Raw genomic sequence first — 72,089 nt, forward strand, 5'->3', positions numbered from 1 at the left:
TTTCCAAGATCTGACCCCTCAATTACTGGCTGCAGTCGTAGTCATGCAATACTTTCAAACAAAGGCTGGGCTGATTTTAATGGGTTTGCTACACTGAACCGTGAGCCAAGGAAGGAACAATACAGGTAGCACAACATTCTGTGCAGAGTCTAATCAAAATGTAAGGATGAAATACGTGTAGCATGTTGTTAGAAATAAGACAGTTTTGCCTCGACTGGAGTATGATATGAAACAGAGGTGGTGTTACATATGACGAGACAGTGAGGAGGCAGCGCACCTAAGGAGTAGTATTAAGCCATATTCTAAAGTGCCACACTCTTCCCAAAGCCTCCTCCAGTGTGCTGTATGCACAGAGATGTTAGCAGCCCAGCACTTCCTCTCCTCTGATTATCTGCCCCTGTATTGCGTCTATAATACTTTCCACCTTAAAAAAAATCTCAGTCTCTGAGTTATTCTTTCAGTTCTGTGCTTCAGGTATCTGAGTCAAGTGCATTGAGTTAGTGCAAAGAAATTAAGAAATGAAAGAGAAAAAGAAAACAGCACTACAGGAGAGTTGTTTATGATTTTTACCATTGCCTTTTGGCCATGGGCATTACATTTCAAAAATTTTGGTCATATTTTATTTTTCATTATGCATTTCAACTTGAAAATATTTTGACAGTAAACTCTAAAAATATAAATTGGCAGTTTATATGTGCACATAAGGCTTAGAAACCGATACATGTGGGGTCTTCCTATTAAATAATATTATCCTGGAAACAGAAACTCTATCTGCTTTTGCTTCAGTAAACAAACCAAATCTGTTTTTCCCTGACAGGAATTTTTAACTTTTCTCAGTTTAGTTGTAAAATTTTAGCTAGTCTATACTGTGACTTTCTAAACTTGAGAATACTGGGTTCCATTTAAACAATAGCATATAAACCATATAAACAATGTCTGTCATTCACAAAATGAGTAATGGAGAAGTAATATTACATTTTTTGGCTTATAGAGTCCTTAATCTTAGAAACCATCACAAATCCAAATCGTGTTTCCCGAGGTTAAGTTCTGTGCTGAGATCTCATCTATAGTAGATGAAAGAGCTATAAGATTACATGCCATAAGATGCCTCCCTAGAGACATCTTTATCACCCAGAGAAAATTGAAGCTAATATTTGAATATCTTTATTTTGATGTATATTCATTTATTGAAACCAATAATTTTTCCTTTGTATATACACAATATATATCTATATTAATAGAACCATCAACTTGTAACTGACATTTTTATCGTGTGGTTTTACTTAACATTGTAGTATTTACACTTCTCCATGCCATTAAAGCAATTTTTGTTAACGGCATCTTAGCAATGATAAACTTTTCCATCATAATTATTTACTATAAATTAATAATTTGCTGTTATTGCACATTAAATTTTTTATATTTATTACATTATATAGTTTTATAATAATCATCTTTGTGCATTTAGCCTTTTATTTATCTTTTGTTGTCTCTTTCTTATATACTTGTAGATGTGTAATTGTGAAAAAAACTTGCACATAGCCACACTGGTCTCTTGAAGTTTGTGCCAGTTAATCAACTGCAAGCGGGATATGAAAGAACACTTGATTTAGCAGCTTTCCACCGTATTATTCAAAAGTACATCATTGAGTAAATACAGAAATTCATATGTGGCCTATTTCAACCTCATTTACAAGAGGTAACTTTTGTTGACGTCATACAAGGAAGGATGTATCAAAAATTCCATGCTATTGACTTATCTGGTCATTAACAGTAAATGAAGTATTGGACTTTGGGGATATCTGGTGCTTTACATCCTGAGCTTCCGAGTGTCTGCAGAAGATGTAGGATACTCCAAACTTCAGCATAGGATGGACCTATCCATTAGAACATTTTAAGAGTTGCCAACTATTCTTTCTGATTTCTTCAACATTTATTTTGAATATATTTTTCTTATATCATTCTTACTTCCAATCCTCCTTCTACAACTAAACAGTGAACACACTAAGACCAAGCCTAGGAGTATCAGAGTTGAGGCCTTGTGGGAAAGTCAGGGAGTAGGTGATAGTGCTCCTCAGGCCATGCGTTTTCAAAACTTCTCTTACATGTTCACTCTTCAGGACAGGATTGTGGCAGGTTATACCATAGATTTTCTGTTCACATAAGTGTATTCCAAATGAACAAGTTAAATATCTCTTTAGAGCAGTGAAAAGTAATGGAAAAGATAGTATTAACTTATCTTTCAGTTCAAAATTTAAGTATTGGGTTTTAAATTTAGTATTCTGTGTATTTTCATTCAGGTGTTATCAGGAAATTTCAAGAGTGAACAGAGTGTTTGAATAAAAGCTAGTGTTTGTATTCAAATAGGTGCCTGAATATGAGAAACATTTAATTGATAATTTAACCTTTAATCAAGTAAAAATCTGTCAACTACACAATTAACTTTCTTTATTTAAAGGGTAAATAAAAGTACCTTATTAAATGTTCTCATATCAGGCATGAGCTAACTTTTTGTGATGAATATATAAAAAGGAAAGATATCTCTGTTGGTATGAAGGAGATTTTTGAAAACTTTTTTGACTTCTGCTTCTTTGACTGTGCATCTATCTAGCAGAGAGCATTTCTCTCTCAAAGTACAATTAGAAAAACTGGGTAATATACTGAACACAAAACAAACAAACAGAAATTTATTTTAAGGCATTGGAGAAACAGGTTGATGTGAGTCTGTCAGATATTGTCTGATTTCTAAGCAGCACAATTGAAGAATGAGAGAGACCAATATGCAACTACAAAAAAAAAAAAAAGAGAGAGAGAAGCTGTGCAGTTTTCTTTGTGGTGGGCTTTCACAAATTTCTTTAGACTTAGTCATAACTATTTGGTGCTTTTTATTGCTATTGCAATTGACATTTTAAAATTTTTATTTTTAAATGCCAGTAATAGAAAATAATTTTCACATATCAATCTTATCGCTAGATGCTTTCTTACTTTCTATGTTGTCTCAAAAAAGGAAAGTTTTATTTCATACTTTGCAATCATTATTACCTTTACTTCTTTCTCTTATTGCTTAATCTATGGCTCCCAGTTCAGTGTTCAGTAACGTGGTCAGAGTCAATATACTTTTCTCCTTCAGGAGAAAGGTTTTTGATGTTTCCTCATGAAATGTGATGCATACTGTAGTTTTTTGTAGATACTCTTTATAAGATTAAGGAAGTTTTCCTCTTATCATTAATTTTTTTACATTTATTTATAAATAAAGGATGTTGAATTTTATGAAATGCTTATGAGATTAGGTGGTTTTACTTATTCTGTCATGCATTGTGAATTTCATAGACTGATTTTGAAATGTCAAATCCCAATACATACCTGAGATAAACACAACTTGGTCATGATATAGTCCTAAATTATACAATCCTGGATTTTAATTGTTAAAAATGTGTTTATGATACTTGCATTTCTGTTCTTGAGAGGATTTTGTTTCTTAGCTTTTTTATCTTGCAATATTCTTTGTTTGGTGTTTGTATCAAAGTTAGAGTGGCCTCCAGAAATAAATGTATTAGGTCTTTTGAAAGAAACAACTTTTAGCGTAGTTTATTTTCTCTATTGCAATTTGATTTTTTTATTGTTATTAATTTCTGCTCTCATCTTTATTATCCATTTCATCCTATTTTTCTCGGGTTTCATTTGCTTTTCTCTTTCTAACTTTTTGAGATGGATACTTATATTATTTTTATTTAATCTTTGCTCATTTCCAATATATACGTTTAAGACTAGACATTTCCTTCTAAGTATGGGGTAAGCGACATCCTGTAAGTTTTGATATATCATACTTTATCATTCAGTTAAAATATTGTCTGAAATCAGTGTAGTGTTTCTTTATTTGTTTGTTTTGTTTTTGATCCATGGATTATTTAGAAGTGCATTGCTTACCTTCTAAAGATTTGGTGAGATTTTTAGATACATTTTTGTTATAGATTTGGCTTAATTTCAATCTTTTGAGATTTGTTGAGACTCGCATTATGACACAGTATATGGCTAACTTTGGTAATGTCCCACATGGATTTGGGAGTAGTATATATTCTTAAGTTATTGAGTTGTTCTGTATTTGCCAATTAGATCATGTTCCTTAATCATTTTGTTCAATTTTTCTATACCTCACAGATATTTCATCTTCTTGTTTTATCAGATGCCTTGACATCTTGAGAATTGTGTGTTTCTCATGTTTGGGGATATTTCTAGCTCCCTTTTTAGTTCTGATAATTAACATTAATGTCTCCAAATTTAGAATTGTGTATTCTTGGTGAGTGAACACTTACTATTTTTAAGTGTCCCATTTTATCTCTAATAATGCTTATTGTCTTAAAGTCAATTGTGTCTGATAAATATAGTTAAACAAAGTTTGATTTGTGTCCATGTGTTATATATTTTTCCAACCGTTGATTATCAAATTTTCTTTGTTTTTACACTTGAGGTCTATTTCTTGTAAAAGGAACAAAATTAAAGTCTCCAAAACAACAGAGCACCACCAAACTTTTTTGTTCCTATGCCTCTTGAGTTATGAATATCCTGCAAGGTATGAGTAAGAACAAAAGTAAAGGTACCTATTTATAGATGGAAGTGGTATATAGTATATTTATTTATAGAAGTTATAAAATATTATTTCTGAGAAATAACAATATGCACTTTATCTTGTGTACTCTAAAACTGCCATCATTATTTTCTTACACAAACATGTCACATTAAATGTTTAGAAATTAGTAAAATAATTCTTTCTTCAGTTTAAATTTGATAAAAAGTTATTTTTAAATAATTCTTTTATGCAGTAGTTTTACAATGGGATTTCTTATCATGGATTCCTCATAAATAAGGTGACTATTTTTCTCTAGCTTCTCCAAAATGATATCATTGTTACCTAATTAAAATTATTTAATATCTCTCAAGTTGTTACATGGCAGTGCCCAATTTCTTTAACATGTGAAAAACATCCCCCATGATACAGCTGCCTAGAGCTCCTAATTCTTCTTCTTAATTCCTTAATCCTAAATTGCAGTTCTTTGAACAAAGCATGAGTATCTAAGTGCTTTGAACAATCTACTTCTCGCAGCCGACAGAGCCGTTTCCATGCTCCTCCTAGATGAATCCTGTTCCTTCAACACCCAGAGCCAGTATAGTTTTGGGGAGGAGCAGTATTTAACATCTTTCTTCCCCATTCTGACAATACGTAAACCCCAAACGCATTGCCACCAAATATCCTGTGCTAGTTTCTATTATTAACATTTATTAAGCTGCAATTAATTTGCTTATCTGTCCACTAGAAATTATTTTGAGGGCAAGCATTATGTTTTTCATCTTTGTATCTTTAATTTCTAATACCTACGTAACAATACAGTTTTTGTAAAGTGGAGGAATTCTTTCTAAGATAAGAAGTCATAAAGTACTGTGTACCGCTAGCAGCACTGGTTTAGGATATGAGTTGACAATGAAATGCATAATTCACATAGGCTTCTCTGAGACTGTGTAAACTACTTGAGATTTAGGAAATCATTATCTCTAAAAAGTCTTAGCTTTTATATCTAACTAGTCACAGACCCCACTGTGACTGGCATGATTAGTCTTGCAGTCCCTTCACACATGTGTGACTAGCTCTTTGTAGCTGCATCTCATTAACTTGAGTTGTTTGTTACTTGATGACAGGTGAGTGGTCTGGTACATAGTCCTTATTGTGGATATGGTATAAGTAAGTTATTAGCAATTTATATGAGTTTCCAAGGGTCAGAATTCTCAGGCATGCTCAAGGCTAGAGGAAGACCCACAAAGCCACTGTTAATTCTTCTCTTGTATTATACTACTGCAAACAAGTTCCTTTGGGTAAGGGAATTAGAACATTTTGGAGAAAGGAAGATAGAATCTCCCTAAACAAGAAAGGAAAAATTGTCACCCCTATTACTAATTCCCCAGGGCAAGATCGCTGAATCATGACAGTATGTGCTTTGTTTCATAGAATGACCCAAAAAGAGTGGGTCTTCAGGATCAAATTTCAGGGTCAATTGCCCGTTTTCTAATTCATCTTGTCTAGAATTACAATCAGAACATAGAGGCAATTAGGACAGAAGTTTAGCATCTTATTAATGTAATTAATGAGGATTGTTAATGCTTAACAAGTAACACCAAATATAAGATCCTAAGCGGCCATATTGTTACAGTTTTCCTTCCATCCTTTCAGAGAGTTTCAACTACTGCTCATATTGATAACTATTATTATACATTCAAAAAGGTTACAGGTTTTTGAATGACTTACCAAGATATTAAAGACTAATTACTCACAGAATCTGTCATTTTTCTTTGATCTCAAATACAAGCGTTAACGCTTAAATATCTTGAGATTCTCTGATCTTCAAGTTTATATTTTTCTTTGCATTAAAGAAGATACTTAGAACTCTATTAAATGTGTTTAATTATTTACATACTTATATATAATTTTAGTATTTTTCAGAATTTTAAGTGACATCTGTTTTCATCAGATCATAAAGAACTATTTCTCTTTTAAATATAACATTTATTTTTACTTTCAAATTGTATACCTCTCTGAATTTTTGAACACTTCTTTCTCTAAAATATACTGAATCATGAGATTCTATGCATTATAGAGAAGGTGACAGATTTCAAAAGTAAAACTGCTGACCACAATCCCCAAAAGAAGCAAATGAGAATTCCACAATGGCAGGTCATTGGGAACAGCAAATAAGACCACAGTGTATTTTATAGTTTGGCAACATGTAAAACATCACTTGCTGCCTTCAGGGCTTTCCCACTAGGAGAGAGCAGCAATGACTTGCTGACGACCCCTTCTTATAAGATCATGGAAATATCCGAGGTTATTTCCAATTGTTTATAGGCATCATTTAAGGGACTGCAGCTGTGGTTTCACTTGCGCTTTCCACCTGTCAAACAATAATTGCCTCAGAATTAACACTCTCTAAAAGGAAGCAAAGATTCTTAAGAGATGTATTTGGCCCCAAATTAGCCAGAGATATATATAAACGTGCTCATTTTCCCATTAAGAAGCGAACCATAGAGGAATGCGCCTCTGCTCTTGGCAGATGGTGATAGAAACTCATCAGTTACTCTCAAGCTGCCTTGCCATAATCCTAGCAAAAAAAAATTATCATCTACTAGTTAGATTTATAGCATTTAAATTATGATACCTTTTAAGTAAAGGCCAGAATTATCATCAAGGAAAGATGGATTAACTGTGTTATCCATTATGTAACCAAATGCCGAAGGTGAAACATTGCATTTAGAATTTCAAATGAAATAAAGAAGCTGTAAGATTTAGGTTTCATCTCCCAAAATTATCCAGTAAACTCATTAAGCCTTTTGGAGAGGGTAAAAGTATAAATAGAAAGACAGAGTGGCAATAATTATAGCTTTATACATATACTTAATTGGAATGAAACTCTTAAATCATGCATCATAAAGTAGTATGATTTAAGAATTTCATTCTCATTAAATGTGCACTTTAGGTTTTCATCTTAAATGCAAACATTAAAGCTCAGCTAAATGTTATGATTTAACATGAGAACTAAAATAGATAAAATGAAAAAACAGGCCAAGATCATGAGGAGAATATTCTCCTTGTTACTCCTTCAGTTTCTAAGGCAGAGAGTTGGAAAAACAATGTTCCTTAGTTAAAAGAAAAATCTGTACATGTATTTTTACTGAAACCTTTTAGAACATTTCCTATGCAAGCAAGTTATCTACCTATCTTTGTAAATATATTAGCCTATATTTCCAATTTTCTGGTATCTACATTCTATAGTCTAGAACTAAGATGTGAAACAACAATTATCGAATTTATATCATGGCTTTCTTTTGATCATCATTTCTTCACTTTATCTAGTTTTAGCAATTATTTCTTCTTCTACCACATAGAGTTTCCCAAAGCTGAGGAGTCCCTGGTTATTCTATTTATATTCTCCCCTTGGAGATTTTATATGATGAATTAGACTCTCACGTTTATAGAGATGATGTAAATTCTGCCATGACATATTCAACAGATACCCATAATTCTGACAAAGAGGCTGCTCTAGCTTTCCCATTTTCATCAATGGCATTGCAATTCTGTCAGGTCTGAAAGTTTGAGGAGGCACAGATTTATCTACTTTTAAACATAGATCAATTAAATCAGATATTCTCGAATATGTATTATTCACATGTCATTGGTGTATTAAAAGAAATACAATAGAATCTATCTAAGAATGAGAATAAAAGACTCATAAGAGAACTCAAGAAGCCAGGCTTAGTGAATCTTAATTTTAAGAGGTTTAAATAAATGCCACGGGAAAGGGGATAGCAAGTGATTAATTGGGACTCAGAGAATCAAGTGACTCTCCTTAAAGAATACATCATATGAGTTCGGTTATGAAAGTTAAGTAAAATTTCAGCCAGAAGGAAAAAAGATTTCAGGTGGAGTGTGATATCAGCAAAGCCCAGAAGAGTCAGAGCATCAGGATATGCTGGGAGCAGAATGGGAACAGCCTTACATACTTTATCCTAAGAAAGTAGTCTGTATTAAGTAGTCATGAGGAGCTAAGAAAGGGATGAATATGCTGGGGCCTCTTTTATTTATTTATTTATTTTTGCGGTACGTGGGCCTCTCACTGCTGTGGCCTCTCCCGTTGCAGAGCACAGGCTCCAGACGCGCAGGCTCAGCGGCCATGGCTCACGGGCCCAGCCGCTCCGCAGCATGTGGGATCTTCCCAGACCGGGGCATGAACCGGAGTCCCCTGCATCGGCAGGCGGACTCCCAACCACTGCGCCACCAGGGAAGCCCTGGGGCCTCTTTTATAATGATACCTTTTGGCAACTGTTATGGAATGAATTCTGTTTCCCCCCATAAAAACACATTAAATTTCTAATCCCCAGTATCTATAAATGTGACCTTATTTGGAAATAGGGCCTTTGTAGATGATCAAGTTAAGATAAAAGTCGTTAGGGTAGACCCAAATCCAGCGTGACTGGTGTCCTTATAAAAAGGGGAAATTTAGGCAGAAACAGACACATATTCAGTACAAGGGGAAGATGATGTGAAGATACAGAGAGAACACCATCTACCAGCCAAGAAATGCCTGAGGCTACCAGAGAGACTCCTGGGACAGATTTTCCCTCATAGCCCTCGAAAGGTATCAGTCTTGCTGATGCCTTGATTTTGCACTTCCAGCCTCGAGAACTATGAGACAGTATAAATTTCTGTTGTTTAAGCCACCTGATTTGTGGCTCCTTGTTTTCGCATCTTCAGGGAATTAATTATGGATGTAAGGGACTGAAGCTGGAGCCAGAAAGAAACAGGTAAGTAGCTGCATTAGTTTCGTAATGAGTGACAATGTCACAAGATTCAGGGTGGAATAGTTGGTTCATGGATGAGAAACATTTTAATAAAGAATATTAGGATTTTCAGTTAAGTTAATTGTATTAGAGGAGAGGGAAAGGAAGAATAAAAATGACTTCTGGGTTTCTAATTTGATCCATTCAGTTCAATGTTGAAAATGTGACAAAGATGAGACACCCAGGAAAAAACAGCTTGAACTGGAAGAATGGATGTTGTTTTAGAAGTGTTGGAATTTGAAGTTACTCTGAAATATTCAGTTTGTTGTTTGAAAAGAAAACTTGAAAAGAGGTCTTGGGTGGACATAGATATTTGGGTTCCATTAATATTTTTTAAAATGTTTTTATATTGAAGTAGAGTTGGCATACAATATTATATGTTACAGGTATACAATATTATGATTCATAATTTTTCAAGGTTATACTCCATTTATAGTTATTATAAAATATTTGCTATATTCCCCATGTTGTACAGTATATCCTTGTAGCTTATTTTATACCTAATAGTTTATACCTTTTAATTCCCTACCCCTATATTGCCCCTTCCCCCTTCCCTCTCCCCACTGGTAACCGCTAGCTTGTTCTCTGTATCTGTGAGTCTGCTTCTTTTTTTGTTATATTTGCTAGTTTGTTGTATTTTTTAGATTCTACATATAATTGATATCATATAATATTTGCCTTTCTTTGTCTGACATACTTCACTTAACATGATGCCCTCCAAGTCCCTCCATGTTGCTGCAAATGGCAAAATTTCATTATTTTTTATGGCTAGGTGGTTTCCCATTGTGTGTGTATATGTATGTGTGTGTGTGTGGGGTGTGTGTGTGTATATCACATCTTTATCTGTTGATGGACACTTAGGTTGCTTTCATATCTTGGCAATTGTAAATAATGCTGCTATGAACACCGGGGTGTTTTTTCCATATATATACCCAGGAGTGAAGTTGCTGGGTCATACAGTAGTTCTATTTTTAGTTTTTTGAGAAACACCGTACTGTTTTCCATAGTGGCTGCACCAATTTACATTCCCATCAACAGTGCAAGAGGGCTCCCTTTTCTCCACATTCTTCCCAATATTTGTTATTTGTGTTCTTTTTGATGAGACTGTTCTGACAGGTGTGAGGTGATATCTCATTGTGGCTTTGAATTGTATTGCCCTGATGATTAGCAATGCGTTCCATTAACATTTGAACTAATGAGTTTGAATAATGTGGAGTGGGAGTGAGAATGGCTGAGGCTAGAACTCTAAAGAACAAGAATACTTACAGGCCAGTTGATAGAGAAGGGTTCTGAGTGAAGAAACTCAAAAATAGTCAGGCAAATAGAGGATATTCACCAGAGAGGAATGTGAGAGAAGCCAAAGAAGAAAATGACTTTTAAGACAGATGGAATGTAAAACATTTTAAATGTTACGTGGAGATGAAGCATTAGAGAAGTATCCATTAAGTCAGGCAAATGGATTGTCATTGTATAACCTGATGATCCTTCTTGGAAAATAATACACACATGCTTCGCATATTAACCTAAGAAATAAGTAAAGCAGCTCTCTCAGAATAGCAAAGAATGTGTTGTAGCAAACAGATATACCAAATTCCATAATTTTGAAAAGTAATTTTTAAAACATTTTAACATCTCTGAAATTGCCTTTTATAATCCAAAGCATTTTGTAGACCCTGCTGGCCTGGATTCAATTTGCATTCTTCTGGAGATAATCTGAGTCTGTTTATGCCAGTCGTAAGGGGTCCTACCAATCTGAGGCCATTTTAGATTAAATTTTCTCCTTAAGGATTTTTTGTACCACATTGGTGGTTTGAAATAATTGTATGAATACTGGTTTGCAGTTCATTTTCTCAGATATAATTCATTTTTCTCTTTCTTCCTAGACTTCCAGATATCCTTATTGTCACTTTTGGGTTGGTACATTTATAGCTCATTAAATTTGTTCTCTGGGTGTAACTCTTTGGTGACACAATTACCCAGCTGTATCAAAATCTTCTGTTATGCAGTGATGACCAACTTGGATCTTATTCCCCTCCTGGATGTTCTGCATCCGGGCCGGCATTTGGTGTTGACAGTGTTTGGGATTTTAGCTATTCTAATAGCTGTGTGGTGGTATATTGTTGTTTTAATTTGCAATTTGCTTATGACATGCAAGGTGAGCATCTTTCCAAACCCTTGCTTGCTATTTATATATCTACTTTGGTGGAATGTCTTTTCAAACATTTGTGCCCGTGCAGAAACCTGAACACAAATGTTTATAGTAGCTTTTTTCATGATTGCTAAAATTTTAAGGCAACAAATATGTCAATGGATATCTCAATGGATGAATGGATAAACAATCCGTGGCATAGCCATACAATGTAATATTTTTCAGCAATAAGAAGAAATGAGCTCTCCAGCCATGAAAAGACATGGAGGGACCTGAAGTACATATTGATTGGTGAAAGAAGCCAAACTGAAAAAGGCTACATCCTGTATGATTCCAACTTTACAAAATTCTGGAAAAGGCAAAACTATGGAGACAGTAAAAAGATCAGTGGTTGGAGAAAGGGATGAATAGGTGGAGCACAGCAGTTTTTTTTATGGCAGTGAAACTGATCTGAATGATAATGTAATGATGGATACAGGTCATTACACATACATCAAAACTCATGGAAGGTACAGCACAAAGAGTGAACCCTAATGCAAACTACGGACTTCAGCTAATAATAATGTGTCAATATTGATGCATCGATTGTAATTAATGTATCCCACTAATGCAAGATATTAATAATTAAGTTAATTATGAGAGGGGATGAGGCAGTATATGAGAACTCTCTGTACTGTCTGCTCAATATTCTATAAAATTAAAGCTCCTCTAGAAAATAAAGTCTAATAATTAGAAACAAAACAACCAAAAGGCCCAAATGTTGCTATGATCTGAAGCTGCACATACACATGAGGTCTTGTTATGTCCCTTTGTTGTTGCCTGGGATGAGACCTAAAATAGAGCATTTGCACACCAGATACAGCAGGCACTCGGTGTGTGTGTGTCTTTTTGAAAGTCAGCACTTTCTAAGGCAATTTCATTCTTTTATCCATTAATGTATCTATTCGGTAACTGTTAATTGGGCACTTCGTTGAGTCTGGTATCTTGGCATCCATTGTGGATACACAGAGATGTGTGTGTGTGTGTGTGTGTGTGTGTGTGTGTGTGTGCACGGGCGCGCGCTCATTTGTGTGGTATATATATATGTGTATTGCCACCTATCTGTATGCTCTTGTGATAAATATAGATGGATAGGTATATATATAAAAAATATGAACGTCTATCTATCTGTCTTTGTGCTATATAAACTTACATATATGCCTATGGACAACTCAGAAGTGATAGGAAGAGAATACTTAATCATTAGATTTTTGTAAAACTATTATTCGAGTCATTCTTAACAGAGCGCTGCTGGAAGAACTCACTTCTGGGGTATCTCAAATACCCAAAGAGAACATTTCAGGTATAGTTAATAGTTAAAACAACTAAGGGCAAAGAGATAGAAAAGCACATGGACATTTTCCTGTTCCAGAGACACGGCTTGTCTTTGAGGACCATGTGCCCACCTTAAGATGGATTACTCCATTTGGCTCTTCCTGTTGTCTTCAGGGACAGCCAGAATGAAGGGCATTTAAAAACCCAAGCATTGCAAAGTTAAAAAGAAGTAAAGAACAGGGATGTCAAGATACCTATTACTGAAAAACAGTAATTAAGTAGGAATTTAATGTTCATTTGAGAAAGTATTTGTGGAATATGTCTTCTCAGTTCAGGGAAGGTCATGGGGTGTTTCTGTTTTGTTTTAGTGTACTAAGAGAATGTATATAAACTATGTAAGTTGAGAAGACCCTGGATGCTTTTATATTTTTCCCCTTTAATTTGGTGGAAACCAGTAGACATCACTGGGAAGAGGGTGCATGCATCAGCATTATCCATGGAAACTTTAAAAATATATTGATACTTGGGCCCTACCCAGACCTTCTGAATCAAAATCTTTAGAAGGTATTTAAAATAACCAAAAGGCAAAAAAGAAGTCCTCAATTTTTTTTCTGATAAATAACTCAGGATAACAACCATTGTTGTTAACTGACTACGTTATAGACTTTCAACAAAGTGATTCTTAAATTAGCCAATCACAGAAAATAATATAGAAAGGAAGTAAAGAAAGAATAAATGATTTTGGAAAACTTTGAGGAAATAAATTAAGCCACTATTGAGTCTTTGTAACTAGAAGCCAAACAATCATTTATTTAAAAAATGAATATAATGCAGGTCTTTGAGTATAACTTTCAAATAGTCTGTCACTGAGTTTATGTGGAAACCTGTTTATTCCTTACTGTTTTTTCCCTTTGACTGAACAAGGTTCTGATTTTCTTTCATCCCTCCCAGGTTCACCTTCAAATCCCATCAGGTCTCCTAAGACCTGACCAGTGCTTGGTACATAAACAGTGATCAATAAGTATTGTTAGTATTAGTTAATTTTTAACTAGATTAGTCTCAAAAAGGAAACGAGCCAGGGAAAATGATATGGCGAGAGAAATGACACAAGCCAGAGCATTTAGAGATTGCATTTTGAATTGAAGTGATAGGAATGTGTGCTAGTCATATATGAGATGCTCAGTAAATACTAATCAATTACTTAAATTAATATTCTTAAATGCTTAAATGAATACATAGTCTCTTTCGTATGTAGTTCCTCTGTACAGGACAGAAACCACTGGAAGAAAGTGGCCAAAGCCCGTTTAGATAAGGAAAACTGAGTCAGAATCTGGATTAGAACAAATCTGGTGATGCTCTTTTTAAAAATGTATTTGCCTGAGGTCTAAGGAATCAACTGGTAAAATCTTATCTATGTCTATATTTGTGATTTAGGCATATGCTGCTATGGCTGGTGAAGTGGAAGGCTCAGTAGGAGGAAGTTGATGAACGCCAGCTTGGTGGGGGAGTTTGAGGAGTACTGGAGGAAATTCTTTATAAGGTAGGAAATTGCAAGTAAATAAGCTGAATTCGTTAACTGAGCTGGGGCATCACTGTTCTCAGAATGGACTGGAGAATTCTATTTGAGTTCATCCCAACACTGATATCTGTGTTTTCCAAGGAGAAACAGTTTAAATTTTAAAAAGTTATTTTACAAATCTCTTCAAGACTTTAATGGTTCCAGAAGTAATGTTGTTAAAACTGACCGAAATTGGAGTGTGAAGCATCTGGGATAGAGCTAGTCTCTCCACTTTGAAAGAGGCTGCTGTTCCCTTGGGGCACAGGAATATTAAGTGTCCCCATGGGGGTGCAGCAATCTACGTTTTGCAGAAGGAAGGTAGTGTAGAAGAGTAGCTTGTAGAAAATGGGAGCAGTGAGTGACAGAAGCTTTTTTTTTTTTTAACTCTGAAAAAAACTTCCAGAAATGTTGTGGAAAGTATTGCAGAACGAAGGGCTTTTACGTGAGCTGGTGAGTGCGTAGAAATAGAAAAAATCAAATTTAATAAATACATAGGTGGAGTTTATACCCACAACCTAGGAAACTTCAGAGCACATAAATAAGAAACTGCATTTTAAATTATTATTTTGACATTTCTTAGTCCACCTTATTTCAGTCATTAATCTCATGATCTCGTGGCACTTACTTTAAAAGTCTGAGTAGTGTTTGAAGCCATACCTTTCTTCTGACTTACAGTAGGAAGCAAAGATTGACTTAACATCCAATCCACTGCTCTGAGGATGATGACTGAAATATTTTATATCCCAGGTTCTTAAAGCTAGTATTACACATGTGGATTGGAATCGTGAGTCAGATTTAGAGTCAGTAGGAAACAACTGAGATAGCAGCTGTGTTCACAAAGACTGGATCTACTGTCACGTGTGAGGGTGGATGCATCTGATTTTTATATAGTAACTGATTTTTATATAGTTGGAGTTTCTTGATATTTAGTTGATAAATAGAAGTTTGTAGAAGTTAAGCTCTAAGTGGTAGTAGCTACAGTATTTCTGACTATATTTTCTGCTCAATTTTTTAAAAAATATAAAATTATTCCAAAAATAAAATCTATTAATTAAAAAAATACTTTCAAAACAAAAAACAGGATCCAGTCAATTCTCATCACCTCCACTGCTGCCACCTTAGTCCAGATCGTCACTGTTTTTCACGTTGGAGGCCAGAGTGATCCATTTAAAACATGTCTCTCCTTTTTTGCAAAATCCTTTATGGATTTTAACTCAGAGTTGTGTAGACTAAAGTCATCACAGCAACCTACATTACCATATATGATTCCACACCCTATGGTGCTGTATCCCTTTAACTTTTTACATCATCAGCTTATAATCTTCACCCAGCCGACTCAGCTCTGGCCTCACTGACTTGCTTTCTCTTTGTTGAACACATCAACCATCCTCTAACTTCGAAGATTTTTGGACTGTTCCCTTTTCCTCAAAAGACCTTTTGTCAGATAGCCTAATAAGACTCACTCCTCATCTCCTTCAGTTCTTCTCAACTGTCACCTTTTAAATAAGACGTCCTTGATCACCCCGTATAAAATAGCAAGTGTTCCTTCCCAGCACTGTCAGTTCTCTTTCCCTGCTGTATTTTTTTCTCCGTAGTACTTATCATCAGTTATGTCATCTGTCTCACTGTCCAACTATCTACACTAGAATATGTAGGGAGATGTGTAGGGAAGAAGGGAGGGAGTAAAGGAGGGAAAGACGGAGAAAAGAGAAGAAAGAAAATAAAAATGAGAAAACCAGATCTTAGAGGAAACTCAACTAGCTGAAGTTACCACACTACGTAGGTACAGAACCAAGGCTTAACCCCAAGTCTGGTGAAATATGACTAACCTAAGATTCATGTATGAGAGTTTATATATGATTTTGATACTCATATTTATAGTTCCTATCTAATTTCTTTATCGTGATAGCATCTCAGAACATATTCACTTGGTTACATTCATGTTATTCTGTGAGGGGACCTATGTGGATCTGAGAGAAATGTATTCACTGACGGCACTCAGGTAATGTTATATTTAAGTAGAGGAAGAATTTTTTTAAGTAGAGGAAGACTGGAGTTTGGTTAATACTGATTCTCAGCCAGAGTTGGGTCAAAGAGCTGTGGGTGGCTCTTTTGTTCATAGATGAACTTCCAGAATCTAAAACCATGCCTGGCACATAGTAAGTTTTCAATAAATAATTATCCAGTAGATGGAAATAACAGAGTAATAAGGAGAGAATGATACTGATAAATATGGGTGAAAAGATTTCAGATATTACATAAGTAGCATAAGCTGCTGATACTTGAAAACATCTTTCAAGATTGGAAAAACTTTAGTCTTTCAAAAATTATAATAACAAAAAACAAAGAAAAATCAACAACAGTAAAAAAAGAACAAAGTACATCAGCCCTGTAGCGTATTTTTCAATCAGTAAAGCTTCTTATAAGTAGTGTTACATAGTGGTCAGTCTGATTTTCTTACTAAGTCAGGTGTCAAAATATATCCAGAATATGAACTCCACGATGTCAGTTTCAGCTTCTTTTAATAATTTTCATAAAATATGAATGACTTTTCAAGCCTTTCTTTGATTTTCAGCTAAGTTTTGTTGCTAGTGGGAATCACATGCTTTAAAGAAGAGAGTTTTAGTGCAACAGCACATAGCAAAAAAAGTTGTGTGGGGGTCTGTGGCACTTGCTTTATGTTTTGTGCCTTTAAAAAAAAATTCATAGTTACTGCCATAGACAGTGTTGGCACATGGATTTGGTGGCAAGTGCTTAATATTTTATACTGAATATATAAACAGGGTTTTTAAGAAAAGTCCAAATGTTCTTTCCTACTAGAGGCTTTCCCTAAGTTTATGTGTATATTTCCAATGGTTATTTCTTCATAAATAATTTTGTAGTGTGTTGATACAACAACCTATGTTTCTGTAGCCTAGCTACAAAATCGTTGCTTATGTAGATGATACTAAAACATTCCCACAAATTATTTAGCTTGTATTATAGAGAAGGACAAAACCTAAGCATACGTGTATTAAAAATTATCTCTGACATCAAAAGTAGGTTCAATAGCTAAAGTGCAGCAATTATTACAGCCATAGTGAGTCATGGCATGGCCTGTAGATCTGATTTCAAAATCAGTTAATGCACATGACCTAGTGAGCAGCCACACCAGGTTTACTACAGTCAGAGGATGGAGACTTGTTACAACTGGACTTCTGGAAATCTCTTCCTCTTTCAACGCTCTTATGTAATAACTTTTTAAAAATAGGACTTTTATTCCATCATCTGTATTTTATTTCCTTCATAAGAAAAATATAATAGATCCAGCAAAAAGAAACTAAGTAGCCTTATAAATCAAAAGTTATGACAACATTGTTTTTACCTAAATTTGGCTTGAATGTCTTTTTAAAGAAATGAGTGACAAGAAATGAAGAAGATTCCTCCTCATTAAAAACACAAGTAATGCATGGTAGAAAATAATTGAAGGAAGAGAAGAGAAAATAATGAAGTATTTACGTAATAGGGATAGGAAAGTAAATTATTATTGAAAGAAAAATATTGTTGATTTTTTTAAGTATTGTTCAGGAGAGTCAATACGGAGAAGCAGTATGGCATGGAAGTTAATAATCAGGGTTAAAATGATCACTTCTTGGCTTAAGACATAAAATCTGTCAAACAGTGATAGTAATAATCCTGTCTCATAGATATTTTGAGGATTTATGTGCAAATACATAAAAACTGCTTTAAAAGAGATTGGGCACATGGTTATTGCTCATTAAATGTTAGCTATTAGTATTTGTTAAAATGCCCTGAATGCTTAATTTTAGAGGGGTAAAAGTGGTAATCAAGAATGTTGACCCTGGTTTATATATTTTCTGAGAATATAAAGTCTCCACTTAAATGGATGCATAGGAAATGGTGTTCTAAGGAAAACTCAGCTTTCAAGAATATTGGGAAATAATGCTGAGGCATGACAATATATGGGGTTTGGGGTTCCCTTTATAATCATGTGGGAGTTAGAGAGGCCACAGTGTTTATATTTCGTGGGCAGCGGAAGTGTTGAGCTGTGTGTCAAAGACAAAGAAGCTCAGAGCCCTGTGATGATGGCAGCACATGGTAGGGACCTGTTCTTTAGGCATTGACCAAGGAAAGCACGCACGTTGATCAGCATCATTAATTTCCTCTCCAGTATTCTTTTGGAGAATAATGGCCATTTGAACTTTACAGAATGCATCTGAAGCCAGGAAGAAATGTGCTTTGATTAGAAGCAGAGCCAAACATTTCCCTTGATCTGTAGGTGTTTGTCACAGAGACGGACTCTATGGCAGTTCGGACACAGAGCGAATAAGCCTGAGGGAATGTAGTCTCTGTTGGAGACCAGTTGTTCTGACCAAGTTAAGTCTGTATTCAGTGTCTGGTCAGCACTCTGCTTACTGGCCCTGAAACTTTCCAAGTCTCGGTATCTCCCTCCGGAGAGGGAGTTAGTAATAGTATCCTCTTCGTATCATTTTGGGATGATTAAATGAGTTAATGGATGTAAAGCACTTAAAACAGTGATGGACTATTGTAAGCTGTTGATAAATAAAGCATGTTCCAATTTTATTTTCTTTGCTTTTAAAAAATCAGTGTAAAGCATAACAAATGCAACTCTTAGATGCCACCAGAGAACTACAAACATATGAAATATAAACTTTTCAGAACAATCAGAAGAGTACTGTGCCAAAAAGAGCACTGTGCTTACTTTCCAAAGACTTCTGTCTTAATCCTGCCTCCACTTCTAAATTTGACTCTGATTTTGAGCTAGTAACTTGAAGTCTTCCGGCTTCAGTCTCCTTATCTGTGAAACATCAATTGCCATGTATGCCTATCAGTTGTACTTCCTAAAGGGCTGTTAGGGCAAAAGAGACTTGTACACTGTTAAAGCTGTATTTATTAAATATACTTGAGTAAATGTAATATCATTATTAGAAATTACTATTAAATTGAAATACTTATTCCCTCTTATCTCCACCTGAGTAGTGGAGATGGTAAGCAAACTATTAGATTAATAAGTGTTAACTAATTGAGATGCATACCTGAGTAAAAATTACTGAAGTATGCTATAAGAAAATTTCCTTTTTTATATATTATATATTTATATATTAAATTTACATGATGCTTTATAATTTTATTTCTACTGAAATTTCATTGATTTTCTGACTATCTTTACAAATGTAAGGGGTTTGTATTGTTGTGAATAGACGATCCCCAAAGAACGATCTATTTAAAGAGAAAATACACAGGATAAATAATGCTCTTCTTGTCTATTTATAATCCTGTTGGTAGCTTCTTGTAAAGGTTTTGTAATAATATCTTACACTATCTGTGAAATGTCAGTGGTAGTGTTTAGGATAGTATAACTTTTACTTAATTCTTCCTCTGAGTTCTATAGGAGACAGGAATAGTAAATATTCAGGTATTTTTAGGATAAAGGAAATTTTCTTTCTAGGAAGCACTTCTGAATTGGCTATCTGCCTTTTTCACAGGAATTGCCAGAAATCTCAGCAAGAAAAGGGTGCCAATATATTCATTTGAAGAAAATTATTTGGTATATATATATATATATATATATATATATATATATATATATATATATATATTTTTTTTTTTTTTTTTTTCCTGTACGCGGGCCTCTCACTGTTGTGGCCTCTCCCGTTGCGGAGCACGGCTCTGGACGCGCAGGCTCAGCAGCCATGTCTCAGGGGCCCAGCCGCTCCGTGGCATGTGGGATCTTCCCGGACCGGGGCACGAACCCGTGTCCCCTGCATCGGCAGGCGGACTCTCAACCACTGCACCACCAGGGAAGCCGTGGTATATTTTTCTGAGCTGACTTCAATGTAAGTCTTAACTGTAGACATTAATTCTGATTAAAGGAGAAAAGAACAAGAATATTAAAAAGAGTAGATTCTACAAATCACACTTTTTTTTTTTTAACATCTTTACTGGAGTATAATTGCTTTACAATGCTGTGTTAGTTTCTGCTGTATAACAAAGTTAATCAACTATACATATACATGTATCCCCATATCCCCTCCCTCTGCGTCTCCCACCCACCCTCCCTATCCCACCCCACTAGGTGAACACAAAGCACCGAGCTGATCTCCCTGTGCTATGCAGCTGCTTCCCAGTAGCTATCTGTTTTACATTTGGTAGTGCATATATGTCAATGCTACTCTTTCACTTCGTCCCAGATTACCCTTACGCCTCCCCGTATCCTCATGTTCATTCTCTACATCTTCGTCTTTATTCCTGTCCTGCTCCTAGGTTCTTCAGAACCATTTTTTTTTTTCAGATTCCATATATATGTGTTAGCATACGGTATTTGTTTTTCTCTTTCTGACTTACTTCACTCTGTATGACAGTCTCTAGGTCCATCCACCTCACTACAAATAACTCAATTTCGTTTCTTTTTATGGCTCAGTAATATTCCATTGTCTATATGTGCCACATCTTCTTTATCCGTTCATCTGTCGATGGACACTTAGGTTGCTTCCCTGTCCTGGCTATTGTAAATAGAGCTGCAGTGAACATTGTGGTACATGACTCTTTTTGAATTTTGGTTTTCTCAGGGTCTGTGCTCAGTAGTGGGATTGCTGGGTTGTATGGTAGTTCTATTTTTAGTTTTATAAGGAAACTCCATACTGTTCTCCATAGTGGCTGTATCAATTTACATTCCCCAAAACAGTGCAAGAGGGTTCCCTTTTCTCCACACCCTCTCCAACATTTATTGTTTGTTGATTTTGATGACGGCCATTCTGACTTGTGTGAGGTGATACCTCATTGTGGTTTTGATTTGCATTTCTCTAATGATTACTGATGTTGAGCATTCTTTCATGTGTTTGTTGGCAATCTGTATATCTTCTTTGGAGAAATGTCTATTTAGATCTTCTGCCCATTTTTGGATTGGGTTGTTTGTTTTTTTAATATTGAGCTTCATAAGCTGCTTATATATTTTGGAGATTATCCTCTGCCAGTTGCTTTATTTGAAAATATTTTCTCCCATTCTGAGGGTTGTCTTTTCATCTTGTTTATGGTTTCTCTTGCTGTGCAAAAGCTTTTAAGTTTCATTAGGTCCCATTTGTTTTTTGTTTTTTTTATTTCCATTTCTGTAGGAGTTGGGTCAAAAAGGATCTTGCTGTGATTTATGTCATAGAGTGTTCTGCCTATGTTTTCCTCTAAGAGTTTTATAGTGTCTGGCCTTTCATTTAGGTCTTTAATCCACTTTGAGTTTATTTTTGTGTATGGTGTTAGGGAGTGTCCTAATTTCATTCTTTTACATGTAGCTGTCCAGTTTTCCCAGCACCACTTATTGAAGAGGCTGTCTTTTCTCCATTGTATATTCTTGCCTCCTTTATCAAAGATAAGGTGACCATATGTGCATGGGTTTATCTCTGGGCTTTCTATCCTGCTCCATTGATCTATAGTTCTGTTTTTGTGCCAGTACCATACTTTCTTGATTACTGTAGCTTTGTAGTATAGTCTGAAGTCAGGGAGCCTGATTTCTCCCAGTCTGTTTTTCTTTCTCAGGATTGCTTTGGCTATTCGGGGCTTTTGTGTTTCCATACAGATGGTGAAATTTTTTGTTCTAGTTGTGTGAAAAATGCCATTGGTAGTTTGATAGTGATTGCATTGAATCTGTAGATTGCTTTAGGGAGTATAGTCGTTTTCACAATGTTGATTCTTCCAATCCAAGAACATGGTATGTCTCTCCAAATGTTTGTATCATCTTTAATTTCCTTCATCTGTGTCTTATAGTTTTCTGCATATAGGTCTTTTGTCTTCTTAGGTAGGTTTACTCCTAGGTATTTTATTTTTCTGTTGCAATGGTCAATGGGAGTGTGTCCTTAATTTCTCTTTCAGATTTTTCATCATTAGTGTATAGGAATGCAAGGGATTTCTGTGCATTAATTTTGTATCCTGCTACTTTACCAAATTCATTGATTAGCTCCAGTAGTTTTCTGGTAACATCTTTAGGATTTTGTATGTATGGTATCATGTCATCTACAAACAGTGACAGTTTTACTTCTTCTCTTCCAATTTGAATTCCTTTAATTCTTTTTCTTCTCAGATTGCTGGTGCTAAAACTTCCAAAACTATGTTGAATAATAATGGTGAGAGTGGGAAACCTTGTCTTTTTCCTGATCTTAGTGGAAATGGTTTCAGTTTTTCACCATTGAAAACGATGTTGCCTGTGGGTTTGTCATTTCTGGCCTTTATTACGGCGAGGTAGGTTCCCTCTATGCCTGCTTTCTGGAGGATTTTTATCATAAAGGTGTGTTGAATTTTGTCAAAAGCTTTTCTGCATCTATTGAGATAATCATATGGTTTTTCTCCTTCAATTTGTTAATATGGTGTATCAGATTGATTGATTTGCGTATATTGAAGAATCCTTGCATTCCTGGGATAAACCCCACTTGATCATGGTGTAGGATCCTTTCAATGTGCTGTTGTATTCTGTTTGCTAGTATTTTGCTGAGGATTTTTGCATCTAAGTTCATCAGTGATATTGGCCAGTAATTTTCTTATTTTGTGACATCTTTTTCTGGTTTTGGTATCAGGGTGATGGTGGCCTCATAGAATGAGTTTGGGAGTGTCCTCCCTCTGCTATATTTTGGAAGAGTTTGAGAAGGATAGGTGTTAGCTCTTCTCTAAATGTTTGATAATTCACTGTGAAGCCATCTGGTCCTGGGCTTTTGTTTGTTGGAAGATTTTTAATCACAGTTTCAATTTCAGTGATTGTAATTGGTCTGTTTATATTTTCTATTTCTTCCTGGTTCAGTCTTGGAAGGTTATGCTTTTCTAAGAATTTGTGCATTTCTTCCAGGTTGTCCATTTTATTGGCATGTAGTTGCTTGTAGTATTCTCTCATGATCCTTTGTATTTCTGCAGGGTCAGTTGATACTTCTCCTTTTTCATTTCTAATTCTATTGATTTGAGCCTTCTCCCTTTTTTTCTTGGTGAGTCTGACTAATGGTTTAGCAATTTTGTTTATCCGCTCAAAGAACCAGCTTTTAGTTTTATTGATCTTTGCTATTGTGTCCTTCATTTATTTTTCGTTTATTTCTGATCTGATCTTTATGATTTCTTTCCTTCTGCTAACTTTGGGTTTCTTTTGCTCTTCTTTCTCTGATTGCTTTAGGTGTACGGTTATGTTGTTTATTTGAGATGTTTCTTGTTTCTGGACATGGGATTGTATTGCTATAAACTTCCCTCTTAGAACTGCTTTTGCTGCATCCCATAGGTTTTTGGTTGTTGTGTTTTCATTGTCATTTGTTTCTAGGTATTTTTGGATTTCCTCTTTGATTTCTTCAGTGATATGTTGGTTATTTAGTAGTATATTGTTTAGCCTCCATGTGTTTTTATTTTTTACAGATTTTTTCCTGTAATTGATCTAGTCTCATAGCATTACGGTCGGAAGAGATACTTGATACGATTTCACTTTTCTTAAATTTACCAAGGCTTGACTTGTGACCCAAGATATGATCTATCCTGGAGAATGGTCCATGAGCACTTGGAAGAAAGTGTATTCTGTTATTTCTGGATGGAATGTCCTATAAATATCAATTAAGTCCGTCTTGTTTAATGTATCATTGAAAGCTTGTATTTCCTTATTTATTTTCATTTTGGATGATCTCTTTGCTGGTGAAAGTATGGTGTTAAAGTCCCCTACTATGATTGTGTTACTGTCAATTTCCCCTTTTATGGCTGTTAGCATTTGCCTCATGTATTGAGGTGCTCCTGTTTTGGGTGCATAAATATTTACAATTCTTATATCTTCTTCTTGGATTGATCCCTTTATCATTATGTAGTGTCCTTTTTTGTCTCTTGGAATAGTCTTAATTTTAAAGTCTATTTTGTCTGATATGAGGATTGCTACTCCAGCTTTCTTCAGATTTCCATTTGCATGGAATATCTTTTTCCATCCTCGCACTTTCAGTCTGTATGTGTTCCTAGGTCTGAAATGGGTCTCTTTCAGGCAGCATATATATGGGTCTTGTTTTTGTATCTATTCAGCCAGTCTATGTCTTTTGGTGGGAGCATTTAATACATTTACATTTAAGGTAGTTTTCAATATATATGTTCCTATTACCATTTTCTTAATTGCTTTGGGTTTGTTATTGTAGGTCTTTTCTTCGTCTTTTGTTTTCTGCCTAGAGAAGTTCTTTTAGCATTTGTTTTAAAGCTAATTTGGTGGTGCTGAATTCTCTTAGCTTTTGCTTGTCTGTAAAGGTTTTAATTTCTCCATCAAATCTGAATGAGATCCTTGCCGAGTGGAGTAAAGTTGATTGTAGGTTTTTGCCTTCTGGCTTGCAGATTTTCTGCTGAAAGATCAGCTGTTAAACTTATGGGGATTCCCCTGTATGTTATTTTTTGCTTTTCCCTGCTGCTTTTAATATTTTTTCTTTGTATTTAATTTTTGATATTTTGATTAATATATGTCTTGGCATGTTTCTCCTTGGATTTATCCTGTATGGGACTCTTTGCGCTTCCTGTACTTGATTGACTATTTCCTTTCCCATATTAGGGAAGTTTTCAACTATAATCTCTTCAAATATTTTCCCAGCCCCTTTTTTTTCTCTTCTTCTTCTTCTGGGACCGATATAATTCGAATGTTGATACATTTAATGTTGTCCCAGAGGTCTCTGAGACTGTCCTCAATTCTTTTCATTCCTTTTTTGCACAATGTTTTTAGGTAGAGTCATGCTAGCTCACAGATCAGCTATACACACCACTGCAAAAAATGTAGAGGAAGCCAACAATATCTTCACAGAGGTGAATTACAAAAAAATTGGATCAAGAGAAAAAGTATGATAAATAAGAGAAGATCTGACAATATTTTTTTAAATATATCTGGGAGACATAATTACCTCTATCGTTCATTATTCTCCTTTACAGGTTCCCACCCTGCTGAGGAGTAAAGAAACTTCCATTTGTCCAAATCTCTTCTGTTTTAAATGGTTTCATTTCACTTTCCATATTCAGTCTACTCTAAAATTAACCACAGATGGTTAATGACTTCACTTTAAGTAAAAGCTCTGCACATTTAGAGATTAGCTCAAGGTTTCTGAAGAGTGTTTCTTCCTGGGTTCTTGTAGTGGGGGAGGGGTCCCCTTAACCGATTGATGCCATTATGCTGTTCATAGGCTTCTGCAGTGAATGTGTCTGCCCGATAATTGCATATCCTGCTGGCAACTGAGGCTAAAACCTGTAGCTGGTGACTATTGGATCCTTTCTCTCTTGCCTGTATTTTAACTCCTTGAACATTGTTGGCATAATTATTTTAAAATCTGGTTCTGGGAAGTCTAATATTTGGGTTCCCAATGGGTAGGGTGGCCAGATAAAACACAGAATGCCTAGCTGAATTTGAATTTCAGCTAAACATCAAATGGAATTTTTAGTCAACAGTGAATAATTTTGGGGTGTAAGTATGTCCCAAATATTTCATGGGATATTCACTGTTTATCTGAAATTCAAATATAGCAGGATATCTTCTATTACATTTGCTATAAATGATCCCTTTACCACGAGTTTATATTTATGTCTCTTTATCCTTTTGATTTGTATTATTGTATTGCATTGTCTTCTCTCCTCAGGTATATTGCTTTTTTTTTTTTTAACACTGTATGCTACACATTGTATCAACAAAATTGTTTGTAGAAATAGCATGGTCTCATATGAAGTTATCCTCTCTCAAAATACTATCTTTTTGTTTCTGCCAGGCACTTTGAGATGCTAACAATCCAGAATCAACTTAATCAAATATCAAGGATTGAGTAGATTTAAATCTGAGCCTCAGTTCTTGTGAGTTCCATCTTCTTATTGATCATATTTACCTCAAATCAAGATGAGTTCACCGGATTACCATCTCAGAACTCCAGTTTCTGCCCCCACTGTAGCAGGACTGTTAAAAGTGTTTTTCAGCCTCTCAGCTTCTGTGCTACTTCCTCTTGAGTCAGAAAATACTTAAAAGAAGTCCTACACTTGCTCCCACATAGGGTTTCATCCTCCCATAGACCCTGACTGGTTATTCTTCACAATCTTATTTTTTCTTTTGTGCCTTCAAGTAGGTGTTTGTGTCTAGGTTTTTAAATTGTTCTCAGCAGGAGGTTTAGTGTAAATCATAGTCTTTCTTTACTGAAACAAAATCTGATTGTTATTAATAAATGCCTCTTAAGGATGAGAGACAAAATTGTATGAAAGTAAAGGGGAATATAAACAAAAGTGGTGTTCCTTTCTTGACCATCCGAAAATACATCATGTAAGAGATGGTGTCTGATTTAGTGCTACATGTTCCCCTCTTATCCAGTCTTGAAAGGGCAGTGGGGAATATCAGACAAATCCTATTCATATACAGGTTTCAGACTTCAGAGGCACCCATTATAGAAATTTTCAAAAGATTTTGTTTTTTAAAATCCTTTCATAATTCCTGAACCATTAACTTGGGATGTTTTAAATATCTCCAGAAAGGGCAGTGCATTTGTTATTCTTTCAGCTGGTTTGTTAATGAGGAGGCAGTGTTTATAAGGATTTTGGTTAATTCTCTTGAACCTGGTTGAATGAATTTTCTTTGTTACAATAGTAATTGATTGCATTTACTCTACAAATGGTTGTTTTATATCTCTTATGAATTGTCAATTTTACTTTCATTAATATGCTGTGAGCATAAGTTTTTGTTTTTATATATCATGTCGTTTTTTAGCTTTTTGTTAAGGTTTTCTATATAATCACTAATACTCTGAAATTTTAGTTGCATGGAAGGGAATAGAGCAACTTTTAAATCCAAATCTTACTTAAAGATAGTGAGTGTCTTGAAACAATCTAAGCATGTTTATACTCATCTTAAATATAAACCTGAAATTTAGAAATGCTTCTATTCTTAAAAATAATTTATCCGTGAATTGAAGCAATGCTGTGTGTCCATGTATCAAAATAAAGCAATGAAAAACAAATCAAGCTATGCCTCATTAATCTGACAAAAGCATTGCCAAGTATCTTTCATCAAAATTCAGACATTTCCTCTCAAATCAATAATTTAATTGAAATGTTTACTATATAAAACTCAGATCACCATCTTCAAAGAGAGCAAAGTGTTAATATTTGAGTGTTACTATTTAATATTCCATTAAAAATATGAACAGATTATATTATCATTTGAAAGCAGTATAATAGTTTCATGCAAAGGAAAAAGCACCGAGATTTGAATGCAAAATTCATATTGTAGCTTCTAGCTAATGATAAGCATAGTAACCTTAAAGAAGCAGAAAATTCCAGAAATAAACACAATAAAAATAATAACCATCAAAATGCCTATCATACCCTAAGCATTGGGATAAGAAATAATACCATTTGTCTGTCTGACAGAGGGTATGTTTCTGGTAATAAGTTTTAGATGCCGAGAGCAAGATCATTATTTATCAAAAAATAGATTTGTTTTTCAAGTTCCATTGGTAGAAATGACTAAACTTTTAGTTAGGAAGATACAAGAAGTTATGTCTCGTAAGTTAAATGATCTTCAAACACAAGTCAATAAGAGGGGATCAGTTGAAGCCTAAACATCCCACATCCTGTTAGCCTCATCCCCACTGTAAATTTCCATTTCCTAAAATATCCAGTGTTAGGGTAGTGATTTTTAAAAGGAAATTTTGGAATCAGATTTCTTGGGTTCTAACAGTGATTCTACCTGTCTTGGGTTCTAACAGTGATTCTACCTGTTACTGAATGTGTGTACTTGGGCCAGTTACTTGATATCTCAGGACCCCAGTTATCCCATATATTAAATGGAATCGTTTTGAGGATTAAAAGGCACATTAAATGTAAAGAATTGAAAAGAATGGCTGACATATAATTAGATATAACTGCTAGGATTACTTATAATAACTGTTATTAATTGAATATCTGTAAAACTCTAACCATTGAATTAGTATGGAATTCAGTCTTTTTCTAAGATTTAATTCCAGATATCATCCTTAGGAACTCCAGGGTAACTTATACTTGTCATTGAATCAGTCCTTCCCCTGTTCACCTGAGATAACAGGAAATCACATGTCCTGATTAGGCTGGTTTCATATCCCTTCATCATTCTGGCCTCATTCTCAGGGCAGACCAGGAAAGCCATTACCCCTGCAAGCCCATCATGGTTTCCTCATCATGACCACTTCTCTGTGCTTATTTGTGCAGATCAAGATTTCCCCTTTTGCTATGAGGAGTTATGCTCTTTTCAGTATAACGTTCAGTGAGGGTCACAGAGGTGTACCTTGTAATATAGCTTTTTATAATTAACCTTCCTCAAGTCCTCACTGTGGCACTAATATTCAGATGGGCACTTTTCTTCTTTTTTGTTTGGGGGACAGGGAGCTCTTTCTGCATTAGCTGCATGCTGATTAGAGAATCAACACTTGATTTCTATATCCTAGGCTCTAAAGGTGAAATTGATTACCTGCAGAGAACCATTTTCCATATGGTGAGTTTTCCCTTGGGAACTACTGTTACTCGTCATTCCTTTCTATATCTGACTGAGAATGTGTCAGACAAGTTTAAGTAAGGACATGTTTGAATATCAATTTATTTTACTCTACAGTTAGTGCTCTAATGGGGGAAAAATTATATCCCATCTTGTAGCCTCCAAGTCCCAAATCCCAGTGGTTGTATTTGGGGAGGAAGGCTGCTGAAGGAGGGCAGTTAACTCTTCCTGCTTAAGTACCAGGTTCTTGACAAGCCAAACTGCCTTGTTAAATAAGTACATGCATGGTATATTGCATTTTATAGATTTGAGCATTAACACATTTTAATATAGAAATAATTACTTAAATATTTAGGATATTATTATATGTTTTCAAGTTTTACAACAAACCTGCATCCTGGCTTAAGAATCTCTTATGAGATGATATTCTGCTTGTTTTTGGCTATGATATATAACTTTACCATGGAGAAATTTTGGAGGTTTTTGTGAGCGCAGTTAGTGATTTTGATTCTTTATGCAATTTTACTACATTTCACAGTGCAACTAAAACTTCAGTCCTACTTTTACTATTAAATTTCACACATTAGAAACATGATTCACAGAATCACAATGGATAAGTTATCACATTAAATACTGTATAACTAGAACATTATAGGGTTTTTTCATTTTATCTTAAAATACAGTTTCCATCTTTTGATATAAGCAATTATTATCCAGAAAGAAGAGTTTAAACTGGACTTAAGAAATGATATAGAAAAAAGTACATCTGGGCTTGTGATACTAAGAAATTAAATTATTCCATAAGGTCCTATTCTTCTGTTATTAGAAAAGAGTCATTAATGTCTATAAACATCTGATGGGGGGAAGGACTTTAAAAGGAGCCCATAGATTAATCAGCATGAATTATTTTATTGAGAGCAGTGTGTAAGTGCAATTAGCACTTGAATAAAATGTGAATCAAAATTGGAAAAAAGACTCACTTAAAAATTAACTATATTTACTACAAGGAAATTCAGATCTTTATTCCTTATTTGCTTTTGTTTACTAACTGTGGTGAGAAGTGACTACTAGTAGTATATTTTCAGATACATTATTATAGCTTTAAATAGAAATGTATATATTTTAATTCCTTTTATTTTCTATAGGTGGACTACATTTAACTTTAAAATGGATGCTATGAATGTAAGAAAGGTATAAGAAATAGCAGGTGTTTTGATGAATCTCAGTACTAGTTAGAAAAAATGAAAAGCAGAACATTACCTGGTTTTCTTCAAGTGTGTAATATATGTATGTATGATGCATATATGTCGACAGTTAGATTGATAGACAGACAGGCAGGCAGAGAGATACTTTGCTTTGAGTCTTGGTAGGCTCTGAAACTAAGAGTTGTTGTTCTTATAGTCTCCTCTAATGTTTATACTGTAATATATGAAAGGTACCTTTTTACAAGATCCTATTAATTTTAATTTAAATTTGTTGAATTTTTTACAAGCAAATTATTTATAATTTATATTCATTCATGAATTCTTTCAAAGTAATTTACTGCATGCCTGTACATAGTAGGTACTCTATTATATATTACTACTATTAAAATAACAATATAGCATGCTCAGGAGGTCAGAATCCTTGGGTGATTTTATATATATACATATATGTGTGTGTGTGTGTGTATACACACACACACACACACACATATATATATATGCCCAAATAAAAATATATACAAAGAGCTATGGTTAAAAAGTCCAGAGAGCCACTAGCTGAAGCCAGGAAAAAAGGTTTAAACTATTTGCTCCTTGGGCTGAGCTTTGAATTATGGAAAACCTACTTTACATACAAATATATCCTGGTTTAGTAATAGTTTTTGTTACAGAAAAATTACATACACACTATTTTTTTAAACTACCTTCAGTAAGACTAACTAACCAGAGACATCATGAGAAAGCCTCTATTTTTATATTTCCTTTGTGTGTATTTTGCTCAAAATTGTTGAAGCAAATGACATCACTAAGCCAGATCTGCAAGTTAGAACTGTTAATGTCAAGACTTCTGGGGTACAAGCAAGGCAAAACAATCCATCATTTTTAATGCTCTCTGAAGACAGATTACATAGTAATCAATAGTGATAGTTCCTCAGAAGAATGATGCAATGGGGAAACTCTTTACACGTTCATTGGCCCGTGTAGCAGAACTACATTTTCATTATTTCACATAAACGGCTGACATGACATCCAGGAATAAAGACCGCCCAGTCATCAGCAAAGGGCCTCATAAAGCTGAACCAACAGAATACTAACTACATAGAAATCTGCTCGTGAACAATAATGACTCATTTTAAAATAGGAGCTGATTGCTTCTGACATAGTGGGAAGTTCAGGTCTTTTATCATTACTGTTTTATTCCACTAAGCTCTCATTACATCATCAGAAAAGAAAGTCAGTACTGACTTTACCAATAAGGTTCAAGAAAAATATCAAGAATAATATACCTATCAGTCCTCATCTTAAACAGAATTGCTGAATGTAATAGGATATAAAAATGACTAAGAGGCAACAGGAGTCAAAGTCAAATCAGCCCCTGATTCTTTCTTATATGACTTTACTTGGACAGGAATAAACAACTCTGCTGTTTATTTATCATTCGTTCTCTCCCAGGATCTTTTCTTTTTCTTGGTCTTTTCTCTTTATTACTTTTCATATCATCAGACCCCAGAAGCTGCTAGGAAATGATGGGCAACGTCAGGATTCAAGTGCTGTGATCCATAATAGTGATTTGGGAGGAATCTACATAGTCCCTATTTCCTGCCTCAAAGTTTACAAAGAGTTAAAAAGACAAAAGCTTAAGCATAGAAAGAGAGACAGTCTGTAAAGACATTTAACAGTTTTAGCAGAACATGAAGTTACCTTAAAAACAAGTAGTGATAATTGGTTAATTAGAAGTAGAAGATTGACGAGGTATTAAGCGATTTCTGGGAATAAAGCAGAACATAAAGGAATAAAAGCTGAGCTATAAAGATAATTCTCCTTTTAATGTATCCAGTTCAAAAAATATTGGTGATCTTTTAGATTTTAAGAAATAGTGCCGGGGCTTCCCTGGTGGTGCAGTGGTTGAGAGTCTGCCTGCCGATGCAGGGGACGCGGGTTCGAGCCCCTGTCCTGGAGAATCCCACATGCCGCGGAGCGGCTGGGCCCATGAGCCATGGCGCTCCGCAAGGGAGAGGCCACAACAGTGAGAGGCCTGCCTACCACAAAAAAAAAAAAAAAAGAAATAGCGCCCTGTAGAAAATAGTCGAAGCAATTAAAAGAGGATCATTACAGAGCAGCATGAATAGTTTGCTTTATTCACTGGTGATCCACCAATTTAAAAAATGCTGAATAGAAAAGATTTAAGTGTTTACATTCTCTAAGCTGATATTATTAATAGCTCAAAATTCTATTTATTTAAATAGTTGCAGTAATCAGTGTTAAGGGGATGAGCTGTTTCATGATTTTGGGGGGTTTTTATCTCTTTACAAAGAAGAATCCCTCTATATGTCCTAAAGTTTTAATTATTCATTCATTGTTAATTTTTAATTTCTAACTTGGGTAAAGTCAAATTAACTCTTTTTGGTGTATATTATGTGTTTTGACAAATGCGTAGAGTCATGTTAGCTGCACCATAATCAAGATACAGAGGAGTGCCATCATTCCAAAGAGACTCCATCGTATTGTCTGTCCCTTTGTAGCCAAACCATCCTCCCCCCACTTAAACCTTCTCAGCTGCTGAAACGTTCTCTGTCCTTATGATTTTGCCTTTGCCGTGTTCTATAAGTGTAATCATATAGTATATAAGCTTTTGAATTTGGATTCTTTCACTTTGAATAATGAATTTGAGATTTACCTATGTTCCTGTTATTTCCCTTTTATTACTGAGTAGTGTTCCATTGTATATATATATCAGTGGTTTGGTTCTTCATTTTCCTATTGGGAAACATATGGACTGTTTCTAGTTTTTTGCAATTTTCAGTGAAGCTGCTGGAACATTCACATGTAGGTTTCCATGGTGAGAAGGTACAAGCATAGGCTCTCATTCAACCCATGTTGGTTTACTTACTGCTGTTGAAAAATACTTAACAGGCTAGCAACAGAGTGTAAAGCTGATCCCTTTTATGTCACCATCTCTTGAAGGCATCAATCAACCACCTGACTACATTAGATTATCTGTCCTTAGTGATGTAGGAATTCATCTTCGGTGCAATATACATGTATTCTGGGTATGGATTTGTCTTTTTGCTCTATGGGGCCTTAGCCAGTAATATTATCTGAGAGTTTACCAAGTTTTTGATCTACTATCATGGAATCTCACATAACATTTCACTGGACCAAGAGACATACTCTACATAAAAGGAGATGCAGCAGTAAGGATATGACCATGAAATTAACTGGACCTATTCTGTGCTGCAGCACTCAGAAACTGCCGGTCTGGAGAGGATAATGAAGTGGCCTCATGAGATACCAACTTGGTGATGAAACTCTGCAGTGTTGGAGTGTCATCCTCCATAATAAGTTTATACTCTAAATGAACAATCATTGTTTTGTTTTGTTTATTTTACATGGTCTGTGGACTTAGGGATAGAACACTTGGATATGAGAATTTAAAGGAGTAAGTGGGAAGGGCCCAACTTATGTCACTCCCAGAAGCTTACTTGGATAAATTTGTGTTACTCTGGACTCTGCAGATTTAAAGGGCTTCCAGAGGAAAAATGCTTTCAGTAGATGACAGAGAAAAAGTCTCATTACGTTTCAAGCTCTGTCTATCCATTTACTTAGTTCATTGTTAACCTAGAGAATAACAAGCAAGAAAGAAATTTGACGTGATCACCAGGATATTGTAGGGCTGCTGCTAACCAATGCAGAAATGTATGTTTGGTACCCACTTATCCAGTGGGGCCTCCCTTGGTACTTCCTTGCTCTGCTTTTACAGTAGAAGGACATGACAGTAAGAAGCACAGCATGATAATGACATAATGACCAGGGCTTAGACCTTTCAGAAGTGAGCGCCAGGGAGAATCCCACAAGACCAGCAGAGATGCTGGTTGAGAGTTCAGAAAATCTAAATGCATTGTAGAGGAGGAAGGTGATGAGTATTAGTTGTGGTGGTCTTAGAACCAGCTGCAGTGGTGGGAGTTGTGCTGCATGTCACTAAGTGGCCTCTTGTCAGTGTTTCCTGAAAGAGACCCACCAAAAGGCTGCAGGGGATGGAGGTGCCGCAGGAGTTACCTTGCTCATCTGAACTGCTCATCTAGGGACTGCTGTACAAGGCAGATACAGATGGGTCTTTCATATTTATTTTATCCTTCTACTTTGATCTCTGTTTGATTAATCCCTGATTTCTGAATTAGTTATAATGAGGGTTAGGGAATGAGGGTGTTGATATTCTTCTCCTATACCTGAGACAGTGTTTTCTGAAAGAGAGGATTTCGGAAGAGTTTTGGAGTTTCTGGGTCTTCTAGTTACTTCCAAGTGTCATCTTTCTGAATTTTGAGATTGTATTTTTTCCCCTGTAAGTGACCTACGCATGTACAAGACCTGGTGACGTTATAATTCTGTTGCCATTATAACTCAGCAACTTTAAACCAAAATCTTGATTTTCCTCAAGGTACAATTGCTGATATAGTCTTGGCCACAGATGAAGATACAGTCTTGCAGAATGGTCACAGAAAGATTTCCAGAGTGTGCGTGTGTGTGTGTGTGTGTGTGTGTGTGTGTGTATTTTAATAACTTAAGGAAATAATGTAGAGATTGAACTTGTTTTTCTCTACCTTTCTGATGCTAACTCAATACACAGTTTTATAGCTAGTCAATCCCTAGTGCCCTGTGCTCAGTGAATGCATGACCTCAGATGAGCTAAGGCAAAAAAAGGTATCTTTCACATACTTTCCCATTCTGTAATATGAATGTCACTACCATTTGTCTCATCTCAGATAACCGTTTCCAGATGTATAACATTTCAGTGAAGTTTTGTGGTAATAATTTCTGTAGGAGTTAGTGTACTTTGATTAAAAACATTAGAAATCAGCCTAAGCTCTTTAAGCAAATTGGTCTGAAAAGATCCTAAATAGATTACAAGATTGTAGGAACAGTTTACCAAGATTTTATGAGGGGCACAAATAGCATACTTCTGTGATTTCTGAACCAGACATTTATGGTTATCTCCAGAAAACTGGCAGCAATGAACCTTCTACAAAATTCTGTCCTTCTTGTTTTTTGTTATCAATTAAAATTCCTAATGGGAACAGCAGTGTTACACTGGCTTTTTGGGGCAGTTAGAATTTATAGAACCTAGGGGATTTTTAATTTTTTAAATGAGGTGCTTTAAGCATTTTTGTAGGTCACGTATCGAGTAGAGGAAAAGATTTGATGTTATACGTAACAGAGGAGTTAACTGAAATGGTAGGTTCAGTTCATGTGTAATACATCCTGCAACTAGGATCACACCCTTTATTTGTAAGACATATTGCAGTTTAATATCTCCACCTCTAAGTGCTACAAAATACGTTTTCTTTAATCCATTTCATTTATTTAACAGTACAGGATTTTGGACTTTTAAAAACTGAGTTAACCAATTTTTAGTTACCTAATTATTTAAAAACATGAACCAATGAGTGTGTTAATAGAGTTAATGCACATTGCTGATCATGTTGATGTTGCACATAAAAATTTTTAGACTTTTATTCCATGACCCTTAGCTCAATGATGTTTACTTCTTTGTTGATACGTTATTTTGAGTTCAACCATTGATTCTCCACGTTAATCCTGAGCAAATTACTTTACTCTCTAAACATAGATATTCACATGTGGATGATATGGATAACAATGGCTCTGGCTCACAAAGTTTGAAGGAATGAATTGATAACGAGTTTTGAATCAGGATGGTGCATTTATTAACTGAATGTGCATTAGTAAATTAAGTTCTTTGAGCCATATATCCCTTATTTATATACTGAAAATCTTAACAGTGGTTAAAGTGAAATAATGTTTCAAGTAAAATGCTTAGATTAACACAGTGTCTGTTACAGTAATTTGTTGCTGTAATTGTTATCATCACTCTGCAAGAATCTATTTGGTTGAGCAAATCCAGATTCTCCTTTTTCTTGTAGGGAGCAAAGTTGTCAAAACGGTAAAAATCAAAGTGGGAATTTATCATTTTAAGTCAAAATTTCAAAACAGGTGTTTCCTCAGATGTGTGTTGTAAACATTAAGTTATCATTAATTTAATTGGATTTCCAAAAATTGATAACCTGAATCTAATCATTGTTGTGGGCAGTCATTTATAATTCATCAGCATTCACTTAAAGTGAGACCTGATCTGTTCCCATTTAGCTGGCTATTTAAGTCCGTGTCCTCAAAAGGATCTGAAGAGCCATTGCCTTCCCATAGGAAAATAGTAGTGATAGCGATAATAATAGTGATAAAATAAAAATAAATGTCAGTTCTACTGTGCCTGGCCTCAACTAGTTCTTACGAGACATTGCATAAAGAACATAAGTAAATAATAGTTTAAATCCTATAAAAGTATAATTAGGCTTAAATATAAAACCAAGTGTTTTCCAGCGTTAATTGCCCTATGTGTTTTTTAAAGCTTAATATCCCCTTTGAACGAGACCACAGCTATGACATTCCACAAGTTCTGAGCCATAGATGTACAATTAACACAAATTAAATTGCGCTTCCATTTAATGTTGAATATTTTTTTCTCATTTGCCGTGACTTTCCCTTTTTTGTATCCTTAGGCTCTTTGTGTTTCAGAATGAGAACAGTAAAAGTATAGATTTGCATATACTCTCTTTGATCTTTGTAAGATCAACCATAATCCTAAACATTGCTTCTGCTGTGAAAAAAAAAGACTAAAAGTCTTAGGTAATGGAGTCAGAGAAGCCACTCAGAAAACTGCATATAAAAATTATATTTGGGGCTTCCCTGATGGTGCGGTGGTTGAGAGTCCGCCTGCCGATGCAGGGGACACGGGTTCGTGCCCCGGTCCGGGAAGATCCCACATGCAGCAGAGCGGCTGGGACCGTGAGCCATGGCCGCTGAGCCTGCGCATCCGGAGCCTGTGCTCCGCAACAGGAGAGGCCACAACAGTGAGAGGCCCACGTACAGCAAGAAAAAAAAAATTAATTATATTAGATAATAATATTTGCCTCAAAATTGAACTCGGAAAATAAGAGAAGAAAGGATCAAGTGTGAGAAAGAAAACAAGATGCAAATTCTGTATGGTTTTTGTATAAAGATGACACTGATGATTTATTAGTAGATTTATTATTTTTTGCCAAGTATACCAAACTATACTCCTAAAAGTAGTAAATCAGCATTTTGTCTCATCTCCCTTGGTTCCTCCTTAGTGTAGTGACCTTGAATGGTGTTGAAACCAGGTATTTGGCTCTGTTGGACCCTGACTTCAAAGATATAAATTATTCGTAAAGGTGTCTGTAACCCTATACTCCCATATTCTAATTTATGCTGCAAAATATACCCCCAAAATTGTGTAAAATGCAATGTTTCAGAAATTATTCTGTTACACTCCTTCCAATCATCTGATCAAAAAACAACAAAAAACAATGCCTTTATTCCTTTATTTAAGGGAAAGAGCTAAGCAGTTTTCATATAGAACTAAATTTCAGAAAATTTAGGTAACTTGACCAACCAGGTCTCCCAACCAGCTGCCACCAAAACAGAAGCAGATTTCAAAACACATGACCCTGTTCTGAAATTCAGGGTGCCAACTCTACTGTGTGCTCACAGGCTAAGTTTGCAGTGTTCCCTGATTGCTATTTTTCTAAGGAAGCTTTCCCTCATCAGAGGGTCTGTAGCATGTTTTCTCTTCCACTACTCTGACTCGTGGATCTTTTCATTAAGATGAATAAGGAGCATTATGTCTTGAAACACAAAGAAAAGGAAGTTTAAAACCTCAGTAATATTCATTTTACTTTACACAAGATTACAAAATGGCTTAGGTACTTGGGTCAATAATTTGTTTTATTCCACACTGATTGGCAAATACTTCCCCTTCATGGAAAATATTTAGACAGATAGATTGGGATACATACATATTTGGAATTTGATGGTGAAGAGTTGTCAACCCATGTCGTGAGAGATCTACTTGCTATTTGAAGCATTATGTACCTTTAGCTCTCCCCTACCCACCACTCTCACTTCTCATAAATTTACTACTGCTTTGGTTAGACAACTATAAATCATAGAACACAATGATTTATTTTATTATTTCTGAGCTTCCCTGTATTTTCTCACTATTTGATAACAAAAACAAACACCTAAAGTGATGAGATGATAAACTATTTAGAAATATTTGGAAATCAAGTCAATATAACTGTAGTGTTAATGAACAGATAACATGAAACAATATTTTTGTTTAATATTCAGAACATTTACTGAAATAATTCTGAGCTCAGTGGGAGCTTGGAATGTCTGTGGTAAATTGTTTATTGGGAACTGAGCATTAACAGTCACAGTGTTTGTCGAAATTATGTAGAGATTCAGTTCCTTGTGTAACTTTCTTTTTACTTATTGGAATCTTATACAAGGGATTCTTGGCTTGTCTGGAAATTGAAATCATTTCATAGTTTTTCAGTTCTTGTATCCTTTACAAGAAATTACTCAACACAGATAGAAACTCCTAGATTCAGATGGCAAATCACTGTAAACAAATAAGCATATAGTTATCAGTTACCAAATTTGATTAGATGCCAGTGTAAATATTAATTACAATGTTAAAATATTGTAAAAAAAATTTAAAGTTAGTGAGAAAAAAGTTATTTTGCTAAAAAAGACAGAAAGAAAGAAAGAAAAGAAATGTTAAGGAGAAAACTTATTTACAAATCTTTTTTGAACCAAGACACATTGTTTCCATATACTCAAGAGATGGCCCAGGGCACTGAAATGCAAATAAACTTTGAAATTGAAGTGACTTATAATGGTACCTTATATGTGTTTAATAGAATTGGTATTTTCCCAGATTTCTAACCTTATGCTTTAAATTTTTCCAAGACCCTTATCATTTTAACTAAAAATAGTTTATAGGTGTCAGTGAAAGGAGGCAGTTCTCTAATCATGATAAAGTGGGAAGGTTACCTTAATCTAGTTTGGAAAATCTTCCCCGAGGATGGACTTACCTGGAGAGGCCAGTAGATACTGACAATGAAAGCAAATCCCAGGTCTCCAACCGGAGTTCCTTGGGGCTAATATTGATGAGCTCTTAAGAAACACCAGAGTGACAATATTTTGGGCTGGACATCTGGTAAATACATTGCAAAAATACTCACTGTAGTTGATAAATGAGCTTGTGCATAATGCCTGGCTTTTGGTATTACTGATAGGTTGGTCACGTCAGTTTTAAATCATGGCTATTTAAAAGATTAGGAAATAAGGGTAACACTTGATTTTTTACTCTGATCATTTCAAGCATCATTGTATTTTTTTAATTAAACTTTTTTTAAAAAATGAAGTGTAACGCATGAATATGTATCTTAAATATAAGTGAGCACAGGGGTCAATAATCTTACCAAGAAACCACCTTTGTACACATTTCCAAACATTATCTCCCCACCCAGGGTAACAACTCTCCCCGCAATGAAATAAGTTTCATTTACTTTTGAACTTAATTGAAATGGAAATATATATTATTACTGTTTTATGTCTGGGAACTTTTTTTCATATATTTGTAAGATTTGTGGAAGTTTTGTATGTAGTTGTTATTTAAATCTGGTTACTTTACTTTATCCATTGTATTACTATACTCCAACTTAATTTATCCATTCTATGGTTCACAGGCATGTGTTTCCAGTTTGGGGATGTTTGAATATTACTCTAGGAACATAGAATGCATATCTTTATTGCATATAGGCATGCATTTCTGTTCTGTAACTAGGGGCAGTTTTGCTGATTCCCAGCTGTAAGAATATTAACCTAGCGTTAGGGAAGGCCAAAGAGTTTTCCAGAGTGGTGAACTTTTGCCAGTTTGCACTACCACCAGCAATGTTCACGAGTTCCTGCTCTTCACATCTTTTATCTTTTTTCTTTTTTTTTTAAACTTCTGGGTCCGTAGTGGGCATTTAATGATATCTAATTGCTGTTTTACTTTGAATTTCCCTGATGACAAAAAAAAAAAAAAGACACCTTTTCATTTGAAATCATCCCTGTTTTTAGTATATAATAGAATAAAATAATTTTTACAAAATAAAAATTTTCTATTTATATTGTTTTAAAACATAAAGGAAGAATCATTTTAAATATCCTTAACATTACTGTAGTCAATTCGTTTACACCATCTTTATTTTGTTTTTATTAAGGGGAAAAAGTTTCTTTCCAGGTTTATATTTTTAGAACCTTAAAAGTTATTTTTCTTCATCTGTCATGTTATGCATAAACTAAATTCAATATTATGGCTATGAAATATGTATATGTTATTATCAAATATCATTTTACAAAACAGTGTGCGTGTGTGTGTATATATATTATATATATACACACACCATTATATATTTATAATTTAACATTTCCATAACAATTTAAATAAATGTATTGCCTTATCACTAAATGTATTTTTTGACATGGTTGATAACGTTTTCTTGAACCAGTAGAATGACCCTTGGAAGTAGTGGGAAAATCAATAGGAAGCTAGAGGGAAAACACATCTAGATGAAAAACAGGCTTAAGAACTAAATCTATTCAGCAGTTTTTTCAGTTGACTAGATGTAAAAATTAATCATTATTTGGGTCTCACCCACGTATACTATTTATATAGACTGAACTAATTCATTTATGACTTTTTTAAAACCATTCTTCATAATCTGTAGATTTTCAGAATGACCTTTAACAAATGTTACCTCCAATGTGAACAAGATCATAGTTCTTGACATTTAAATATTTTCTTATAAGCCTAAGAAAGAGGTAAACATTGCATTAAATTGCTTGGTTAATATGATGATATAGCCTATTGGCTATGCCTGAATTATATCACTTGTATCTGACAAACCTGTGCATTTACTTAAATCTCAAAAACAATTATTGCACACCTTTGGACTTGAAAAATAGATCAGCTCACGTTCCATCATATAGAAGGAATGTATGCCATTATATGATATCCGTCACCATTTTTTGTTCATTTAATTTCTGGTTTGTCAAAATAGTTCTGTTTTTTAAAATAAGTATTGTGTTGCTTTATTATTCTGTGGTCCTTGTTATTTTATTATTGGTAAGTGTTCCCATTAAATATTTGCAAACTGCATTTTGGTTCTATTTTATGTATACTCAAAGTCATGAACTTTTCTTTATATTTAAACTTAAGATAGCCTTATCAGCAAATTACAAGAAATATCCTTCCTGGAAGTTTGGCTATTAGCTAATTTTTTAGAATATATATTCTGTAAAATAACAGTTTTAAATAGTAAAACATATAGCCTTCTTCTTGATTATTATTTTTGTTGTTAATATTTTGCTTAAAAATTACATTTAAAAATATTTTATTTTCTACAGTGTTTTCTTTAATCAGAGCATGTTGTTTATTTTATATCCTTAAGAAATTGGTTTTTCTCTGCAGAAATATACTAATAGATATTAAGACCCCATTTGAGATTCATAACTTCTATCAGCAGAAATAATGCTAGAAAACAGAGGAAATAGTAAATTAGTTGCAAAGCTCAGGGAAATGTTAAATTAAAATTTTTAAAGAATATCGTCACCACTGCAACGTTTTCCCCCTTCGATAATTCTGATGATACATATTGGCATAGGAGAATGGCAAATAACATTTTCCCTTTATCCAGTGAATTAAAAAGTGAATCCATTTACAATATTAAAATATTATATACTATTGCTCTATTAGCTACAAAAAGAAATATTGACCAATACTAACCCATAATCAGAAAGAAATTAGGATGGGCTTACTGGAAATTAAGAAGTGAAGTCAATATTATTTTATATTTAGATTTTCTCTTTTTTCTACTCTCTTTGTTCACCATTTTCAGGAACTCTTGTCTGTAGAGAAAATCTGAGTGTATTAGTTCAGACAGATGTTTATATTCTCTTAGCTTCATGTCTCTGCGAATAATAGAAGGGGGTATACAATAGCAATGAATACAAGTGATTGAACCAGTGTACATTTTTCAGTCAAAAGGAAATCCATGCATATGCATTGGCATGTGAAAATACCTTGCAAAATTATTAGTCAATATACATATATACATGAGTATGTCTATTTTATATGCATGTAATTTGTGTATATATATGTATATATAAATACATATTACCCTCTATATTTCTTTATATAAACATATACATAGTAATCAATTTTTTTATATGTATGTATAAATGCATATATAATACACATAAATACATATGTAACATATAAATATTCAATATGTTCATAAAAAACACATCTTTCCGTCTCTGACACTTGTGAACTTTGCTTTTAGTACTATGAACCATTAGCTTGGGGAAGCTTTTTAAGATGGTTTTTAACAATGAGAATGCAACTTAAGTGATATCTAATTTACCAAAACTCAAATGTTGCTTTAAATCGTGTCTTGTTATCATTTTAAAAGAACATTGAAATCTGATTCAGTCTCATTTGTCATTGTTTCTTAAATCTTTCTAGGAGTCCCCTTTTCTAAATACATGGTAGTTTATAAACTGGTATTTGAAGTGCAGTCTTTAGTACCCATAACTTTTTATCTAAGCATTACCATATTGTAGACCATGAACAGTAATGAATGGGAACCATCTCAACTTAAGCAGGGTCGAGTAATGAGACAGGTCTTGTTCTAGGTATTAGTAAACTTGGGTTCTGAATTCTGCTTTGATAGCCGTAAATAATTATTCTTTGAGCTAAGAGATCATTAAAAAATGTTGTAGAGACGTTAAATACACAGAACACACAGAAGTTATCCTGCAAAATAGAGTGTAATATACTTGTTCTGTCGATAAAACTTGTAAAAATTAAAAGGGTTAAAAAAAGAAAAGAATTATTTCTAAATGCAATAAGATGGAATTTCAATATCTTGTAATAAGATGCAATAAGATAAAATCTGTGCAGATACATTTGAAAATTAAAATTTACAATGCAAATTTAAGTTATTATTAATTCTATAATTATTCAAAGATCATTAGTGTCTAAATATACCTTCTAATCTGTGTTTTCAAGTTCAATTCTAATTGTAGCCTTTGATGTTATAAATGAGGGGACAAGGAAAACCCATTTGACTATTTGTCCAGTTTGCTGTTTCATAGTCCCATGATATTGTCTTTGTTTCAAAGCTCCTTTAAAAAATGGTAGCTTTATTGAGATAGGCAGCCCAAAGCAGTGTACAGAAAGGACCTAATTCTTGGAAAACAGGTAGACAAGATTATGGGTAAGAAAACAATGCTGAAAATCTAGTCTAAAAGACAAGGCAAGGTTGAAAATAGAAAGTGAACAATAAAGCCCGAAGTCAGGATAGGGGAGAACAGACAGAAGGAGGAAGCAATTGAGGAATCACTTTGTGCAAAAGCTGAAGAAATAAAAGCTTCCATCAGCACAAGAGTTCCGGCAGTTGCCTCTTTGTGGTACCTGCATGTGACATGGGGCTTAAAGGCAGCTATGGAGGGCCGAAGAGGACAGCCAGGCGGGGAAAAAACTACCTGAAGCTAAAAAAAGACAGTATCAGAAAAAAAAAAAAAATAGTAGCTTTGCCTGAAATCACTTGGACATTTGTTAGAATGTACTCCTGGGAAAAATAACCCAACTTTAGATACCGGAAAACCATCCAGTTACAACAGCATTGCAAAGCTGCCTTAAAAGAATTACCCCTAAGACCTTGTATTTTAAAACGTAAATGAGAGACTTCCCTGGTGGCGCAGTGGTTGAGAATCCGCCTGGCAGTACAGGGTACACGGGTTCGAGCCCTGGTCCGGAAGATCCTTCATGCTGTGGAGCAACTAAGCCAGTGCGCCACAACTACTGAGCCTGAGCTCTAGAGCCTGTGAGCCACAGCTACTGAGCCTGCGTGCCACAACTACTGATGCCCATGCACCTAGAGCCCATGCTCTGCAATAAGAGAAACCGCCAGAGTGAGAAACCTGCGTACTACAGTGAAGAGTAGTCCCTACTCGCCACAACTAGAGAAAGCCTGCACGCAGCAATGAAGACCCAACGCAGCCAAAAATAAATAAGTTAATTAATTAAAAAAATACATTTAGGTTTTTTAAAAAAAGTAAAAGAAACTGATCTTTGAATGCATTGAAGTATCTATTTGCAGAAAATAGATATGCTTATATTTGAGATTCCCTTTAAAAATAGTAATGAATGATTGTGGTATATGGATGCATTTCAGCATTATAGTTTCAGTGAGAGAGTTCAAATCAATAGGAGCTATTTTAAAGAAGACAAAGTACACTGCCTTCAAATATATAACTGTTTTGGGGATTAATTTAAATATAATAATTTTTACTGTATGTAAGAGTCATCATTAAGTTGATATAATTTTGATTAAGCCATTGAGAAAGATACCTGATATTATCCTTGGGATAATTCTAAATCCTGTATTTTTCAACATTCCCTGAATGCAGTAAGATGAACTTGATCATTATTTAAGTTGTATTTATTGTATAAATACTAATTTAATGTATAGACATATTAGGAATAGGTAGTAAACCATTAATAAACCATTGATCCAACATTTCTGTTAAATTAGAGATCAATGATAACTCTTAAAGAAAAACTGAACTTTAACAGAAAGCTTTGGATACATATTGGAGGATCACCTAAAATGTTACTATGTTATGTTTTATAACCATATTACAGTTACCTTTCATTTGCAATTGCAATGATACAAAATCACAAGCTGGCATAAATATTCACAAATGAAAGAGTAGGAATAAAAATGCATACAGTACATAGAAAATTTTGAAACTTTCATTTACATTAGTCATTGACTACAGATGTAGCGGTATAGCAGAATTTGAGATTTGCCATTGAAGTTATGTTTCCTGTATTCATATGTGACCACCAGCTATTTAAGCATCATACCAGTGCTTTCTTTAAAAGAAAATGAAAATGTACTGAATGTTCAAGGTTGGATGAACCCTGCAATTTGTCCTAAAGCCTAAGAAATTCATTCACTGCAAGACAATTATAAGAGGAAGAGTCTTTGATATTTTGCAAAGGTCACACAATTCCTGCTGCTTTTAAGTTCATTTTTCTATGTGAAGTTGGCCATAAAGTAGATGAAATGATTATTTCATTTTCAGTTTTATAATTTTCAGATGCTTTTCGGAAGAATCATACATTTTCAAACAAGGCTCGCAGTTTTTCTAAGAGAGAAGAGGGAAGAACTTGGCAATTAATACATGTCATCAAACCATATTACTCATTCTATATCAAATCAACTTGGCAGAACTTATAGGCTACCATTAAGGAGAAAAGAAAAAGAAACCATGATCCTTCTCTTCAAGGGGCTACTATCTTACTGAAATTAGACATATTATCACTCAGCTCTGTGCCACCTTCACCTTCATATACATTTTTGAAATATAATATTCATTAGTAATTTCAAGTTAGGATCCTAAAAAGAAGAATAAAAGTGGCTCATAATTACACCAAAAGGTAATCTCTATTTAAATTTTTTTTTTAATTAATGATAAAAATATCAAGGTTAGAGGGCTTCCCTGGTGGCGCAGTGGTTGAGGGTCTGCCTGCCGATGCAGGGGACACGGTTTCGTGCCCCGGTCCGGGAAGATCCCACATGCCGCGGAGCGGCTAGGCCTGTGAGCCATGGCCGCTGAGCCTGCACGTCTGGAGCCTGTGCTCCGCAATGGGAGAGGCCAGAACAGGGAGAGGCCCATGTACCGCAAAAAAGGAAAAAAAGAAAAATCAAGGTAAGAAAAGTGATAAAATTATTAGCAAATCTTCCTTTTCTCAATCTCTATTCTTTGTGCTCAAATATAACTATCATTAAAAGTTGTGTTTGTAATTCCAGAATTTATGTATGCTAATATAGATGCATACATTTACATATTGATATGTATTATTTTAATTTTCATGAAATTAATTATACTAGATACATATAGTTTTGTACCTATCTTTTCTGAATTAATATAATTTGAAGATTGTTCTATATCAAACACATAATTTTCCTTTGTACTAGTTTATGAAAATATAATACAGCAGTTTGTGTGTTTTCCAGATTTACTGTGGTAAACATCTTTAAACATGGATCTTGGCTAAATCTTACCTGGTATTCTTTTAGTACAGATGTCACATCAGTTCTGAATTATTATTATACAAGACTGAAACTTGGTAAAACTGATTTAAGCAAAAGAAGAATTTACTAAATAATGTAACTGAAAATTCAAGTGTTTTTGAGTTTTAGGCATAATTCCATCAGGTGTTTAAATATGTCATCAAGTAAGTCCTATCTCTTTTTTTCTGGAACAAGTTGTCCCCATGTTGTGGACATGATATTAGCTGTAACCCTGTGGCTCATCATATAGATACTTCTTATTGGAAAGAGAGATGATTCCCAAATAATCCAAACAGGAAAACCACAGAGAGGATTCTGATTGTCCTTATGTAGTTTCCTGGCCTGTTGTTGAACTGCTTCTGATGTCCAAGTTCATGAGAGTAGACCTCCATCAAATGCCTGAACCTACGTAGGAGTGGCAAGTGGGGTTAGGCCCATCTGAGCCAAAAGAGAGCAGTTCTTCTTTCCCAATGAGGAAAAATATGCTAAGAAGGAAAACTCTACATATGTCTAGCACGGCAATTATACATTCATTTTAAATGGTACACTTAATCAAGACAGAGTACTTTGCCCTTAAAAATGATGTCTTTAAATCATGTCTAGTATTAATGACATGAGCCCATCTTTCTTTTAATTAGCAGTTTTCTGGTTTATCTATTGTAGTTGGTAAAGAGCTATTTTCATCCTCAAATTTCCATAGAGGGAAGTAAAGCTCCATTTTACTCACCAGAAAGGAAAAAGTATGAAGGAACACTTCCTCAAGATAGGATTCATTGACCCAGTTAGTAAGACTGGTAGAAGAATAGAAAGTATGCTCTGCACAACTCAGCCCTCTGTTTCATTCAAAAGTACCTAGACTTTGCAGGCTTCAATTCTCTGTTTTCTGTGTGGTAAGCTGGGTTCCTTCGTTCAGTTTTTTAAGTTAAATAAATATAAGGGGAAGATTATGGAAATCCATTAGACTTCCTGAACACGTATTTTATGTTGAAACTTTGAGAAGTAATCACAAACACTACTTTGAGCACTGAAAAAGTAGGTGGAAAATTTAAGAGTTTTGGCTAAAACATGTCCATAGCCTTAGATTAAGAGGATTTATTGCAATAATTCAATTTCTGTATTTGGCTATACCAGTCCCACCGGATCACAGCCTAGGTCGCAGTTGGTGAAGGAATCCCCATACTATTCAGGCATCAAAATGAGATTCATTTGGCTAAGACAGAGCATAATAAAAAAAAACAAACAATATAAATTTGGGAATTTTAATTTCTTTACACTTAAGAATTTTAGCTTTTGATTTCTTTACAATTTAAAGGAGCAAGTTATCTGACTTACGGCCTTTAATTTCAACTGGAATACAATAAAGTGATGGAATAAATATTGGTTCAAATTTAGCATATTTTAATAATGCTGACATCTAACTAGATGGAATAATTTTCTACTGGCATTTGGATTTATTGTGTAATACTCATGAGCCATCTCAGAACATATGCCTGGAAATATTTGATATAAGACTTAGACTAGGGTGTGAATATTTTTGCCTGGAATGCCTTTCAGAGCCTGAAGTTTAGGGGTAAAAGCTAAGTGACTATCAGTAACACTGAGAGTATTCACAGTGGAGCTATGTAAATGCAGATGGGAGAGCAGCTCCACAAAGGTGAAAATCTCACTTTCCCTACATATTGCTGACCAGTCTCCCTTTGGTTGATTCTAGGATCATTTGTTCAGCCCAGTGAATAAAGAATGTAAGATGATGGGGAGAGTTTGGGGAAGGAGCACGTAAACCCATCTTGACAGAGGAAAAATATGGGAGGGACATATCTCTCCTCACTCCAACCCGTACCACCTCCAGCCCTGATTCCTCCCTAAAGAGTAATTCCTAAAGGAGGAGTGAGTGATTGAACTGGGAAGACGACTGAAACAGGGAACTGAGCATGAATGCCCAGCTCAGCATTGGCTTCATCTCATGGTGCTGCTTTTCTGAAATTGCCCAATTCTCTTCTCATCACGTGGCAAGCTCACTGAGGCAGCCTCCCTTGTCTGCTGTTTAAGCTTCTTTAATTCATAGAGGAGAGTGTAGGAAGCATAATTGATTATAAATAAGGATGAGTTTAAAACATAACGTTGTAAAACATTTCCAGGGACGTTTCGTTGCTAATCCTTGAAATACACTGAATATAGCCAGAAAATGCCACAGCAAAGAAATTGCCCTGGCTTGGACCGATGGAGCAATCACAGACAAGCTAGTCTTCAGTAAATTGTTTGATAAGCTGTTTGGGGCACCTCCTTGCCCCTGTTCCTATCTCTTGGCTCTAAAGAGCTTGGATAACAAGCTTCTGGGTTTTTTTCATTTTTAATCTTTTTATCAACATGTATTTTCCTCCTCCTGTGTTTGGTCTATCTTACTGTTAAACTTTGACCTTCACCTCTGCTATGTGATCCCAGAAAATTAAAGCCTTTTCTATTTCTACCTATCATAGGTTTCTTCTAAATCATTGATCCCCCACATAACATGCTTCCTAGGCAGCCAGTACCACCAGTTGCCTATCCCTCCCTGAGTCTACCAGAGCCCATGACTTATACAAATATCAAATATGTGATTTAAACGTTTTGAATAAAACTCCCAGGCTTAACATTGGAACTTTTGACACTGTAATTTTTGGAAATTCTTCATTTCACTGTCACTGTCTCGCTAGCAATATATTTCCCATTAGCATCAGTGTATTTCATCTATAATAACAGACTGTGCAAAAGTAACCAAGAATAAATGAATATTCCAGTGCCTCCAGAGTAATTCATAGACTTGAATGAGGAGAAAACATTACTGGAAAGGAATGAAATGTCATATATATAATGCACTGATTTTAAATTACCGCATAGGCAGGACTGAATCTATTCCTCTGTCTGTAATATTTGCATTTCAAAATTTATGTCATTTTTTTCTGTTTTTGAAAAAGACATATTAATATCATAATGAATAAGCCAGAGCAGACCAGCAGAAATCACAAGTGCATGACCAATTTTTAGCATTGATATAAATTTCCCTTTGTTCTTTTGCCCAGCCTTCCCCAAATCCTGTAAAAGTCAGTATGGCCCCAAACCCGATCACTTGTCTAGTTCTTAAAAACCATTTCCTAAAAAGAGCAAAAATTATCAGACAGCTGAAACCCGATCACTTGTCTTGTTCTTACAAACCATTTCCTAAAAAGAGCAAAAATTATCAGACAGCTGTAGCAGTTCAGCTTACAGGGAAAACATAGCATGTCATTTTCAAGGTAAGTATGCAGCTGTCTTCCCCTCACTTAAGGTTTTTAAAGACAAATCTAATTAAATGTCTACCTAAAAAAAGGCTGACAGAATAATTCTTAGCATACTAATGAAATTTGTCATAAGGCAGCACAACCACGATTCTGCTTCTATTTTTTGCCTCTGGCTAGCAAACCTGGAAGCCCTTTCTTGAATAAGATACTTATGGTATATATTAAATTAAATTGTGTTTCATCTTTTAATTGAGCTTCCTTACTCAATAGGAACTAGAACATTCATCAGAATGGGGAATGTTGAATGCTTCCCTAGTGAAAGAAGAATTTTTGTTTGGTCTTTTGAATTAACATGTTACTTAACTCTCTGGTCCCTACCTATCTTTTTTTTTTTTTTTTTTTTTCTCCTTTTGTAGCATAGTGAGAAAACTATTTTAAAAATATGTATTTAAATTAGGGACTGACATCAAGTCTGAGTATCAGCTTTACTCATTTTCCTCGTTTCTCAGTTTTTTTACCCTAATTTTAAGTTACGTAGCTGGCAAAACCTCTCCAAATTCCAAGCTTTTTATATAAAACTCTAACAAGCTTCTTTTCTCATTATTATGTGAGTTTGTGTCCAGGGTCTATATGTAATAATGTGATGAGTAAATTCTTAGCAAAGTTGCATTTTATTATCTGTTGAGCAGATATCCCAGTTGAATACCTCTTTATTTATGAATTTGCTTTGTTTATTTATATATTTGTTTATATTCATCACAATTCAAATGGAACTGTAAATTGTTATTTTTTGAAAGATAGATTTGTGTCTATGAATTGAGCTTGAATATATGCACTATATGAGGCATTGGCTAGTGTCTCTATAGTGGTTCTTTGATTCATGTTTACAGTCAATATTGCTAATGTGTACAGATTAGTACATTTAGTACTGCATTAGTGCAGGCCTATGTATCAGTTCTTATAAATATTACCTTATCAAGTGATTCACAATTTAAATATTTTGTAAGTACTAAGGAAAGGCTATAGTATAAAGAAGGCCAGTAGAGGTGAGTCCAAGTCATACTTTTTTATTGTATCAATATAGTGGAGATTAAAAAAAGCGCTAAGAAAACACATTGTTTAATTTAAATGGGGGAAGAGTTCATATTCATAATGCCTCCTTATCATATAGTTGGTTGCTATTGTTGTTGTTTAACACTGGAAAGAAACTTCTAATATACCTGTATAAGAAAAGTACAGAGTGAGACCCAGGTTTGTTGTGGTTATTTTAAGGCCAAGTAGTAAGCATCATTAGATAGAACCTGTGCTCTGACTCATACTAAGATGTGGTCCCTCAACACTGGGCTCTCATATATACAGAGTTCTTATTTTCCCAAAATTCATATCCCTGTAGCTTTGATGTTGCCTAGGAAAGAGAAAGTCATCAAATGTGGAAATACTCACTAATAAAATGACCACTCAAATTCTACTTAAAACTTTGTTCCTTCTAACCATGTCAACTTCATTGTCTACCTCTCAATCCGTTTACAGTACAATGCAATTAGTTTTTTAAAACATTACTTCAAATTTGAGGGAAAATTGGAAGATTTGGTCAGGAACGTGTTAGGGTATCATATTTTAAAACAAAGCCATTATCAAGATCTGATCTGCAAGCTCAGTTAATACCTGCAGAAGAGAAAAATCTATAACATGAAAGAACATATTAAAGAGAATTAATTTCCAGTTATTCTAAGAGCTTCATAGGGAAACTGATGAAACACTTTATATTTTGGCAAAATTTTTTTAATGTTACAATCCAATGAGATGAAGAATACTATATTATAATGTGGTATCATTTTGTCAAAAATATATGCAAAATCAACACCTGATTTTAAATTTTACCAAAAAATATTGTAGTTTGTTAAATGCAAACTGAAACTCCATACTGACTAGAAGAAGTGTGAATATTTTAATCAACATTATCCCAACTCTTTACAACAAAATGTTTTTCTACATTTAAGTGAATTTACAATAAATCAATTTTATTGGAGTGTAAAATGCACCCCTTTTAAATATACCTATTGATGAATTAGACAAATATATACACCTGTGTAATCACTGCCACAATCAAGAGAAAGAGCCTTCCATCACCCTCACCTGGAAGTTTTCATTCGCTTTTACAACCTCTTCCCCCTGCCACCCCTGTCCCTCGACAATCACCGTGGATTTACGTTTATTGTTTTTATTTTTAATTTTGAAATGATTATAGACTCACAGGAAGAGCCTGTTGGAGGAGTTCGTGGAGAGGAGGTGACTATGGGTTGACCCAGGCAAGACTCAGGCAATTGGAAGCTTCTTACCCCACAACTCCCTGAAATGTATGTTCCACCCACTGCTCTGTAATAAATAGGAGCCACTTCAAGGACGGAGCCTTGAAAGAGTCGTGTTATTGCGACCATCGAGACTGTAGATGTGGCTGAACCCAGTTAAGGCCTCTACATAAACTCAAGACCCTGGCGAAAGGGTACAGAGATCTACTTGGTTTTGCGGCCGCCAGAGACAAGCCTGGTAAGTTCTTTTGCTTATTAAACCTGCCACCTACCAATTGGAGTAATCTGCCTCTTTCTCGGTCTCTTTGCCCCCAGTGTATGGGGGGCCAGTTTCGAATTTCACTTGGGAACCCCGAGGTAGTTGCTGGCTGGTGTTGGAGGTTCAGATTCATAACCGACTTTGCAGCCGAGGAAGGAGCAGTTTTTGACTTTTGGCTGGAGTAGGGTATGTAGTTGTCAGAAAGGTTTGCTTCCAGGTGTCTCTTTTCCTGAGACTTTGGCTAGACTGAGCAGGCTTTTCTTGGGGCTCTTTTATCTGTGCCTGCAGGAATATAATTAATTTTTATATGAATCTTGTATACTGCAATCTTGATAAACTCACATTAATTCTGGTAGCTTTTTGGTAGATTCCACCAGATTTTCTGCACATGTGATCAGGTTCTCTGTGAAAAAAGACAGTTTTACTTCCTTTTCAGCCTTGGTCTTTTCTTTTTATTGTCTTTTGTACTGGCTAGAACTCCATCCAGTACAATGTTGAGTGTAAGTGGTGATGGTAGATTTCCTTGTCTTGTTCCTGATCTTGGGAGAGAGCATTCAATTTTCATAATTAAGTGTGAGGTTAGCACAGGTTTTTCTTAACTGTCATTTACCAGGTTCAGGAAGTATCCTTGTATTTTTCTTTGCAGAGAAATTCATTATTATTGTTTTTGTTGACTTTTTATGGTCTTATAATGAGGAATGGATGTTTTTCTGTATGCACTGAGAGTGTCATACGGTTTTTCTTTTTAAAATTGTTATAAGGTGAATTAGACTGAGAAATTTTCAGATAGTAGACCAAACTTGCGTTCCTAGGATAAACCCCATCGGGTCATGAGATATTATTATATATGCTTTGGATTTGATTTGCTAATAATTTGCTTAGAATTTTGCATCTATGTCCATGAAGAAATTTATCTATAGTTTTCTTATAATGTCTAGAGTAATTCTGGTATCTTGGAATGAACTAACGAATCTTTCCTCCTCTTCAGATATCTGGAAGAGTTTGCTTAGAATTAGTATTATTATTAGTTCTTTAAATATATGTAGAATTTACCATTAAAATCATATGGGCCTGGGGTTTTCTTTATGGAAAGGTTAACAATAAATACAATGTCATTAACAGATATACAAGTCTTCATGTGATCTAGTTCTTTTTGAATGAACTTATGTTCTTGTTGTTGTTTCGGGTGGGAGGGTAAATGTTACTGTGAATTCATTTCTGTTACTTCACCGTAAGGGGTAGCAAAATCCTCTTTCCTTTCCATTTAAACCCCTCTAGTGGATATTGTTTAATGGCATGCCTACCCTATGTAGGGAAATACCAAACATAAGTTTCCTCCTGTACTTATCTAAGGGAAAAAAGAAAACACAAAAGGTTAGATTGATATAATAGCCTGTGCATTTTTTAATTAAGTATTTAAAATTATAGTAAGAATGGAATTCTCCTTTCTCATGTTATAGTAGGATACCACCACTGAAATAAATGATATTTTGCATGTTTAGAAAAATCATTTATCTTTACCTCAAAGTAAATTTAGATATCAAGTACTGAGGCCTGAAAAATCAGAGATAAATTTCTTGACATCTGTATACATCTGGAAAATTATTTCGAACTTTAGAAATTTTGACAAAAACATTTTTGATAATTTCTTACTGATTTTAATTTCCCAAACAGAAGATGGAATCTAAAATTGTTCCTAGACTTGTAAAGATGTATTGTTATAAGAATATAAAATTATTTACAGCTTATAAATATACATCTAGAGGAGAACATTATTGAAAGATACATCTAAAACCATGGTGATGGTTAACCCTGAGATGAAGAGAAAGTAAGAAAAATTGTACAGGGGAAATTTTAACAAAGGACTTAAATATATTGGTGATATTTTACTTAAAGCAAATCTAATGTGACAAAAATTAAAATTTGCACGATATCATGTCTCTTATTATACCTGTTTTTGAGATTGACCTCAAACTTGAGGGAAGAGTAAATTATAAAAATAAACATTGCTCCAGAATATTTTTAAAATAATATTAGCCAAATATCTAAAAATAGCTTAGTTGGAATGCCAAACTTTCCATTTATGGGTTTCTTTAAAACCCATGATATGTATTTTAAAAATATGTATGAGTGTATGTGTGCGTTAAATAGTGTACACATGGAAAAGAAACATAATCAAAATTATATTGCTCCTTTTCAAACAGTCTATGCAGACATTTAAAAATTCTATCAGAAATACAATTATCAGAGTCCCATTTCTTCCCTTAGGCTTTACTTAACACATGTTGAAGTATAATAAATCAATGGCTAGATTTATGCTCGAAAACCTTCATCTGGTTTTATAAATGTAAATGATGTTATGCAAAAGTTAACCAATTCAGTGAAAAACTCAGTCTACCAAATCAGTTGATTTTTCATACAAAATCTCAAATAGTAGAACAGGCACCTTTTAGTGCAAATTTTTAGCCCGCATTGATATTAAAGTTCACAATCTATTAAAGAAAACTTGTACTTTCATAAATATATACCAGCTATTTTGCTCTGTTTAGAAGAATTCAATTACAATACACTTTGAATTCTTATCTGTGTTATAAAATTAAAAAATCATAAATAAGTCATGGTGGTCACCGAGCAGTTAAGGTTTTGATTATATGACTTGCATATTTTTCTTCCTTTGTATCTCTTGCATTGTCCAGTACATTACTAGAAAATCATTACTGCTTAATCAACATTTGTTGATTTACTGATTAATTTATAAAATAAAGTAGCAAGTGATCCAATGTCTGTTTTTAATCCTAGTGATTAATCCTTTCTGTGTGTATCAGCACAAAACTATTTCCCATTTAAAAATTCACACTAATTAGTTTCTAGTACATAAATAATATCTATGTTCATCAAAATTTAATTTGCTATTCTTGGTCTTGAATGCGTAAAGCATATGACTTTGTATTTTTTTTTATTTGAAATCCCAAAATCTAAATTCCAAACCCTAAGTCTATGATACGGTATTATTTCAGCTAAATCACCATTTCTAATGATACTAATATATAATCAATATGTAACTAATTAGTTTCCATTTCCTTTGCATAAATTTAGTTGCCATTTATTACTGTTAACATACTCATATATGAATACTTATTTCAAAAACAAAGATATTCCTGTTACATGTGTCTTATTTTAGATTTTAAAAGAAAAAAGTTTCAAAAACTTTCTTAAGATTCAGCAATTACCTTTAATTCTTTAAGGCCATTCCTTCATTGAGGACAAAAGTATATGTTGTCTAAATTTTGATGATATCTCACAAGTTTGTTTTTTTTTTTTTTTTGCATTTAACAGATCCAGTGATGAATTCACATGACTATGAGTGGCTAAATTTTATTGCACCATTCTGGAGAACACAAGATTTGTTACTCCTCTGAGGGTCACTTAATGCTTGATCTAGTTCACATGAAAGAATTCTATATTGATAAAGAAATCACTGAGGAAGGTTGCATATGGCTTGGATATTTTTTCTGGAACATATAGTTTTATATAACAACATACCACAGTAATGGGCCTTCTTACATAATTCATAGCAAGCTATTAAATGATTTAATACACTTTTGGTTTTTAATCTACAGTGCTGTGAACTACTTCAGTGATAAACATGCTACCTATGCAGGCATTATCATTCATTCTATGCCCTTTATCCTGTCTCCTCTTACCTCCCCTCCGAGCCTATTTATCTTCAGAACAAGCAGCCCTTTCTTCATCTTCAGTCCATTGGTCTTCATTAGTTCATTTCTTTTTCAGAAATGACCAATTGCCACTTTAACTTTCTGAGTCTTAAAAGTGTGCTGTATTTTGATTTTCTGTCTTATGAACTTTGTTTTCCTGCCCCTTCTTTTTGTAGCTCAAATATATCTTTTCATTCTTTGCTGTCAACCCAAGCTTCTTGATCACTGTTTCTGAAGCAACGTGTTATTTAAGGTATCCAAACATGAATTTTTTCACAAGTAGATGACATTGTTATGAAATTATTCTCATAATTAAAAAAAATTAGCATACCCATCTATTTAATTTTGATGAAGTGTCTTTTCAAATTTTTGTGTCTTTTTAAATTGAGTTCTCTCTTATTATTGAGTAATAAAAATATTTCTATATTCTAGGTAACAGTCACTTAACAGATATGTATTGCAAATATTTTCTTCTATTTTCTGGCTTATCTTTTCCTTTTGTAATATTGTCTTTTGAAGACTAGAGATGCTAAATTTTGTTGAAGTCAAATTAATATTTTTTTCATTTCGGGTTAGTGCCTATGTTTCCAATGAATACATTTTTGCCTAAAATAAGATTGAAATATCTGTTTTCTTCTGGAAATTTAGTTTTAACACTTAGGTTTCTGATCCATTTTAACTTAGTTTTTCCATATGGTGCTAAGTAAGAGTTGTTTGTTCATTTTGTACATATGGATATCCAAATATTCCAGAAATATTCATTAAGTTACAAAAAAACTATTGTCTCCTCAGTAACTTACCTTGGCAATGTTGTGGAAAATCAACTGACCATATATGCGTTGGTCTATTTCTAGACTCATTATTATATTTTATTTATGTATTTAGCCTTACATGTGTTCTAGATTGCCTTAATTGCTCTAGCTTTGTAAGTCTTGAAAACTAACTGAAGAATGTTTGTATTTTGTCTTCTCTGAATATGTTTCAGAACATAAAATTCTGGGTTAACAGCTTATATCATTTTTTCCCCCTCCTCTGGCTTTTTTTGTTTTTCTTCATTTTTATTTTTCATCAGTTTGATCACCTTTATGTGGTTTTCTTTGTATTTACCTTCTTGAGGTTTAATAAGTTTAAGTCAGTAAGTAAATCTTTTTTACATGATTTGTTATATTTGGTCATTACTGTTTTATTGATTTATTCTGCTCCTTCTGGCTCTCCTCCTCCTTTGTTATTCCAGTTTCGTGTATGTTAGTCTGCTTAGTCTTTTCCCATAGTAGTAATTTAGTATTGTGTACTAAGAATTTTCAGCAATGCCTTGTATAGAATCTGGTGTCTATTATTTCTCCCCAACTCCCTGAAGAGTGAGTTTTTTCTACTAGGTGTTTGATCACCTTGAAAATTACCTGAACTAGTGGAGTGCTGGTTTAAAATTTGGTTATTGCAAACATGCCTCATTTTCCCCTAATCCTAGACTGAATCCTTATTCCTGACATATAGTATTTACTCAGAAAGCATGGACCTGCTGGGGTTTCAATGTAAAGTGCAAGTTGTTTCCCATACCCTCTAAGTTAGTAGGAATCAAACACTAAAGACTATGTTCCTTGCTGTACACAAGCAGCTGAAATCAGTGTTCAATTTTCAGTCTCCTGTCCCAGACATATGCTGTTCACAGATCAGCCGGTAGTTTGAGGAGAGTTTATATACGTATTTGGAGACTTACTCCTGTGACCCCACCCCCACCTTCACTCTGGAGTTTCCTCTCAATTTACAGTTATTCTGACAGCCTTAATCTCCATCCTCTGTCGCTTGATGCTAATAAGATCAACACTTCTGGCTGAGTTCTAGGCAGAATCTTCCATGTGGCCTGTAGAGGGCTCTCAGTGGAAGAAGCGTGTAAACACGTATCTCATCCTTATTTGAAGGGTTTCTTTCTTTCAGGGATCAAGTATCTGCCAGTCCCTATCTACTTTGATTGCTCTAATAAGTATTTCTTATTAAAAACATATATTTTAACAGAAATTCAGGTGCAAGTTAGCCGGGTCCTCTGGCTCAGGGTCTCTCACAAAGCTGCCATCGAGGGAAGGAGCAGGGCTGGAGTCATGTCAAGGCTCCACTGGGGTGAAATCTGCTCCCAAGCTCACGCACCTGGCTGTTGGCAACCTTCAGTTCTCCCTGGATTTGGCCAGAGATATCAGTGCCTTGCCACATGGCCTTGTCTTAAGGTTCCTTACAACATGACAGCGTGCTTCTTCCAGCATAAGGGCTGCAAGCGAGGGTGAACAAGATGGAAGCCAGTCTTTTGTAATCTAATCTCAGAATTGACACTGTTATTTATGCCATATTCAGTTTTAGAAGACATTTGTCACTGGATCAAGCCCATGTTCAAGGGGAAGGGATTAGACAGAGGCATGAAAACCAGGAAGCAGAGATCATTGGGGATCATCTTAGTAAAAGTCCTCGGGGGGAAAAGACATGTAAATATTGCCATTTCTTTCAAGGGCGGAATACCTCCTGTCAATCTCTGCCTTAGTTACTCTCTAAAATATGATAAATATATATTTTTATATTTATATGAATTTATACATATTTAAAATATAAAATTACATCTGTCTATGTGGCCAGAGTTCATAATTAATGTCTGTAGGAGGATAATCCATTATAGGAGTTTCCTGCAATTACCAGGAGTGGAACTTCTTCTGAGGCATTTTTGTTGTTGTTGAATACCATATTCATCATTACCTATGATTACTATTTCTTTTCTTCAGTGACATGAAATGCATGATTATTATTTCCCTTTAAACTTCTGTGTTAGTGGGCTTTGATATAGTTATTCCATTCGTTATTCTGTTGAGACCAGTTTTCAAAGTCATAGAACAAATTATACATTGTTAATACCTTTTTTGACCTTGGGTATGACTTAATATCTTGAAGTCAAACTCATTAGACTATGTTAACATTTTTTTTTTATTTGCTTATTTTACTCCTCCATTTCTCTCTTTAGGGGGTCATCATGTTCTAATGGTGGTATATAAAATGTCTATTGAAGACATGAATAAAGAATTGCAGAATTAATGATTTTATTAAGCTAAAGGTCTCTTTTTAGGACAGCAACCTGTACAAGTGTCGTCACCTGCAGATGTCTTGCATACGTACAATCCTTGTGATATTATTCGCTTTAATCTTTGTACTAAAATTATCTCTACTTCCATTTAATTAACCGTATCATGCTAAGGAGAATAGCTTGAGATTGGAATCACATTGAGGAAATCACCAGCTCCCTGATCTCCATGGTTACACGCACATCTGTGTTATTGACCTTAGAAAAGCTGGTTCACCAGAGTGTGCGTTAGTTTCCTCCTCCATGAATTATGGCTAATACTTCTTTTCTAGCATTACCCATGGATATTGAGAATTAATGAGTTAACATTTGCTGAGTTCTTTCAAGTCCTCAGAGGTATTATTAACATCTTATATTAGTCTCAACCTCCTTCACACATTCTAAGAAATAATTTCACTAGTTAAGGAAGGGAAAAAATAAATAATAACAGTATCAGTTTGGGGGGGAGAATATTATTTATATCCTAGTTTTAATTAATGTAAAACAGCTCAGACTTGGAAAAAATAAATTTATAGTGTACATGTGAGAGTTTTGTAATATTTAAAACATTTGTTTTTCACGGGGTAGAACATTAATATTGCTCCAAAAATTCCTTAGAGCAAAATGAACCATTGTGGGGTCTTAAATTTTTTAAAATATGTAACAGTTCTTATAAAGGGCAATTTTTCTACACCAGTGCTTACCCAGAATATCCCAGGGCTCCCACTGGTGCTGCTTAGAACTAGGGAGTCCTCTCTAGCCTCCTCCTTATTTTCCTTGGCTGGCTGTTGCCAGGGCTGTCTATTCAGTCCTTCTGGTCTTGTGTGCTTAAGATCTGATCTGGATAGAGGGGACTCTGGTATCCACAGAGACAGGAGTGAACAGTCGAGGCAGGAGAATGGGCAGATTGAAAATTAGGATGTAAAAGTTAAATACATGTAACTTTGCTCCACTCGCCTTCCTCAGGAAGCCTCTTATGTCTGGTCATCTCAGATGTCTCTGGCCTGATTCTGTTTCTTATACTCCCTAATGATCATGTTTCTCATCTCAGATCTCTCCTATGGCTCTAGTTTCTGATATGAAAATTTCAGAATCAGGAGGAATCTGATTCTAGACATTTTTTGAAGGATGGATAAGTTTCCCCTATCTACCTACAGGCATACATGTTGACAGCACAACTACCACTTGCTTAGGAGTATTTTTCTCTCCCTTCCTCTGCATCTGTGTCAGACATAAGGGAAAATCATCACAGCCCTAAGTTGTGTGTAGTGACATCCAGGCCTGGAATAAGTAACAGAGCAGAGTAGGGACACAGTGGGCAGCAATGAAACTTTGGAGAAGTGAGGAACCATCAGAAGTTGTTCACTTTCCATTTTTCCAAAGCATTTTCTTTTCCACTGCAAGGCAGTTCCTTGGTTACCTCCTATTCCTCTGAATCCTGGGGGTGCTATTTAAGTTCCCCCTTTACATGCTATCACTTTTGCTTTTTGCAGTGAATCCTCACCAACATGACCTACTGTAGAACAGAAGTGCATGATCATTTTCCTCCCCAAGTAAATGAAGTATGTAGTGAACCATAATCACTTAAGTAAATTTATATTTAAGATTTTTAATTAAAAGGCGGAAAGAAGTATTAAAAGTGATCTGTTCATGTCCTCACAAAAAGTACTGATAGTGATCTGCTTTTCAGAGGCGATGGGAAGAGATAAGAGAGGATTTTGTGGGAAGATAAAGCTATGTAGAGAAATAATAGCAACCCCAACTTAAAAAGGGAAGAAAGCTGATAGCAGGTATCTTGATCTCCTATCACTCCCTCAGTCCAGTTTCTATACCATATATGGTCAACAAAAGTGGTGCTAATTAACCAGAGGATTGCTGAAATCAGTGCTGCTGTCTCAATCTTAACCAGCCACAAGATCTAGAATCACCCCCTTAGTAGTTAAACACAGCAGTATATATCACAAAGCTGGACCCCTAGAATTTATGCTTAAATGGCCGCATTACCTTTTTCATTTCACTTATCTCACCAACTACAACCACAAATCTTATATGACAACGTTTGAACATTGATTATTTTGTTATAGCCAGTATCCACTCTAATTGTAGGTGTGGTGATGGTAACAAAAGGAATACGTAAGTACACTACTGAGGGGTATTACAGGACGCCTAACATCAGGAGTTGATTACATCTACTCAGATATTTTTTGATTTGGTTTAGTTTCATGGTGCCACTTAGGTAGGCGACCCTTTTATACACTTTTTTTTCCCTATGATAAAATGTATTGTCTGTGCCAAATCACTGACGTGTAAATGTCCAGTTTGGAATGGCTTTTACTCATAATTAGGGCCTGTTTAATCATAGGCCAAATCACATCCCTTTTACTAAATACAAAACCTGCATGGTATGATGTTTGGTTTAAATAATGCTCCTCTAATTCCAGCAAAAAGTCAGTCCCTGGTCACTGATCATATCCGGATAGTCAAGATATATCCAAAGTTTGTATGACGGAAACTCTTTGTTTAATCAGCTTTTTAAATGTTGAGTTTGACTTTTCATCAAAATGTTCATTTTGAGATATTCAACAATTTTAATTTTTTTGCATAAAGTGAAAAATAATGGCAGAAAAAATTGAGGGGAAGAGACTACTGTGATATGGTACTTTTAGAGAACTCTGTTAGTTGGCACTCATTGCTTATTTCTGTTCTTATTTTCTATATTGCCTGACTCAAGGATCAGTCTTAGTATCTTGCAACAGGGGTGTATGTATGGGGATATTTTCTGGGCTGTAGTGGCTGCTGCAGCTGCTTCTGGCTCATGGATCTTTCCAATACGGTGGATGCCCAGTCTGGATCCTGCAGAGCAATCCGAGTGGCCATGTGCTTTTCCAGCTTTGTCTCATTCTTTCTTAGCCTCTGTAAGATAACATGGGAAGATGATTATAATTTCCTGAAGTCCTCCTCTGCCATTCATAAACATGCATCATAATACATTGGAGATGTATGAGAGTCTTCATTCTGGTGACAATAAGATCTCAAGGGAGGATTAAGAATTGAGAAGAGCTGACAATTGAATGGAGAGGTCCTGTCTTTTCGGAGTCATTCTTTTGTACTACACTAGGGGATGGCTTAAGAGGCAGTGCTTTGAAAGGAGAGTGTTTCTCTTCTTTCATGTCTTCTTCATGCCTAGATATTTCTCCTCACTCCCTCCTCTTTCAAGCCCCTCTTTCAGGCTAGTGCAAAGACACTCTTTCAAAGGGGGCACTAATTCATACCAGAGACAAAGGAATGTCATTTCATTTAAAGACATGCCTCATGTTAGCATAGCTTTGTCACCATAACTTTCAAAAAGTATATTCCCTATGATTATCATGTAAAGTAATCTTTCCTTATTTGGGGGCTTAAGTATCATTATAAATATACATTCAACTTTCTGTTAAAGGAAGTATTGGAAAATAGAACTGTCCATGAACTCATCATTAACTCTGAATAATATTTCCTAAAGGATTAATCAGTACATGGTTGAAAATACATTTAATGTCTTTAATGAAAATAATATAATTTAGGGACACTTTTATCATCATAAAGATAGCATCCAAAAGTATTCTAGTAGAAATTCAATGTATTATAAGCAAAGCTATCACATTAGTTTCTTGACTGAGAATGGTCAAAATGTTATTGTTAATCTGTTATTTGTCCACTGTCCTGACCTCGGGACTTTGTTCTATGTCTGGTTCAGGGTAGGCACGATGTAAATACCTGTTGCGTAAATAATGAATGAACATCAACTTGTCACTCTGCCAGCCTTTATAAGTAGGCAGGCAGACATTGGCTAGGTGACTAAGCCTCCTGTGCTTTGTGAAGTTGTCTGCCTGGCTAGTCTCTGCCTCACTAACAGTAGCATAATTCTCCTCATATCCAAACAACTCACAACGCCTTCATTGCTCAGTGACTCAGTCTCTGATTCATATTCATCAGAGCCAAGCCATGTAACTTCAAATTTAAATGATCTACTTCTCTGTTGTTGGTTCCCTCAAGTCTTTTCCTTCCCTTTCTCAGAGCATCCTCTTCTTTCTCCATCAGATAAGCCCTGGTGTATATCTGTGTAAGATGAACATATTTTAGAGCAAGACCTATCATTCCGGCTCAGGATCTTTTAGTCAAGTCCTGGGTTTGATATACCATGTTCTCTATGCCACTTCCTTCCCATGTCCCTTTGTCATGATGAAAATAAGTATTTTTTATAGCCTTAGAAACAAGAAGAAAAAAGCCTTATAATTCTCAATTGCCTATGAAATACTCAGAATTTTGAATTATAATATCCAGAAAAATGATAACAGTAACAGATTAGATCTTTCCTACTTCCTTTCTTCCATGATGGTTAACTGATGAGAGACCTAAAAGTACACTGTGGAAGTGAAGAGGGTGAGGCATTTCTCACAACAGTAGGCTTAACGCTGTATGTCTTCTTGTGGTTATTTTATAGTTCTAAAGGGTAGATGGCTTTAATATTTTTTTCTGATTCATAGTAACTTTAATTATAATATATACCTCTATTATTAATTAGTATAACAATCTGATACTCTAACTTCAGAAAATGAAGAGTTAAATATATCTATATATTTATGTGTGTTATACATAACATACACATTTTTGTAAAACTTCACCATTACATTATTATTAACATCAACAATTAACAGATGCTAACATTATTGTCAACAAAATATTTCTTATGACAGTGGATACTATTTTAGGTGGCACTCCAGACCCTGTATGATTTTATTCTTCTCTAAATAATGAAAGTCTCCCAAGTCTTTGCTGACCGGTCACTGTGGCATATTTTGAACTTTCTTTTTTTTAAACAGATAGTTTTTTGGTTTTTTTTTTTTTTTTAATTTTTAAAAAAATTTTTGGCCATGCTGCGAGGCATATGGGATCTTAGTTCCCCAACCAGGGATCGAACCCACACCCCCTGCACTGGAAGCATGGAGTCTTAATCACTGGACCGCCAGGGAAGTCCCCTATTTTTAACTTTTTAAACATGCTATGTGCAGCATCATAATTTATTGGGATGTTAAATTTTGGCTTTTGCTTCTTGAATTTTGCATCGAATTCACCAAATACTCAAAATTTCTTGTTCCCTTGCGTTGGGAGTACTAAAACAAAAGCTACAAGCCACTTTTTTTCAGTAGCCTGAGTTCTTTGGGAGGTTTATGCAAGGTGTGAAGAGCAGTCACCTTTAAGAGTGGGAAGTTGATGGCTGTTAGCTGTACTAATAGAAGTAATTCTTGGTTGGTTTCCTCTTAAGGACCCAGGTGATACATCTAGGGATACTGTAACCTAGGGGCTAGGGGCCCTTTCCACAAACTGTTTCCCATGCCCAGGTTTGCACAGAAATACAGAGTAGCTGGGCTTTCAAGTGTCACAAAACCAGACTACCCACAAGTCTTTTGTAACGATAGAGAACTGATAGGTGGAGAGGCTTTCCCGACTAGTCTGTCCAGGATAAGATGTGGGCTATGATGTGGCTATGATAAATTTGGCAGGAAGCCAGAATTATAACAAAGATTGAATTCCCCATCATCTTGCAGGGTTGGAGTCATTTTTAATTTCCTTTAAAGGGAAATATAAAAATGATATTTCATCTCTGTCTGATTTTATAGTGTAAGGTTTCTATCCATGCCACTTGCTCCTTTTCTACCTTGAAGCTTAGGTCATTGTCTCTCTGATTCTGATCTCTTCATCTAGCTACTTTATGATATTAAATGTCACTTTCTCAAGAAATACTTTTGTTACTCTTCTTTCCAGACTAGGCCAGTTTCCCTCATTATAATCTGTATTGGCTCTCTGTATTTTCCTTTGTGTCATTTATCATAATTTATGTAAATAATTAATAGTGTTATTAGTAAAGCCTGTTTCACCCCTACCCCTTCAGTAAGAATGTAAATCCCAGAATGAGAAGTTTCGATCTGCCTTGATCACTGTCCTCTCTCCAAACACTTATCATATGTTATATAATTGTGTAGAGCAGGCACTCAATGCATATTGATTGAATGAAAGAGTGAATATAGAAGTGAATGACTTAAAGTAAATTTGACTTGGAGGTGAAGTTTTGTCTGGTATCATTTGGGGATAGTAAGAAGAAAATGCCTAAGGCAGATTTCAAGACACTCGGGAAATACTGGGTTGGGACTGAACACCTACCAATTTTCCACTAAGGGTCCTTGAGAGGGATGTCTCTCTCTCTCTCTCTCTCTCTCTCTCTCTCTCTGTCTGTCTCGTAGATGCTATAGTCCTCAAGCTTAAAGACCTTGAATCTCCAAGTCCCATCTATCACACACACAAAGTACCCGCACCCCCGACACACTCATCCCTGCCAGCACCACCATCTCAGGGGTAAAGAGTGATAGTCACAAAAAGAACAGAAAGGAGAGACTTACAGTAGACTTGATCACTAGGTGGTGTTTATTCTACTTATTTGTTTGACCATTTTTTTAAGCGTCTGTCTTTTCTAGCTTATTGTAAACTAATGATGCAACTATGTAGCGACTATGAAAAATAATGTAGAGACTGTTTTGTTCACTGTTGAATCTTCACTAGCTGGTACATAGATGACATCAATAAATAAAGGAATAGAAATTAAATTTATGAATAAATGAATGGATGTGCTAATAAAGCAGGTTGGGTAAACTAATACCAATAAGGGAACAATTAGTGGAAAATACACAATAAGCAACTTAAGAGAAAGATGCTTCTAAGACAAAAGTAGCAGTGATAGCAAATCATAATTTGACATTAGTTATGAATATTATATTTCTTGGCAAAGTTATTCGTACTTTGAAAGAAAAAATTACTTTAAAATCAATTTGTATTCTCAATTTTTAGCACTGTGTCTAGCACATGGAAGACTTAATGTTTTTGTTGAGTCAATATACTAATGGATGGTGTATCCTAGTCATTAGGGTCAGACTTGGCAAAACTCCTCACCACCTCACTATAAACCCGTACATTGTATTTCCCATTCGTCTTTTCTCTCTTAGCAGTTTTTTTTCTCCACTCTTTCTGATGCCCTCGGGGCTTCTCTCACAGGCACACTCAGAGCCAGCCATTGGTGTTGCCATGCCAATGTCTACTCAATCTTCCCTACTTTATTTCCCCACTTTAGAATGTACTTTCTTTCTACCCTATATCACTGACATTCAGATAGGCCCTACTCCCATTTTAAAGAGAAATAGTGTGTGGAAAGGGTACTCAGTGAATTGGACTAACCCCAGTGAATCAGGAAAATAAGCAATATAATTGAAGTCTCAAACAAATTTAGATAAATTGTTTTTTTAAAACATTGTTTAGAAATTGTTCCAAAGTTTTTCTGTCAACTGTAGATACTTTTTTATTTCAGCATTTAAAAATGTGTATTTTAAAGAACCAGGGGGAATAGAGACACTAAGACTAAATTTCAAACAGGAGGCAAGAAACTCAAGGTTGTTGCAAGGAAATGATAAATCACTAGGGGAATTAGCATCACAGAGCCTTCCCAGACTAAGCCCATCTCAGCTGCTGCCATCCCCCAAACAATTCCCTTCGGCACTTGGGTATTTCTGAACAGCTGAGGTTGGCCTTTTATTTTTATAACTAAAACAAGAAATGAAAGAAATATCTCTTCATTGTTTGTTAGTCCTGACTGAATTATATCCTCGGGGAGAGCAGAGACTGTCTTCTATGTTTCATGAAACGCTTTATCACTAACATCACTAACAGTGAAGATTAAATTAGAATCAGGCTTCTGCTTAGGTGAAAGAATTAAAATATTCTGGGAAATACCCCTTCCTTCGACTGAAACCCTCTCTCATAAAATACTAATGTTGCTGAGTTCTCTGTTACCACAGGATGGAGGTACAAGCAAAGAAAGATCTCCTTTGTTGAGGTCTCGCCTCACTTTTCATTGTAGTATTCCTCCAAGAGCCCACATGTAAGCTTAACTCCACGCCCATTTAGTTGCTTCTTTCCATTTCTTGGCTACCAAGCTTACGTCTCTTCTTGTGTTTTACAAATGCTTCAGGCTTTTCAGATATCTGTCAGTAGAAGTTCTCTTAGCTCAGGCTTCTCTTAGACCTGCAGTTAAGAGGAAGAGCAAATTTGTGATAACCACTAGACTGGGGACTAGAAATGAATTATGGAGCGAAAGCGAACTTCATCCCTGTCCCTTCAATGAAGAAATAAAGGAGTGTATGAATAAGTTAAACAATTTACATGTGACATTATGTATCCACAGTAATTCTATTTGATAAAATCTCTACAGCCAGATCTTTACCACCAATAACATAAGGCAGACTATTAAAAAAATGCCTAGGAAAATGAGCCAAGTAATCTTAAAATATGCATGTGTAGTAATATTCACGTTATTGCAACATTTCACTTTTATATTTTATTGCTTCATCCCCAGATGTAGTCATATAGTTCAGCTGCTTTTAACACAGAGTTAGCCCAAAGTATTTTGTATCTTGACTACCATGAATTGAATGTTTGTGGTCCCCAAAAAATGTATATGTTAAAACCTAATCTCCAGTGTGATGATATTTGGAGGTGATGCCTTTGGAAGGTAATTAAATTATAAGGGTGGACCCCTTATAATGGGGTTAGGGCCCTTATGAGAACAGACACAAGAGTGCTTGCTTCCTCTCTCTTTGTTCTTCACTGTGAGAGGATACAATAAGACAACCACTGAAAACCAGAAGTGGGCTCTCACCAGACGCTGGATCTGCTGACAGCTTGATCTTGGACTTCCCAGCCTTCAGAACTGTGAGAAATAAGTATTATTTAAACCATATAGTCTATAGTACATTTGTTTAATAGCTGCCCATACTGACTAAGACAAGAATTGGTACCTAGAAGTGGGGTGCTAACAAATAACTAAACAAATACCTAAAAATGTCGAAGTGAATTTGGAACTGGGTAATGAGTAGAAGGTGGAAGAGTTCTGAGATGCAGGCTAGAAAAAGCCAGTAAGGGAATTTTAAAGGTGATTCTGGTAAGGTATTAGAAAGAAAAGAGGCAAGCTATAGAGACTTAATCACAGACTTATTCAGCATCTCAGTAGAAACCAGGAATAGAGATGGGATTATACCAGCAGAAACTCTGTCAGCTGTGACTAAAGGAAACAGGAAATGGGATAGGATGAAGGAAGGCTGTGAATGTGTGCTCTCCTTCAAGAAAAGGGAGGAAGGGCTCCAAAGGTGACTCAGAGATCATCAGAGCCACTGCCAAGGCTTCCAACAGAAACTATGGGGGTGGGGCAGCCCTGGGGGCACAACCCCTGTCTTGACCTGGGCAGTGTCTCTGAAGAGAGTCAAGGCTTGAGTAGTATCTTGCTGAGCCATGTGGGTGACATTGCTACCCCACAAAGTCCAAAAGGGAGAGCACTGAGCCAAAGATTATTCTCGAGCCTTGAGATCTCACGGAATTTGCTTTGCCAGGTTTGAAACTCTCTTGGGACCTGTCACCCCTTCCTTCCTATTTCTCCCTTTTGGAGTGAGAATTTGGTTTCATAGGTTCACAGCTGCAGAAGATTTTTTTTATTTTTTGGAGAAGATTTTTGCCTTGTGATGAACCATACATTGTGTTTCACCCATATCTGATTTAGATATTTAGATGAGACTTTGGACTTATGACTTTAGAATTGATACTGGAACAAGTTAAGACTTCTGGGACTACTGGGAGAGAATGAATGTATTTTGCATGTGAGAAAGACATGAATTTTTGTGGGCCAGGGGAGGACTGCTATGGGTTGAATGTGTCCCTCCAAACTTCATATGTTGAAGCTTAATCCCCAGTGTGATAGTATTTGAAGTGGGGCCTGCGGGAAGTAATTAGGTCATGAGGATGGAGCCCTCACAGATGGGATTAGTGCCCTTATAAGAATAAACACAAGAGTGCTTGCTTCTCTCTCTCTGTTCTTCACCTTGTGAGGACACAGCAAGAATGATCTCCAAACTAGGAAGTGGGCTTTTGCCAGACACTGGATCTGCTGGCACTTTGACCTTGGATTTCCCAGCCTTCAGGACTATGAGAAATATTATAAATGCTTGCTATTTAAGCCACTCTGTTTAAACCACTCAGTCTATGGTATATTTGTTACAGCAAACTGAACTAAGACACAGACTAAGCCTTTAATCCTGGACGTAATGACTCATGAGACACAAATGTGAAAGCCTGGGATGGAGGAGTGCAAATCCATCACCACAGAAGTGGTAATCCGTGGTGGCAGAAGAGCTGAGTAATTACCTTCACACTTGCAAGGCAGTAATATGGCATCACAGTGTAACTGGGACTTTGTGTATAACTGTAATACATAAATTTAATTAATAATTTATATGAAGAGGCAATAAATTATGAGTTAAAAAAAGAAAATGAACATATGCCATAGTACACATTTCAAAAATAAAACAGGTGTTTGTAGTATTGGAGGACAGTAGAAGTTTGCCTTAAGGAGACAAAAAGCTGAGTTAGATAAATTCTCCAAAGTAAGAAACATAATGATTAAATTCCTAATACACTGGCTAAAAAAACCCAATGTTTTTCCTTATAGTTCCAATTCACAGTGTATGTAAAGTCATCAGTACATTTCTTCAGGCATCATCGTTATCCCTGTGCAATAATCCAAAGATCAGTCCATGAAAAATAAGCATGACTAATCTTGCAATCACACAGTTCAACCTTGTGTTTTCTTATTTTTACTTCCTTAAAGGTTTTTTTTTTTTTCTGTTCCTTAAAGTTCATGTGTCTAGTCCCCTGTATATTTCCCACAGTTAGTTGTTAGAGTTGTATGAAGGTGATTATAAGCTTAGTAACTAAAAGCCCATGGGAGAATAAAAAAGAATCTCAACAAATAACCTCTGCTATCAAAGAGCTGAAGATAGGTGCCATCTTGAGCAAGACTGTGGACAAGGCAGAGGCGATCTTTCTTCATCTGTGGTACTCTTCCGTTTCACCCATGATAAATATCACATCGAAACTTAGGCAAGGGGGACCCCAGCCTTAGGCCCTATGCTTGAGAGCAGTATTCCTCACCATTTGTGATCAAGGATGAAATTTATATTTTCAATCTTTTGCAGATATTCCCATAAAATGTAATAAAAATATTATGGCAGTTTCAGAGTACAATAAGTTTCTAAATGTTTATCCTCAAGTAAGTATTCCATATTATCTTTTGACATCCAGTTGCCAAAAGTTTATGTACTGGCATCATGGCATAGATCATATTTTGAATAGCACTGCTTAAGAGGGCTCTACATATACCAAACAAAAAACAAAGAATCTATCAACACCTCTGTCATCAGGTCTGGCGCTCAGTGCAGGCACAGTACAATCATAACTCTAACCATCCACTCATATGATTAATATCATTCAAACCCTATGCGTCTCCTCCCCTATGGACTCAAGTCCCAGGAAGAGGGGAGGTGAGTGCACCTAAATGCCACAGAGGCTTGTGCTTTATGCTGCTGCCAGTTTTGAAGACAACCTGCTTTAGAGCATGGGGAGGATGTGAGCAGAGGAAACATTTGCATAAGAGAAAAACATTAACTTGCAAATAGTTCCTCTGTTAGCATGACTGTAATAGATTCATACATAACAAAGCATTTGTTTCCAAGTAATGCCAAACATCAATTTCCTTGTTTTTCCTTTTGTTCCAATATGATTCCCAGAGATGTGTTATTGTTGTACAGAGCAGGTGAGGACCATTTAACAAAATGGAACAATATTCCTCTTAAATAAATTTACATATTCACACGTATACATGTCAATTACATACATAAGAGGGGTAAAGTATTAAGCCAATTCTATACTTTGGCAACTAGATGGATATTTAATGCTAAAATCTAACTACATTTTAAAAAGACAAATTACAATGTCATCTTTATAAATACTTTGGATATGTTTTTAAAAGAAAATTTTTATTTTAGAATACTTTTTATTTTATTATGAAGATAATACAGAGATCTCCTATATACCCCATACCCAGTTTCCCCAATTATTAATATCTTAGTTAATATGGATATTTGTTGTATTTAGTAAACTGATACTGATATATTATTAACTAAAGTCCCAATGATATTCAGAATTCTTTAGTTTTTCCCTGATTTATTTTTTTGTTTCTAGGATCCCATCAAGAGAACCACATTATGTTTAGTCATCTTATCTCCTTAGGTATCTCTGGGCTATGACAGTTTCTAAGATTTTCCTTGTTTTTTATGACCTTGACAGTTTTGAGGATTACTGGTCAGGTAAATGTTCTTCATTTTGGTTTTTCTGATTTTTTTTCATGATTATACTGATGTTATGGATTTTGGGGAGGAAGACCTCTGAGATAAAGTGCCATTCTTATTACATCATATCGAGGATTAACTCTGATCACCTTGCTTGAGGGAGTGTTCGTCAGGTTTGTCCACTATAAACTTACCTTTTCCCTCCTTTCCATACTGTACTCTTTGGAAGGAAGCGTATGCAGCCCATACTTGAGGAGTCAGGAGCTTTGCTTTGCCGCTCTGAAGATAGAGTACTAGATATAAGTTATTTGGAATTTTTCCACATAGGAGATTTGTCTATTCTCTCCATCTTTACTCAATCATTATATTGTTATATTGTTATGAACTCATTGATATTAATTTTATTTTTTGGCATACAATCCACTATTACTTTATTTATTCATTCATTCTCAAATGATTTCAACTTTAACCATCGGGGGCTTTTTCAGTTGGCTTCTGTGTTCCTTTGATATACCCTCATAATGTTTTTCTTCCTCCCCTCTCGCTCTCCTGTTTGTATTTTGCTTTGTTTTAACACTTCCTTATTTTCTGGAACTGTGAAATGCTCCAAGCTCATCTTGTATATTATGGATTTTTCCAAAGAACCCTGATTTTAAAATTTAAGAATAGCATTGGAAACCAAGCTAGGTGTGCTCATTGTTAGGGAAGTAGTCGTTTCTAGGTTCTCTTAGCTGACAAAACAAGTAAATATATGTGTATGTACTAACACATGTATATATAAATATCTACAATTATGTATGTAATCATCTTTATATTAGGCCAAACATGAGTTCATATGGTGTCTCCAGCTCTGATTCATTAACATGATCATTGTAAACTCTTCTTCCTTGCTTATCTGTAACCTCCCTCTCCAACCGTGAGAAACCTGGCTCCCACAATCTACTGCACATTTACTTAATTGTTCAATTCCAGTACACCTGTATAGCAGTATCAATTGCTCATCCATACTCCTGTGGGAAACAACTTTATCAAGTA

This window comes from Monodon monoceros, unplaced genomic scaffold (assembly GCF_005190385.1).
Source record: "Monodon monoceros isolate NGI ecotype Baffin Bay Population unplaced genomic scaffold, NGI_Narwhal_1 Super_Scaffold_2, whole genome shotgun sequence".
Taxonomy (NCBI): domain Eukaryota; kingdom Metazoa; phylum Chordata; class Mammalia; order Artiodactyla; family Monodontidae; genus Monodon; species Monodon monoceros.